Raw genomic sequence first — 69,670 nt, forward strand, 5'->3', positions numbered from 1 at the left:
TAAAAGTAGTATTTGTTTTAGAAAATCCAATATTTTCCTTAAAATGTATATGTAGTCTTAAATTCAAAGACCGAAATGTATAAGTAACTTTTCTTACTTATAATAAATAATGTAAGTTTAAATCGACATAAACTCGTTTAATTTTAATGAAGTTCCCGTAAATTCCAATATTTATTAATACTTTGTGTGAGTTTATTATAACCATGCTATGACCAAGGTTGCCTAAAACGACGTTCTTCGGGCGTCGGAAATGTTATGACATTTGTCACCCCAGACCTATCGGTCTAACTGTTGCATGCAGTTTAGGTGTGGGTTTGTCAAACCCAATATAGATCTATACACAACTATCATGCTCTCCCTCAAGGAGACTCTGGTTACAATACAGGACTTAATGGTAGTTTGAAGTAAATGTCTCACAAAGTCATTAACGGAATTACGTGTTATGAAAACTTGGTACCGTATGGCCGTACCTTGCTTAATGAAAATATCCTTTGTATAAATGTACCCTTTTTAAATGTATGTGTTATGTAATGTATCATAAACTATACCTATTATAGTTTATCAACCAAGGGTAGTACGTAGTAATGTATGCAAACTATATTCAAAATAGTTTATTAAATGTTTGAATGTATCGGTTGTACTTTGATTATAATCATTTGTTATTCTTTATATTTTATATGTCCAAATCCATTTGTTAACTGATGTGTGTCTAAATATTAAGATGAAATGTCATATATTGCAATAACATATAATCACATAAAGATATACACCTTGCTCAACATGTTACAAGGTGAAATGAAATTGACAACAACTTTTCGTTGAATACAGTTTCTGTTACTGTTCTTAGAAAATTTATAGAAAAATCATCAAAGCTCTAAATCCAAATCCGCAAATTCTGAGAGTTTGGAATATGAGTCTAGTTTGTTCGTAAATTTTATCATGATTTTTAGTGATCTCTAACAAAGGTGAAAATGTTCATAATCACAGACTGGTCCGGGTTTGCCTCTGAAATGACAGGCAGTTTTGTAAAAATCACCATAAATTGTAGAAAAATCATATGGAGATGTGCAAGTAGCCATTTTAAAGCTAAGAGTTTGAACTACTTGCACCTGGAACAGTTTTGAAAACTAAAATATTTAAGTTGACCAAAACAGTCCGTGATCGAAGTTCATCTTTTCTGATGTAATCTGATAGAAAAAGTTTAATTGTGTTCTTGATGATTTTACTTGTATTCCCCCCTTAAAACTTAAGAAAAACATGTAAATATAGGGGTATGAACTCACCCTATGTGGTTTCAGTAGATGAAAGTGAGAGAGAGGAAGTGTTCAACCCAAGGACACTAAGAAGATGTCTTGATGATTCGAGAATCTAACATCGAATAAGATGGAATTTGTATAAGATATCAATGATTTGAGTAGAATGGAGTGTAATAATTATATGAATGATGAAGATACTTACTAATTGAAGAAAGAAATCCCTGAAGAAAGCCTTGAAGTTCTTGAAGTTGAGAGAAAAGATGAGAGAATTTTGGAGAGTGTCCTTTGGTTGCTAAGTGTAGAATGAAAGAACTTTATGGAGAATGAGGAGAGAGGATCAATCCTCCAGCTCTTAGAACGTGGGAAGAGCTGGAGATTGGGTGTAAAGGTCCACTAAGGAGACAAGGGGTAGTGGGAAAGAGTGGCTGATCATAGAGTGAGGTGGTGGTGGTTTGCTTTTGCCATAAATTAAGGAAAAGCAAATATTCCCTCAATAATTAGTTCAACCACTAATTTTTTTAATATATTTTTATAAAAACCCTGGAGATTTATATATTTTGGGGCCTTAGTTTATAAAATAAAGTTTTTTGTGAAAATCCCATGTTAAAATAATGAAAAACGGAGTTAAAACGAAGTCGTAGTCGAAAAACCGGTAAAAAGGGGTCGTCTGCGAGACCTCTCGCATGGAGGCCGGATTCGGACCCTCGCATGCGAGGTTGCTGTCTGATGGCTTCGGATTCGGTCTCCTGAGAGGCTTCAGCTTCGGTCCTGATGAGAGGCTTCGGATCCGAGGCCTCGGATGAGAGGCTTCGGTCCTGAAGCTTCAGTTCCAGGTCCTTAAGGCTATTTTACCCGTTTTTACCCCGTTTCAAGCGATTTTTGACCCGGTTAAGGGTCGATATAACCCAAATGATTACAAAAAGTTAAAGTAACTTTTGAGAGAGATTTGGGAGAGATTTGGGAGAGATTTCAAATAGAAAGAGATAGAGTGAAAACGATTTAGAGAGGTTTCGTTTGTGATTAATTTGAGTGTCCGGCTTCACAACGCAAGGTTCGTAAACCCCGTTAAACCGTGTTTTAGTGTCGTACACAATCCCGATGATTGTGCAATAGTGTTTTATCACTTTGGTTCGTTGTTTAGCACTGTTAAGGCTAAGGAAAATCAAACACATTAACTTTCCAAATGATGATTTCTCATTAAAATAGCGAATTGTATAGTGATTACATAACGTAAACCCTACATACAAGGGTTATTGGAGTTGACCGGTTTGACTTGTTGACTTTGTTTGACTTTCACTTGACCGAAATTTGACGGTTGTCACATATGAAAACCATAATAATGCTTAGGTGCATTCCTAACTCTGGTGGAACGCCTCAGAGGTATAGATTCTTCAGTCGGCTCAACAGGAGTTTCCTCCTCAGGTTGAGGGCTAGGGTTTGAGGTTCCTTCACCACTTGACTCTTGAATTTCCTCAAGGTCAATTTGCCTCCCACTGCCTCCTTGGCTCATGAATTCTCTCTCTCGAAAGAATCCTCTTCTTGCTACAAAGACCACATTATCACTGGGTCTGTAGAAGATGTAACCAAAGGATTTCTGTGGGTAGCCGATGAAAATACACCTTTCGCTTCGGGGTTTGAGCTTATCGTGAGTCTCGCATCTCATGAAAGCCTCGCAACCCCAAATCTTGATGTGGTCAAGATTGGGAACTTTTCCAGTCCACACCTCGTGAGGTGTTTTGGCAACCTTCTTTGTAGGGACTAGATTAAGGATATGGGCGGCAGTCTCTAAGGCATACCCCCAAAATGAGATTGGTAGCGAAGTTCGACTCATCATGGAACGAACCATGTCCAACAAGGTCCGATTGCGCCTCTCAGCTACACCATTCAACTGTGGTGTCCTAGGAGGTGTCAAGTGTGAGACAATCCCACATTCCTTAAGATAGTCAAGGAACTCAGTACTAAGATACTCACCACCACGATCGGATCGAAGCATCTTAATGTTCCTGCCCAACTGATTCTCCACTTCTTGCTTAAACTCTTTGAATTTCTCAAAGGTTTCTGACTTATGCTTGATTAGGTAGACATATCCATATCTACTAAAATCATCAGTAAAAGTCACATAGAACCGATTAGCATCTCTTGTGGCGGTTCTGAAGGGTCCACACACATCCGTGTGTATGAGGTTCAACAAACCTTCACCCCTAGCACAAGTGCCAGTAAAAGGTGACTTTGTCATTTTACCAAGCAAACAAGATTCACAACTATCATCTGACTTTAGGTCAAATGACTCCAAGACTCCATCCTTTTGGAGTTGGCCTATGTGTTTCTTGCTTACATGTCCAAGACGACAATGCCATAAGGATGCTTTATCTAAGCTAGTGGAAGAGTTAATACACAATACATCATTTCCTAGATTATCTACAACAGATACAGTTTCATACACGCCATCACAAGGTAATGCTTTAAAATAAAGAACATTATTAAAGAAAGCATCAATACTACCATTATTATTATCAAAATAAAAGGTAAAACCTTGTTTATACAATGCATGAAAGGAAATAACATTTCTTTCCATTTCTGGCGAATAATAACATTTATTCAAATCTAATGTAAACCCACTATTTAGCACTAAGGAATAAACTCCTATCTTGGTGACAGGTGAAACTTTCCTGTTTCCCATGATCAAGTTTATCTTTCCCTGCTCCACATTCTCACTTCTTTTTAGTCCCTGCAAATCACAACATATGTGAATACCACAACCTGTATCAAGGACCCAAGACTTAGAATGAGGTGAGTTATTAGACAATATAGTGTATATACCTGCATGGTTGGGTTTTACTTTCCCATCCTTCAAATCTTGCTGGTACTTTGGGTAGTTTCGCTTCCAGTGCGACTTTTCATGGCAATAGAAGCATTCAGCCTCATTAGGGTTAGCAGAATGAGTGACAAAACCTTTCTTGGTTTTGCTTGAAGAGGAGCCTTCAAGGGTCTTACCCTTGGTACCCTTAGAAGGGTTCTTTCTCTTCTTCCCTTTGCCATGCCCGATTGCCAAGACATTGGCCGCAGTTGGAGTAGGAGTAGGAGTAGTAACAACCGACTTACCCTTTAGACCACTTTCGGCGGTCTTCAAGAGTCCTTGAAGTTTGCTGAGGGTGACTTCTTCCTTGTTCATGTGATATGTCATGCGGAATTGATCATAACACGATGGCAAGGAGTGCAAAATGATGTCTATTGCTAACTCCTCAGGGAAGTTCACATTCAGCTTCAGTAAACGGTCCACATACCTTTGCATTTTCTGCATGTGGCCCGTGATGGGTTCACCATCCTTCATTCGGGTTGTTATCATGGAGGAGATTATTTCATATCGCTCTTGACGAGCACTTTGATGGTAGCGGTCCATCAAGTCCTGGTGCATCTCAAAAGGATAATAGTCCTCATAGGACTTTTGGAGCTCGGCTGTCATGGTGGCCATCATGATGCATGCCACTTTTGTAGCATCTCTTTCATGTACCTCATATTCAGCAAGCTCTTCAGGAGTAGCAGTTGGCTCGGGTACCTTCAGTTCCTTGTTGAGAACATATTCTTTGTTCTCATACCGAGTGACCATCCTGATGTTTCTGATCCAATCTGTAAAGTTGGACCCATCAAAGATGACTCTCCCATAAAGATTCATGAGAGAGAAGGAGCTAGTAGGGTTTGAGCCAGAAGCATTGTTATTGGAAGACATCTGAAAAGAAGAGGGAATAGATTAGATTAGATATAGAGATAGTCCTTAACAAAACACCCAAATGTAATATTAAGGCTAGGACTCAACACAATATTTTATAACTTAGAAGAGGGATGCCGTAATCTAAGCTATAAGATATTTGAAGGTAGGTGAATGACGATTCACCAATTTCCACCATGAAAAACGAAATATTTAATTAGGTTTTAATTGGTTTAGAAACTCCTAGATTCTTTGAGATTCATTGAACTTTCTTCAATGGCATGTTTCAATCTCGAGTGTGCCCTTCAAGTTTTGTGATTGGGATGCCGAGGATCACAAAACAAGGTGTGAAGTAACCATGCAAATTACTTGGTACCCTTAATGTATTACCCCTCAATCGATGTGCCGGTTAACCACACACGCTCCATCGATACTATGATAAACATTAAGTCACCCTTTACCTACCTTGTTAAGTTCAAGTTAGTGTGCCGGTTAACCACACACGCTCCACTAACGACTTAAACAAAGTGTAAAGTGTAATTTAATGGATTAGCACCTTATTCACATTTTCCTAAAATAACTAAGATTAGGAATTCAATAAAGTTTAGTTACTTTAGTATTATCATTATACTTTTAATGAGAATTTATAAGTCCTTGTCCTATCCGTTCGGCTAACGACCCTCCACCGATCAAGGAAGCGGTGGGTGAGAGTGGACACCCATTAAGTTGCCATTTTATAGGCAACAACCTTATACCCCCCTTATAGACCGGCTTCGTGAATGAGGCGTACTAGCGGTAAGACGACTTGATCTTATACATATATAAATATTATTAAACTTATAATATTATAAAGTATAAGGGTTGAATTTTAACTTTTAAAATTCTTGGGGTTGGAACTGAAGTTTTTAATATGACTTTACATGTTCCAAAACTTGAGGGCAAGTTTTTTAAACTTTCAAAACTTTTCATTTCTCAAAACTTATGAGTTAATGATTATTAAAAATGAAGACTCTTCATTTTTTGTAACCTATGTGTTCTTTTAATGGTTATTTATAAATGTGACTTTTGGTTATCCATAACTTAAGAACTAGTTATGGACTCCATTAAAACACATAAAGATCAAGAATTAATCTAATCAATTATTAGCACATAATTTCTATGATCTTCTAAACTCATATGTTTATGAATGTTCATATCAAAAATTTCAAGAATCGTAAGTACATATACAAAACTTGAAATTTTGATACAAGCTTTTGAACAAAACTTCGATTTTCAAGTTTTTTTTTTTTTTTTTTTTTTTGCATCAAGTATCAAATAAACAAACCAGGCTCTGATACCACTGATGGGTTTTGAGCATTCTAACACTCCTATGGTGTACATGCAACCCTAGAAACCTTGGATCTATGTTTGACTATGATACATGCAAATAATTATTTTTCCAAGGTTCTTATCCTATCTAGCATGGCATGGGGAACTTGAATCAAATAAAGCTAGTAGAATTACTTACCTTGAAGTTGTAGTTGATTGCTTGGAGTTTTAGAGCCTAGCACCAATAGTGTGGATGCCTCAAATGGAAATCACAAATCACCACAAACTTGGAAACTTGAGAGAATAGCTTCACCTTCTTGAAATCGGCCCTCTTACTTTACTCACCACAACTAGTGTGATTTCACGAACCAAAGCCTCCTTTATATAGTGTGGTGGATTAGGGTTACACCTATGTAAACCCTAATACCCATGTCTTTTCATTTCCATGAGATCCATGGGTTAAAGCTCCATGGAGTATCCATGGACTTTCCATGCAAGCCTAGCCCATTCCAAATAAGCATTAGCCCACACTATATAAATACAAGAGCCCATATTTAATTAGTCATACTTTTGATCTCTAAATTAATTCTAGATTAATTATAGATCAATACTAATTAAATAATATGATTTTATATTAATATATTAGGACTTATGATATATTAATAAATCATAACTTATACTATTCTCAAACGATTATCCATAAATTGTTCGGGTGAAGTGCAACCCAAATGGACCATGCCAGGTCGGGTCAAGTACATACCAAATATAGTTATGGACTTAGACACTATATCCAACAAGTGCGTGATGAGGATATCCAGAAGACGTCGTTCAGGACTCGTTATGGGCATTACGAGTTCGTGGTGATGCCTTTCGGGCTCACCAATGCACCGGCAGCGTTCATGGATCTCATGAACAGGGTGTGCAGGCCGATGTTGGATCGTTCGGTGATCGTTTTCATTGATGATATTTTAGTGTATTCGAGATCTAGAGAGCAGCACGAGGAGCATCTGAGAGAGATCCTCGGGGTATTGAGGACGGAGAGGCTTTATGCCAAATTCTCCAAGTGCGAGTTCTGGTTACGGGAGGTCCAGTTCTTGGGGCATCTCGTCAACCAGAATGCGATTTTGGTCGATCCGGCCAAGATTGAGGCGATTATAAGGTGGGAGGTGCCGAGATCACCCACCGAGATCAGGAGTTTTCTAGGATTGGCTGGCTACTATCGGAGATTTATCAGAGATTTCTACAAGATCGTCGTGCCTCTCACCAGGTTGACCCGAAAGGGTGTTGCTTTTTCATGGGGTCCGGAGCAGCAGACCTCGTTTGAGACACTTCGCCAGAGATTAAGAGAAGCCCCGGTGCTAGCCCTTCCGGAAGGGATGGAGGATTTTGTGGTGTATTGTGACGCATCGATATCAGGGTTGGGTGCTGTACTTATGCAGAGGGGGCATTTTATAGCGTATGCATCGAGGCAGCTGAAGCCTCATGAGACGAGGTATCCCACCTACGATCTGGAGTTGGGGGCAGTGGTGTTCGCCCTCAAGATATGGCGTCACTATTTATATGGGGTTCGGTGTACCATATACACGGACCACAAGAGCTTGAAGTATTTGATGGATCAGCCCAATCTGAATATGCGCCAGAGGAGATGGTTGGACGTGGTAAAGGATTACGATTGTGAGATCCTGTACCACCCGAGCAAAGCTAATGTTGTAGCTGATGCCCTGAGCCATAGGGCGGAGAGTGCCCCGATTCGAGACATTTGTATGCGACTGACAGTCATGACTCTGGTGTTGGACACTATTCGGGAGGCCCACGCAGAGGCCGTGATACCGGAGAACCACAAGAGGGAGCGGGTGATCGGGCAGGTGTCTGAGTTCGTTACCGATAGCCGAGGGCTAATGACCTTTCAAGGTCGGATTTGGGTGCCGTATGCAGGCGGGGCACGTACCATTCTGATGGAGGAGGCGCATAGATCGAGGTTCTCGATCCATCCCGGAGCCACTAAGATGTATTTGGATTTGAAGAAAGACTATTGGTGGCCCTGTATGAAGAGGGATGTTGCATGGTTTGTTGAGAGGTGCTTGACATGTCGCAGGGTTAAGACCGAGCACCAGCGTCCGCATGGAAAGTTGCAGCCACTTGAGGTTCCCCAGTGGAAGTGGGAACAGATTTCCATGGATTTTATCACCAAATTTCCAAGGACCGCGATGGGTGTCGATGCAATTTGGGTGATCGTTGACCGGTTGACGAAGAGCGCTCACTTCCTTGCTATCAGTGAGAGATCTTCCGCTGAGAGGCTGGCTGAGTTGTACGTGAGAGAGGTGGTATCGCGTCATGGAGTACTGATCTCGATTGTGTCAGATCGAGATGTACGTTTCACTTCCAGGTTCTGGAAGAAGTTCCATGAGGAGTTAGGTACGAGGCTGCATTTCAGTACCGCATACCACCCACAGACGGACGGGCAGAGTGAGCGGACGATTCAGACGCTTGAGGACATGCTTCGAGCATGTGTGTTGGACTTCAGAGGAAGTTGGGACACGTACTTGCCGTTGGCTGAGTTTTCCTATAACAACAGCCACCATTCGAGTATTGGTATGCCTCCCTTCGAGTTATTGTATGGTAGGAGATGTCGGACTTCCATTTGTTGGGGAGAGGTAGGGCAGCGCGTGATAGGCAGCACTGAGATAGTGCTTCAGACGACCGAGCAGATACAGCAGGTCAGACAGAGGTTGTTGACAGCTCAGAGTCTCCAGAAGAGTTATGTGGATAGGCGACGATCCGAGTCTGAGTTCCAGGTGGGAGACTTCGTACTCCTGAAAGTGTCTCCTTGGAAAGGAGTGATTCGATTCAGAAAGAGGGGCAAGCTGGGGCCCCGGTATATTGGGCCGTTCAGGGTGACCGCGAGGGTGGGCAGGGTAGCATACCGGTTGGAGCTACCTGCAGAGTTGAGTCAGATACATGATACCTTCCACGTGTCCCAGTTGAGAAAGTGTATAGCCGACGAGTCGGCGGTGGTACCGTTGGAGGATATTCAGGTGGATGCGAGCCTGAATTATGCTGAGAGGCCAATCGCGATCCGGGATCGGAAGATCAAGGTTCTGAGGAACAAGGAGTTGTCCCTAGTGCAGGTCCAGTGGCAACATCGGAGAGGGTCCGAGCTGACTTGGGAGCCGGAGTTGGAGATGCGGGAGCAGCATCCAGAGTTGTTTCCGGAGCAAGACTTCGAGGGCGAAGTCTGATTCTAGTGGGGGAGAATTATAACATCTAGATTTCCAAGTATTATGTTTGATCATTTATTCTTTTGAGTAAAAGGGAGGGACTCGACGAGTTGAGGCGTAGACTCGTCGAGTAGGATCGCGTGTGCTTACTGGATTAATGAACGGACTCGACGAGTCGGAAAGGGTGGACTCGACGAGTCTGCGCTGTAATTTGAAACCCTAATTCTCGGGGTCTGTGCCCTATTTAAAGGCCTTTATGGCCTCCATTTGCGGCCACTTCACCCCTGAGAAACCCTAGAGAGCAGAGAGATCGTTTGTGGTGCAAGAGGAAGGCTAATTCACCATTTCTTGTGTGTTCAAGAAGGAAGGAGGTAGAACAAGCTAAGCGGGTTGAGGAGCTTGGATCCACTTCTATTTGACCAGAGGAAGCTGTTGGAGGTAACAATCTGTGCCATTCTTGTGTTTATTATGATTCTAGTGAAATCTAAGGTTTTCTCTATGCCTCTTTTAGTTGAATCTTGAGTATGTGAGGTCCCAAGGCGAGTTGGTTCATAGATATGGACCTTAAGAGGTCCAGAGAGTCCTTACCACTCTGCTTTATGCCATACCTTTTGAGTTATGAGCCTAGGAGGCCATTTTAGAGGTTATTTCACCAAAAGAAGCTTTGGGTGTGTTGCATGTGTACCAAGATTCGACCTTTACGTGATTATCATGCTTGGGAAGGTCAGATCTATAGATTAGGGAAGCAGATCTGACCTTAGAAGTTCATTTGAGTATGAACATTGAAGCAACTCGCCGAGTCCATAAGTGGACTCGACGAGTCGAGTCGGGGTTGCCCCGCGATTCGTGACCGGAGGAACCCGTCGAGTGGAAGGATGACTCGTCGATCCAAGAGAGGCTGGAAGGATTCAGAGGACCCGCATGGACTCGCCGAGTCGCCCTTGTGCACTCGACGAGTCGGGTCAAAGTTTGACCGTTGACTTTCGTTGACTTTAGGGTTCTGGTCAAGACTGATTCAAGAGAGTTCAGAGAGGGGTAGAATGGCCTTCTACCCAATCTTTAGAGATGATACTATAAGAGAATATTGATCGGGGATGTTATTTGAATAATAGGAGGAGGCTAGGTCGGGACGTTGAGCACGAGAGTTTATCCGACTTCATCGAGGTGAGTCTTCTCACTATACTATACCTGGAAGGGTACCTATGTGTGACCGGAAGGTCTTATATGCTATGAGATGTATGAGCTGTATGTTGTTATGTGATATGTATGTGTTATGTATGTTATGTACGATAAGGACCGGAAGGTCAAGATGATATGGACCGGAAGGTCAAGGTGATATGGACCGGAAGGTCAAGAGGTTACGGACCGGAAGGTCGATACGGGTAGGACCGGAAGGTCTACCGGGATTCGGGACGGAAGTCCCCTGAGACACATGGATCGGAAGATCCTACAGAGTTATGGCCTGGAAAGGCGTATGTGTTGTATGTGGTATTTTGGGGAACTCACTAAGCATTTATGCTTACAGTTGTTGTGTTATGTGTTTCAGGTACTAGCGAGGATCGCGGGAAGGCACCGGCATGATCCGTACACACTCATAGAGATTATGTTTTGAGATTCTGGGATTTGTTTGTTATGATGACATTGGATACAGTTTGTTGATATTGTTTTTGATGATTTAAAAATGAAAAACTGTTTTGAAAATTTACGTTGTTACAATATTGTTGTGTGGGGTATTTTGGGGAAACCCGTTAAACTTTGGCTTACAGTTGTTGGTTTTGTGGTTTCGGGTGCATCATTTGATCGGGCCGAGGCAAAGGCGTGATTGTACACGACATCCTTGGGACTTTTGATTGAGAGAAGTTATTAGATACTCTGATTTTATTATTATGTTTGGAAACAATGTTTTATATGACTTTTGGTTTATGAAAATAGTTTTTGAAAAAAAAAATGTTTATCATGATTTTTGGGACGTTACAATTTAACAAACAAAATCATAGATAAATCGAAATTATATACAAAGATTCATAATCTAGAAAAACATACTTGGATGTTGATGTTTGAAACATAATTACAACTACGAAAATATGTAAATTGAGGCCTACGAATTGAAGTGTCCTAAGACACAAATTTCCCTGGTAGACATATATCTAGAGGATGCAATAATCCAATCATGATGGGATCTTGATTCCGTCAAAATTCCCCATGCTTCCTTGATTTCCAAAAAAAATGAGAGAGAAATAAATTTGCATTTTTTTATTTATTGTGATCAACCTCAATATGTCAATAGATCATCTATTTATAGGCTGTCAAATAGCAGTTAAAATTGTCAACCATCATACTTGTTCAAAACCAAAATTAACTACCAATCAGTTAATTAACAATTAACATATTTTATTCATTAATAAATCAATTTCAGAATTTATTAATAAAAATACTTAATGAGTCAATATGAGCCCAAGAACCCCAAGGATCAAGGTCAATCTTTTTAAACTCTACGAATACCCCACATTTGAATAGAAAATAATATAAATTTGATATTCAAATCAGGGAAGTAAGATATAACATGCATCTGAAGAGGTGTTGTAAAACAAGAACCTTTCATATTGAATACTACTTGGATCTACTTTGTGGGTAGTCAACTAGAGTCTTGAACTAACTAATTTGTATAGTAGAGTGAAGACAAGAAGTATCACACATAGCATATCTAAACATGTATAATTTCTTACCATTGTGTTCATTTCGGTCATGAACAATCCTTTCTTCATGAAACCTTTAGAGAGCTTAGCCATATCAGCTCCCAAAGATGCGACCTCACTTCCATCTACATAGGTAATGCTAATATGGAATAATCTGTATTATTTAACTATAAAAGCTATCAACATTTTTAAGAATAAAGATTTATCCCTATATTATCAACGGAAAACACAAAATAAATATTATAGGAGTGAGCATACCTTTGTGTTAGTGCTACTTTGAGTCTTCCCCAACTAGTTTTCCTATTGAACCTAGACCATGGGATCTCTAATGTTGCTAGGTTAGATTTCCGTCAGGTGGTGAGTCATTGTGTTGGCGTTAAGCCCATTCCCTCCGATGTGAAGAGAACTTGCTCTCTACTATGGCCCTTTGTCAAAGGATCAAATATATTTTCCTTTGACTTTATGTAACTAATGGAAATGATTCCATTTTTTAACGATATCTTATTGTAATGTGTATACGACTAATGTGTCTCGACTTGCCATTGTATATATGATTTTATGCTCTAGTGAGAGCAGCCGGGCTATCATAGTGTATACTAATGGTAGTAACAGGTTTAGGCCACACATTAATACCTTCTAGGATGCTTTTAAGCCATTCAACTTCTTCAACTGTTTTGTCGAAAGCAACAAACTCTGCTTCCATTATAGAACGGGTATTCACAGTTTGCTTAAATGATTTCCAAGATATAGCAGCTGCACCAAGTGTAAATACATATCCACTTGTGGATTTTTCTTTAGAAGTATTGGAAATCCAATTTGCATCAGAATATTCTTCAAGAACAGGAGGATATTTTGTGTAATGCAAAGCATAGTTCATTGTATGCTTCAAGTACTTGAGTACTCTAACTAATACATACCAATGATCTTTCACAAGATTGTGGGAGTAGCGTCTCAATCTACTTACACTATATGTCAATTTCGGTCTAGTACAATTCATAATATACATTAAGTTACCAATAACTTGAGTATATTCTAATTGAGCTACACTATCACCTTTATTCTTCTTAAGATGACTAGAAGGATCAAAAGGGGTGACTACCAGCTTGTCATCATATTTTCCAAATTTCTTTAGTACACTTTCAATATATATGAGACTTATTAAAACTGTATCCTTCTAGAATTCTTTTAGCTCTTACACCAAGGATCGCATCTACTACTTCCATGTCCTTCATGGAAAAGGATGAGTGTACCATTTTCTTGGTTTGATTTATCACATCCAAACTAGTACCTATTATAAGCATATTATCCATATACAAGCATATGATGACACAAACATTATTGTATTATTTGACATAAACACATTTATCACATTCATTTATTCTAAATCTATTAGAAAGTAGGGTAAATGTCACTATAGCCCAACCATGTTATATGTTATGGTTTAAAAGGTCCCTATTGTTTTTTTTTGTTTTTTGTTTTTTTTTCTTTTTTTTGAATTTTAAGGGAATGAATTGTTAAATTACTGGCTGAATTAGTCCATTTCCCTGTTTTAAAAGGTTACCCATACAAGTCACAATACACGTAAGCCAATGAGTCAACTCCGAGTCAAATCGATTGCCATGACATTAAGTTGGGTCGACGTGGAATACTTGGGCCCTAAGGGTTACCACTTACTGTGGACCCTCCCTTATGACATAAAAGGAGGGGCAAATCGGTTGAAACCCTAAAGCTTCATTCCCTTTTTCCACTAAACGATACCACCAACCCGACAAACATCCCTTTCACGTGAATCACGATGGCTACCCCACCACCACAGTCACCCAAATCGGTATCGATAAATTCAAGGGAAAGTCTCAACTTTGACAATTTGCATACCATTTTTGTGAATGTGGAGCTCAGATTGCGGAACAAAAACTTTACATGGAGCATCTGAAAGAAGGAATGGGTCGAGATTTGGTCATAAGCAAGGTGGACCTACTAGCATTGAATTGTTGTTTAGAGCAGAAGGAGAAGAAGTTGCACTCCGTCACTGTGTTGGTGGTTGGACTTATGTTTGTCATATTTGGGTTTTTGGTGGAGAAGGTTGTTGATGCTTTGAAGAAGTGATATGTTCGTCGTTGTGGTGTTTGTGTTGATCAGGTAGTATTGTGTTTGTTTTAAGGTTTATGTGTTTCAGATGTGTTGTTGTTCAGTTTATTTGGTATGTTGATGGTTATTTTGTGAAAGTGGATGAAGACCTGTATATACACGGGCAATTTTGTATAAACAATGTGTGTAATCCTCTTTGTTAATGGAAAATATATCGTTATTATAATTTGACTATCTTTTTTAATATATTTCTTAGGGTTGTTTAGTAGGGTTTAAAAATTAAATTATGTTTTTTTAAGACAACAACCCTCATCAGTACTGTTAGTTAGTGGCAGAGGGGGGTAATTTCGTCCTTTCACATTTTTCCCTTGATTGTATACAAATTTCAAACACATATGTGGGCATTTTTACCTTTATTTGCTCTCTTCTTTCTTATTTCCTTTCAACTGACCTTACTAAAATGAAGGGATCAATGAAAATGGTGGCATGCTCATGTGGATTTGATGCAATAATAAGAACGTCAACTACTCCGTCCAACCCTGGTCGACTCTCCTATGCTTGCCCCAAAAAGGTGCAATGTCAATTGCATTTTCATTCCACTGTTGACCTAGATTTACACAATCGTTTTCTAGGTTTTGGTAATATAATCCTAAAACTTTTCTTTTTAGGGTCCTCATGATGGGTTTATATGTTAGGCAAACGAAGTGGAGACTACGAACACAAGTGGTGACGAAGAGTTGTTTACAACTATGGTTAGGTCAAATAAGAAGCTTCAGTCGGATGTTAGGAAGCTGAAATTTTGGTTATTTCTAAGTTGGGTTGTTTTCTTTGTCATATTAGTTTATGATTTGTAATGGATTTTTCTTTTTATGTATAACATTCTAATTTCATGTTTCCTGTTATGTTTAACAATGTATGTGTAATTGATTTGTAATGGATTTGATATCATTTTTTTTATTTAATGAAATTGCTTTTGTATTGTGTGCACATTACACATACAAGTGTTTATCTTTGTGATATAAGTGTCCATACAATAAGATCCAACATGTAACTTACAATATAAAACAATTGCACCCACATAAAAATAAAATAATATACAACATACAACAATTGTACTAGTAATGGGACCACATTATAATACAAAAACATATAATATGCTTCATATAACCATGCACGTCCATTACATTCATACATGCAAATGACAACAAACATATTAGTCTAACAACAAATTTTCGTTCATAACATTCATTAAAGTTAAACCCAACCAACATAGTAGTCTAACAAGCAAACTTAAATCAAACATCATACAATTAGTTTTCCCTAATCAATATCCACGGGTTGCTCACCTGTATTGCATTCTCCATTTTTCCCTCCAACCCTTTTAGCTAATTTTTTCTTGATAATCCTCTCAGAAAACTTTCTATTTCGTGTATCCTTTGTTTTTGCTTTCTCTTCACCTCCTGCAGCTTCATTTGATTTTACACCACTACTTCCTCCCCTCCCCCTTAACATCTTTAGTACTTGATTTCTTTCTCTTCACCATGAGTTTTTTGGGCTTATCAACTTTTTTGGGTTTCTCAACTTGAGGAAATGTAACGTTGTTGTGACCAAGTTGTTTACACACACTGAATAGAATTTTCTTCCCTACCTTTGGCACAATGTGTCTAGTACTCTTTTCACTTGGTTCCTTCTTTCTATTAACTTTTGGCCTGTCTAGCATTTTTCTCCTCAAAGGTGGCAGTGGTGGTCTGAAATCAGTGAATGGCCAGATATTGCTACAATTCATCCCATGTATTGTATACTTGTAAGTGTTCATGTAAACAGATACAAAGAACATGGGATCCACATAACTTCCAACATATCTATTTAGGTAGGAGATTGTTGCAAATGAGTGCACACACCCATATCCATTTAATTTTCATACTCTACAAGAACATGTATTCTTGTCCAAATCCACCACAAAAGACTCTGTCAAGTTTCTTGTCTCAAACTGGTTTAAACCAGTTGGTAAAACCTGACAATATCTAACAACATTGTATAGAAGTTAGTTTAAGTTTAGTAGTCTTCATGTTAGTGAAAAAAATAATTGTTTTTACCTTTGAGCTTTTTTCAGTTAATTAAGTAATGTTGTAATTGTTGGACAAGGTTTAAATATAGTCCATGAACTGCCTTTCATGATCAAATTAAACCGCCTTTCCATAACATACAATCTAATATCTTCTAACATTGTGATGATTGATTTTTTCCTTGCATCTCTTATGGCATTGTTAAAGCTCTCATACAATCCATTTTCTACTGCATCACACATATGGCCCTTTTGAAAGAATGCTCTACACCATGTTTGTGGGTTTTTATCCGTTAGATATTAAAAGGTTGCATGATTAAGAAGTTGGATTTCCTTCATTGATGCATTGTATAAAGTCCCACTAGATGCCTTGCTTGCCTTCTAAAACATCTTCTCATAGTGTACTCCAGAGTATCTTTTCCTGAAGTTGGCAAGAATATACCTTGCACACTGTCTGTGTTCAGCAGTTGGCAAAATCTCTTTGATAGCCTCCAACAGTCCCTACACATAAAGACTTGAATTGGTAAAAAAGTACAACTAAAAATCAGTTAAAAAGAGAATACAGTTAAGGAACATACTTTATGTTGATATGACATCAATGTATATCCAAAACCATTTTCCATTCCTAAGTCATCCTTTAAATTCTCCAAAAACCATTTCCAATTATCTTTGTTTTCCACACAAACAACTGCCCATGCAATTGGGAATATATGATTATCAGCATCCCTTCCAACTGCACATATCAACTCTCTAGTACATAACCCCTTCAAGAAACAGTCATCCAGGTTTATTACTCTTCTACAACTACCTAACCAACCATTCTTTAGTCCCTCAAAACATACATAAAACTTACTAAAATATGTCTTCCCATCTGGAATACTATTGACATCCATTTTCACAGTAGATCCAGGGTTTGATCTTCTTATCTCCTCACTATATGACCAAAGCTTTACATAGTGCTCAACCAATGTGCCTTCAAGTAACTGAATATCATGCTTGTTTGATCTTCTACACTGACCCATACTCACATCAATACCAAAAGTCTATTTGACCTCTTCCCTAAGCAACCTAACACTCATTTTTTGTTTATGTAAGAACTCAGTTGTGAAATGGCTGTCAATCCAAGCATAGCTAACAATTGAACCCAGTTTGAAATTTCTTGCACAATTATGGACTTAATATGGAAAGAATGTTCTTCACTCATCCATGAAGCCCACAGTCTAAACTTACACTGCTCGGAACAACATTTAACTAAAAGTCTTCTACTGTCATTTTTTTGTAGCACAACCGATAGCCATTAGTAAGCATAATTACATAACATATGCTTTAACTGTTTTGGACTATCAAATTGCATACCTAAGACATGTCTTTATTTTATCCAATGCACATTTTCATTATATGTAGTTACCTCCTCAAGATTTTCCTCATTGTCATCCATCTTAACATATGGATCCTCATGAGGTGGACTGTTTGGGGTTGACTGCACCTTGGGGCATAGCTTGCTCAAAAACACATCATTCATGGTCTTAGTCATTGGAATTCAATCTAAATGTTCAAGGTCATCGTGTATATTACCTTTCAATTAATCCGAGTCACTCTAAACAGCTACCTCAACATGCACTTCTTCATTATCTTCAGCTACCCCTGAATGGTTGTCTTCCACACCACTTACATCAAATTGCTCATCAACAATCCATTGATGTACATTTACACCAAAATGATCCATGTATACATCCATGACACAATCAGCAGCATACGCAACTTCGATGAACTCGTGGTAGTCTATTTCATTAGCTAATATCCTCAGTCCATCAGGAAACTCGATTTCCATCATGCAAAAATAAACATTCACACACCTCTCGTTTTCAAATCTTTCAAGTAACCCCACAAACTCGTTCATGTCCATTCCAACAATATCGACATCCTCAAACCTTTGATCCGCTCCATCCGTATAACTAAATACTAGGTACCTAGTAAAAAACCCAGCAAAGTGAACATCGATCTTCATAAAAATGGCCATGGTATCGAGACTTTAGGGGAACAGTAAGACAAAATGGGAAGAACAAGACAATGACAGTTCTTTGTCAAAAGATTTGTAGGGAAAGATCATTTAAGGATAAGGTGACGTGGAATTTTACTTGGCATATGTTTTAGATGAGGTAGGCTTAAAACCTGCTGACTAGGACGGGGTTTACCGACTCACCCCTTCAGTTTGAACATAATGGTTTTAAGAATAGTTAAATTAACAATTTGTTCCCCTAAAATGCAAAAAAAAGAAGAAGAAGAAGAAAACAATAGGGACCTTTTAAACCATAACTTTTAACATGGTTGGGTTACAATGACATTTACCCTAGAAAGTAATGTGTTCTCAAACTTTTCATGTCATTTCTTTGGAGCCTGTTTTAGACCATAGATCTAACCAACTTACAGACTTTGTTTTCGTGAACTTTAACCACAAACCCTTCAGGTTAATTCATATAAACCTCTTCATCTAATTCACCATTCAAGAATGCAGTTTTCACATCCGTTTGATGTATTTCCAAATTGTGAATTATTGCAATTGATATCAATGTACGAATTGATGTTATTCTTGTAACAGGTGAATAAGTGTCAAAGAATTCTCGACCTTCCTTTTGATGATATCCTTTAGCTACTAAACGAGCTTTGTACTTCTTAATGGTACCATCAGGTCTAAACTTCTTCTTGAATATCCATTTGTGCCCAATTGGTTTTTGCTCACGTAGCAAATCTACCAATTTCCAAGTATTATAATACACAATGGATTCAATCTCACTTTTGATTGCCTTTTTCCAATAAGGATATTCAGATGAATTAATAGCTTCCTTATATGTTTAGGGTTCATTATTCATTACAAAGGTCATGTAATCAGGTCCAAAATCTTTGGCTATTTTTACTCGTTTGCTTCTTCTAGGTTCTAAGTTCTCTTCTTGAACCTTAGAAGAACTCTCTTCATTTGATTGTAAACTTTTATCAAGAGTGGTTTCATTCAGTCCATCACCTAGAGGTCCTTTCCTAGAGCAAGAAACATATTTCCCTTTATCCTTAAAAGGAAAAAACTTTTTCAAAGAATTCAACCTCTATTGATTCCATGATGGTGTTATTATAGATATCATCAACATGTGATTTATGCACTAAGAACCTATAGGTTGCACTATTTATGGCATGTCCAAGATAGATGCAATCTATGGTTTTTGGTCAAAGTTTGGTGCTCTTGGGAAGAGGTACTTGTACCTTAGCAAGGCAACCCCACACTTTCAACCTTTTGTAATAGGTTAATCTCCATTCTTACAGATGATAGGGTGATTTATCACTCTTTTTTGAGGAATTCTATGAAGTGTTGACTTTGCTGCAAGACATGCTTCTCCCCACATATTATGTGGTGCTCCAGAAGTAATTAACATTGAATTAATCATTTTTTTCAATGGTCTGTTCTTCCTTTCAGCCACTCCAGTATGTTTTGGAGTATATGGAGCAGTTGTTTGATGTATAATACCATGTAAAGAACAAAAATTTGCAATGTCTTTGGACTCATATTCTCCTCATTGGTCCGGACTTAAAACTTTGATCTTTTTATCTTGTTTATTTTCAACTTCAGCCTTATAATTCTTAAAAGAAATTAAGGATTCATCTTTGGTATTTAACAAATAAATATAGCAATACTTGTTGTAATCATATATAAAAAGATATGTAATAATTCTTTCATCCTTTGGTAGGTGTTTCTCTAAAATCACATAAATCAGAGTGGATTAAGCCAAAATTTTCATTAGATTTGTTTACTAATTTATGAGGATGTTGTAAGAATTTTGATTCTACACAAACTTCACATTTCATATTTTTATCTAATGAACATCTTGATAACATGTCAAGTTTTTCCATTCTTTGAATAAAGAGAAAGTTGACATGTCCCAATCGAGAATGCCATAAAATTGAGAGAACATGGTTCAAGAGTTACAATTGTTCCTTGTGGCTCCAATATGGTAATATCAATCCACCAATCCACACAATTTCTAACCATGTTGGTTTGAATCACTATAACAAACTGATTTGGTGTTTCAACCATGTTGGTTTGACTAGAAATTCCTCCACTATTATTTCCATTGTTCCCTCCATTATGTCCTCTACCATTGCCTCCTTAACCCTTCATGAATCTACAATCCTTGGCCTTGTGTCTAGTTCTTCCACAAACATAGCAAGGACCCGAATTTTTCTTGTTTGGGCCATGGTTTTTTCCATCTTAGGAAGATTTTTTGGAGACATTTTAGAGTAGATACCATATACGGAATCATCTAATACATTTAGAATATAATTTCTGCAATTATAATTATTCAAATTCCAGGATTCCACAACCCTTTGATGTTCTGCCATTAGGTTGCAGTAGGTGGACTTGTTCCTTTAGCAGTGTTGAACCGGTGGGGTGGAGAATCATCGGTGAAAAGATTTGAAATATGACGAGTTGTTAAATAAAACAACATCTTTTGTTTCCATCTCCAAAAATATGAGCCTTTGAATTTCTCAGGCTTTTCCACATGTGATTTGATGACGAAATTTTGATCCATTCTTCAACCTGTTGATTTCTGTCTTAGATTGTTATGACAAAAGTAATAAAACATAAAATTTAACAAATAGAAACATAAATAAATAGAATTTATATAAAAAGATTCACAATTCAGAAAAACATACTTGGATGTTGATATTTACAACATAATTACAATCACAAAAATATGTAGATTGACGCTTGCAAATTGAAGTTTCATAAGACAAAAATTTCCTTAGTAGGTATCTATCTAGAGGATACAACAATCTAATCAACATGAGATCTTGATTATGTTGAAATTCCACATGCTTCCTTAATTTCTCAGAAAAACGAGAGAGAAAGAATGTGGCGTTTTTATGTATTGTGATCAACGTTCAAGCTGTATAATGAAAATCCTAATCCAAGACTAATTTAATAACCTGATACCACAATTATAGCCCAAATGCATTTATGTCTTATTTTATCCATTTAAGAATATGTGGAGACAAAGGCTTATAAAGCTAGTGAATGTTCTTTCTTTCTCCTATGTAGGATAATGCTTTTTATGCTATAAGCAAAGTTCTAACACATTCCTCCTATGATACACTCACCCCTTTCCTCTCTCAAAACATACAGACAGCCACTCCCATATATTCAGTCATCGTCGAACCACCTCACCCCTTAATCCAATCCCTCGACAACCCTAAAACCAGCCCTTCCTCCTCAATCTAAACTCCTGAACAGCCACCCAAACATTATCCAGACAACACTCCATGACCATTAGATCCAAAATTTGGATCACCAAACCCATATAAAATATAAACCCCCACATCACCAATATTTCCCTAATCTATCTTATATACCTTAAAGCCCTTCATGACCCAAATTGGCAAAACGTTATGATTGATGAGTATAATACACTTATTAAAAATAATATGTTGGCACTTTGTTGTAAGTGTGAACGTAGTAAAATACTATTGGTTATTCAAATGCAAACATAATGCCGATAATTGGGCATTAATTCCAATGATACTTTTATAATGAGTGTTAAACCTATGATAATGTGTATGGTTCTTAGTCTTCTAGTATCCCGTCAGTGGCCGATCAATAAACTAGACGTTAAAAACTCCCTTTCTACGATTTCAGATTACTGAAGTTGTGTATATACATCAATGATCAATCCCCAGGTTTTTCTTATGCCTCCCTCCCCTCTTATGTTTTTAAATTGAAAAAACTCATTATACAGATTAATGCAATCCCTAGAGCGTGGTTTCAATGATTTTCCACTTTTCCGCTCACATTCGGTTTTATCCATAAGAAAAATGATTCCTCTTTTTTGTCTACAAACTTGGGATTGATTTGGCATAAATACTACTTTATGCTAATGACATAATCCGCACTACATCATCGCAATCACTACTCACTTAGCTTATCACAACTCTTGTCCGAGAATTATCCATAATGAACACGTCAATGACATTCTGGAACTGGTGAATGTGTTTAATTGTAACATCACCAAAACTTAGCTAGAAATCGACAACAAACTTGGCTCATGTGGCAAAACCATGGTCCACCTCACCATGTAACATTTACACGACTTGACATTTCATTTGCGCTCCAACAAGCTTGCCTATGTATGTACAACCTGTGAGAACTTCACTTCATTGCATACACACACATATTACATTATATATATGGTACACTTGATCGAGATCTCCACCTTTATGCCTCCTCGTCCACAACCCTCGCAAATTAGTTAGATGTCGATTGGAGTGGTGCCCCGCCACTCAGTTGTCCTCATCCATGTACTATGAATTTCTAGGAGATAACCTCATGCTTGATACTATAAATGCCATCACATGGTTTCTTGATCAAGTGTCGAAGCAGAAGATCGGGGTGTTGCCAATGTTGTTGTCGAATCACATGGCTCCGAAATTCTCTTCATGAACTTCATGTTCCACTCATCAATGCTACAATCATGTACTGCAACAACATCAACGCCATATATAAGACCGCAAACCCAATTCAACATGAACAAAAAAAACACATAAAACTCGACATTCATTTCGTATGAGACAAAGTCGTCATCAAGCATGTTTGAGGTCTACGTGTTCCCTCTTGATATTAGGTTCCTTCTTGATATTAGTTTGTAGACATATTCAACTAAGGATTATCATGTCCTTTATTTACTTAATCATGTACCAATTTGAGCCTCCGTCAACCCTCAGCTCAAACCGTGGAGGCATATCTTATATTATATTATAAAGCATATTAGTCGTATATTGAATTTTAAGAGGTATAAGTTACAAAGCTTTTTGTATAAATCAATTATGCATAAATAATTCATTAATACTTGCCAAGAGTTTGAAAACTTGAATTAAGGAAAGTAATTAAAAAAATTCAATTTGAAGCAAAATGAAAATTTTAGAATATTAAATTCATGTATACAAATTAATTTATATTTCTTAAACTATACACCAATATTAATTAACTTACATCATTACTATGAACAACCAATATAAATATAAGGTATAAACATAAATATTTTATTTAAAAATGACATTTTTTATTACATAATAATTAATAATAAAATCTAATAATTATCTCCCCATAAGAAACTATTTCCCAAAAGAGCTATTTATCGTCGCCGCTTTGCGTGGACACACGTCTAGTTAATATTAATATGTATAGTCATGTATTGTACCTTGTATGGTTATGTATAGTCCGACCCATGTACTCTGAATATCAATGTATATATATTTTGCATAATAAAAACTAGGTGTAAAACCCATGTATTGTATGGGTTAATTAAAAAAAAATTAAATATAAAGGTCTAAATATTTAATAACTTTGGATTTATAAGAAAATAAGAAAAATAATAAATTATTAAAATTAATTTTTTTTATCTTTTAAATTTAAATAACTAAACAAAATAAACTAATGAGCTATGTGACGGGCCGTTCAAGAATGTTTCGCCCTTCAATGAAAGCCCGTCGAGAATGCTTCGCCCTTCAATTAAACGGCGAAGCATTCTTGACGGGCCGATGATTGCTAATGAGCTATGTGCTTGGGCTAAAAAATCTAAACGGAAAACATTCATTTTCAAAGTCGATTTCGACAAAGCTTTTGATTCTATTAATTGGAAGTATTTGGAATCGATCATGAAACAAATGGGATTTGGAGATAAATGGATATTTTGGATAAAAGGTTGTCTCTCGTCTTCTCGGGCATCTATTCTCCTCAATGGCTCCGCCACGAAAGAGTTTCCAATTACCAAAGGGGTTCGGCAAGGGGATCCTCTATCTCCTTTCTTGTTTATAATTGTTATGGAAGGATTAAATGTCGCCATGCGTTCGGCCTGCGACCATTCTTTATTTCATGGGGCTGAAATGCCTAACAGAGGCCCTACGATTTCTCATTTGTTTTACGCCGATGACGCCATGTTTATTGGAGATTGGACAAGCTCCAACTTCATAAACTTGGCAAGAATTTTGAGATGCTTTCATGCATCTTCGGGGCTCAAAGTTAATTTTCACAAATCCAAAGTTTATGGCATTGGAGTTTCGGAGAATGAAATTGCTAGTTGCGCTAGAATCCTCGGTTGTGAGGCAGCCTCTCTTCCTTTTAAATATCTTGGAGTCCCTGTTGGAGCAAATATGTCCCAAAAAAGGAGCTGGCAACCCGTCATTGATCGTGTTCAAAATAAACTTTCTTTATGGAAAGCTAAAACTTTATCCTTTGGCGGTCGCCTAACTTTGGTTAAAGCTGTGTTGGGTAGTCTCCCTCTTTTTTATTTTTCCATTTTTAAAGCCCCGATTTCCATTATTGATAACCTCGAGAAACTGAGAAGACGGTTCTTATGGGGAGGAAGTGAAGAAAAACAAAAAATCAATTAGGTCGCTTGGAAGGTGGTGCTTGGGCCAAAATCGTCCGATGGGCTCAGGGTCGGATCCTTGGCCTCGCTTAACTGGGCCCTCGGGGTCGGATCCTCGGCCTCACTCTCTTTGGAGGCGAGTGATTGGTAGTATTCATAGATGTGAAATGAAACCTATTCACTCTTGGGCTAAAAAATCTCTCCCGGGCACTTGGAGTAGTATTGTCAATGTCTTCTCGACACTTGGCAATATTGATATTGATGTTTCAGATATTTTTGAATTTCAGGTAGGGGACGGAAAGAAAATTTTGTTTTGGCTAGATGACTGGCTAAAGAACGGGACTTTGGCAGTGAAATTCCCTTCTTTATATGCGTTAGACAAGAGGAAAACTTACCTTTTAGGTGACAGATGGGTGAATGGCGCTTTCTCGTGGGCTTGGAAGCGGAAACCCAACAATTCTCAGGAGCTGCTGGAATTGAAAACTATTTTGGATGTTACAAGGATGGTTGTGAGATCCAATGGGCCCGACACTTGGAGATCAAGGTTAACTGTCGATGGTTTTTTCCGTGTATGCGATCTTAGGGCCCTCATTGACAGTAAATTGACTATCCCGATAAATAATCCCACGGTTTGGCTTCACTTAGTTCCTATCAAGTGCATTAGCTTTGTTTGGAGGGCTTGTATGGGGCGTATTCCTACTGCAATAGCTCTTTCCAGGAGAGGTATCAACATGTCTTCTATTTCCTGTCAAATGTGCTTTAATGGTGTGGACACTGCAGATCATATTCTCTTGGACTGTAGATTGCTTTTGATTCTCTACGCTGGATTTTCAATTGGTGTGACATTTCTATTCAAAGGTTCCTTTCGATTTCAGATTTTGTTAATTTTGCTGTCTCATGGGGGAACTGTCCAAAAAAGAGAAAATTATTTCTTGCTATCTGCTATGGGTTTCTATGGTGTATGTGGAAAGCAAGGAACGACGTTTGGTTTAACAGAATCCAAGTGAACTCTTCAAAGTTGGCGGATAATATGATTTCTATGGTTTTTAGTTGGCTGAAATATAGGGGTAATTTTGAAAATTGTAGATGAGAATGTTGGGTTTGTTCCCCTTTTGACATTTTGTAAGTTTTGTTTTTGTTTTTTCTTTTGTTCCCGGTCTTTTTCCTTTAGGCCGTGGTTTTACTAAATTCCGCCAGTTCCAAAAAAAAAGTTCATCGTATCAAATTTGTGTATACCAGTGTCTTGGTTAGGGTTGTATAACACAATCAATTTCATGTTGTTTTTTAAAATTAAGCTTTAATTTCTATTTGATTGATTTATTTTATTTATGTATTTACGTTACATGTTTATAGCAATGTTAATGTAATAAAACTTTGACTTTTAAATTATGAACGTACAAAGAGTTGACTGATGACGGCGCCGTTCGTCTTAAATGACATGCAGAAGTTAGAAGTACTCCACCGTCTTCTTAAATGCATGTTGAAAATATAAGCACGAGGTTTGACATTTTCAATCTTATGGTCAAAATCAACACCTTTTATATATATATATATATATATATATATATATATATATATATATATATATATATATATATATATATATATATAGAGGTTATATGGAAAACAAAAAAAAAACCTTTAAAATCATAAAAATACATAAAAAAATACTTAGACATCACAAATCTTTTTTTTGGAATTTATATACCAAAAAATCGCAGGTTTTTTTAGAAATTCGTTGAAAAAAAAAATCGATTTTTTTTTTGGTTTTTTTTCAAAAAAAAATTTTTAGCGAAAATACATAAAAAGCTACGAAAATTCATAATATAAAATCAAAAAAAGATTTGTGATGTTTAAGTATTTCTTTTATGCATTTTTATGATTTTTAGGGTTTTTTTTTCAGGGTTTCTTGTTTTCCATATATACATATTTTTGGTCCAATTTTAGATACTTTATGTGGTTTTTTTCAGGGTTTCTTGTTTTCCATATATATATATATATATATATATATATATATATATATATATATATATATATATATATATATATATATATATATGCAAAATAGTTTTTGAAATTAGAAGCAGCAAAATCAAAATAGAATATGCATAATTGAGTCTATTAAGACACGAACAAGGGAAGACAAAATGCAAAAATTGTCTATGTGGTTGTGAAAATTATGTGGTTTTTGTCCAAAAAAATTTGATGGTGCATTACTGGTCCAATTTTAGATACTTTGTGTGGTTTTAGTTCCTATAATTAATATTTTTGTGTGTTTTTGGTCCATACTCAACCTAAAATAACTAATATGCCTTTTGAATAACTATTGTTAACTTTTTTTTTGTTATTTTCTTATTCTTTAAGTTAAAAAAAATCAAAAAACAAAATCAAACTCTCTCTCTCTCTCTCTCTCTCTCTCTCTCTCTCTCTCTCTCTCTCTCTCTCTTCCAACTCAAACCATACATACTTCACACACATAGATATATTCATTGAAAGTAAAAAAATACACAAAATTGAGTAACGATACTTGTAACTCAAAAGTCTGCGATGGCAGAATCGTATATGAAGGATACATTAGAAGAAACAACAAGATGAAAGGAGAAGGTTGCACCCACTTTTTTATTTTCGTTAAAACCCCCCAAAAACATCATCGATCCTACTAAAAATCAAAAACACGCAAAACTGTATGTTTCTTTTTCCATGAAAGTATTAAGGATTGTCTTAATGGATTAAGAACAAAATAAGATTTTGAATATGCCAGACAGCTCATGGCGTGGTGGGCAGGTTCATCGCAATGAATGTGGTCTGAGCCAGAGCACAACATTGTAACACCCATAAAAATCATGCCAATTTAAAACTTTTTAAATCATTCAAAAACTGATAATTCTTACAAATTTGTTTTCAAAATAGTTTCATGTCAGAGTATCCCAGAATCAAATCATAAAAACATAAGGAGGTGCACGATCACGTCTTCGCCTTCCCGCGATCATCAGAAGTACCGAAACAAAATCAATAACTGTAAGCCCGAAGCTTAGTGAGTTCCCCTAAAATACCAACGTCATACAAGTATAACCATATCATAGCAAACAACATGCATATAGAGTCTGCAGTATGGTTGGACCGCCCACACCGGGACTTCAGTCTATCTGGCCCACTCTCAGAACCTTCAGCATGTCTGGTCCGCCTCACCGGGTCTTCAGCCTGTCTGGACCGTTCTCCAGACCTTCGTCCTGACTGATATGCCCCATTGGGCATGCAGTCTATCGGGGCCGCCCTGGGTATGTTGGCCTACAACACAAACCAGGTCCGCCTCAACCCACCCCCAATTAAACAATCATGTGCACATAAATATCATACGCTAGCTAGCATGTACAGATAGTCATACAGATCTAATAGATCACTAACATAGCATCATCATATAACCAGGATACCGATCTAACAGATCACTAACATAGCATTATCCTATATACCATGATATCGACCTAACCGATCACTAACATAGCATTATCCTATATACCAGGATTCCGACCTAACAGGTCACTAAGCATATCATCATGTAATAAACCTGGATACAAATCCGAAAAGGGCCGACATTGGTGCCTTCGACCCTGTTAGTATAGTGAGGACAACTCACCTCACAAGTAGCTCGGGATGATGATGTCAAACTTCCCAAATACAGCTCCAAACTCAAACACCTACATCCACCAATGATCCACTTCCATAAATTTCCAAATTACTAAAATTCCCCGAGAAGTCAAACTGGTAAACCCTTGGTCAAAGTCAACAGTCAACAGTCAAGGTCAACAGTCCATGTTGACCCAACTCGTCAAGTGTAACTCACTAACTCGCCGAGTTCCTTCAGAACTCAAGAAGTCGTGAAAACCCTAGTCGACTCGCCAAGTTTCCAGACAACTCGTCGATTCCATGCAGTGTCCATAATGTTGGGAAAACCCTAACTAACTAGTCGAGTCATCTCATTGACTCGCCGAGTCCACGCAGAACCAAAAGCATACAATCTTCATCCGACTCGTCGAGTTGACCATGCAACTCGTCGAGTCCCTTCAGTACTTTTCTTATTCTGATGCTTTTAAGCAAGACCAAGGCTCCAAATTTTAGATCTAGCCTCCTAGGGCATGGTTACCACGTAAAGTTGCAAACTTTACGTGCATGCAAGGTCTTAAATGCCAAAAACAAGCTAGGGAAGAGGTTTAAGCCAAAGAGAATGGCCAAATCTTGATAAATTCAATAACTTTATGACTATGAGGACTTAGAGGAGTCCAGATCTGAAGTTACAACTTCAGATCATGTTGAATACTCGTAATGACCTACAAATATGCTAAATATGGCCTTAAACCCATAAATAAGGAGATCTAACACTAGAATGATCAAGGTAACAACTTGTTACCTTCAAATGGAAGCCAAAACGATGTAGATGCTGGATCTACAAGCTACTTCCCGTTCCAAGCTTCCCAACCTTCAAGCTTCTTCAACAAATGCAGCAAAAACACTCCTTTAGCCTCACAAACACTCAAAAATGGGGTTAGATCGCTTAGGGTTTTCTTCTGGATGTGAAAGGGTGGTAAGGAGGCTGGGAGGAAGGACTTAAGGTCCTTTAAATAGGGTGCAAACCCTAAAAATTAGGGTTTCATATTCCAGCTCCAACTCGTCGAGTTGGGTCCTCCAACTCGTCGAGTAGGTCCCTTAAGTCACGCGGCCATATCCATTTCTAGACGACGAGTTGGGGCATCCAACTCGTCGAGTAGGCCTTTAAATCTAAATATAAAGTTGTAAAATTTATACCTGGGAGTCGGGGTGTTACAATCATAGTCAGTGTCTCACCACAATGCGGTTGTTGTTGGGCTTTTACCATTGACTTTTTGAACGTTGACTTTTGACCAAGTTTTACTTTTGTCCGTTTTTAGTAAAAGGGAATCTTAAACCATCTAGATTAGGGAAAATAGTCTTTTGCTTTAAGGAATGGGGTTAATGGAGGAAAACTCGTTAAACAAGTTGATTAGATTTAATGGCTTATACCACACCCCCAGCCAACGACGGAATCTCTGGGTTGTGCGACGTTAGAAAGTTGGATCACAGACAATAGATATATTGAACAACACACCAGATTTATCACATAAACATTACATTTTATTTATTATATAATATAGATTACATAATTGTTCGAGGTACATGTACAAGACAAAAGCAAAGTAAATCATTAGAACACAAATACTTCCAACTACACTCTTGGGAATACGCCCGTCATCTCTAGTACTCATTCTCCTGAGAATACATGTGGTTTTGAAAAGTCAACATAATGTTGGTGAGTTCACAAGTTTTTATGTTTTAAAGTGTTTTGTATGGTTTTACTATATAATAGTTTATAGGTACTATTATTATTCTAAACTTGCATCCTTGAGTTTGTTATAATGTCACTACTTCTTTAGGTTTATCCCTATCAGTAGCTTTAGTTAGTTAAGGTTAAACACTGTTACAATGACTTCCTATAATCGAACTCATGACATTGAAACTCCCCGAGACGACGCTTCATCAGAAGTCTCCAAAGTTCAGAAAGTTATGCCTAATGTGACTCGACCGTTAAGGTTGTAGCTAGCAATTACATGTGGGGATGTCAGCCATGCATAGATCTATACATACCTCTCTCGCTTACTTAAGATTTAACGATTATATTCCGGGGTTAGCTAAAGGTCATATCATGTACCTTGCTGTTTGTTGTTATCTTTAGTTGTACTTATATATTATCATATATATATATATATATATATATATATATATATATATATATATATATATATATACTTATGTGAGTTTAGCTTCTTTCGGTAGGATATTCAGGCATAGTAACAACTAAGTACAATAACTTATGTACGATGTTATCTTGAAAAGTTGACCATGGTACCAACTAGGTATAATGTTTTCCTAGTGAGTTGGTTAGCATAACAACTAAGTACAACGTTAGTTCGAAAGGTTGACCAGGGTAACAACAATGTATAATGTTTTCCTAGTGAGTTGGTCAACATAACGACTAAGCAAAATATTATCCTTAAAAGTTGGGCAGGTTATCTACATGACAAAATATTGTCCTAACGTTCTAGGCATGGTTATATCACTAATACTATACAATTAGTAATAAAATAGGGTAGTATTATAACATGTAACCCCCCCACCTCCCACCCCCAGTAAAACTTTGAAAACTGTAAAAGTGGGGTCGTGAACTCACCCTTGTAGCGTTCTTGAATACCCGGGGTGTGGTGTTGGATCGTCGAAAGCTCGGGGACCGCTCGGGAGGTAAGAAAGGTTCAATGTTCGAGAGACAAAGTGAGCTTATGTAACATTCCATTTGAAATTATATTAAATTAGTAAATAAATTATAATCCCTAAACCCCGAGATGTAAATTATAATTTTATATTATTTTATTGTAGCCCTAAATCCATAATAATTTATGAGGGTGTTGGTTTCGGGAGTTAAATGTCATAATTTTGGATTTGGGGGTTAGAGTGTAATTTATGGGGTGATTTTGTAAAGAATTTCAGAGGGAAAGGGAGGTTTGGTAAATATTGGTGTTAAGTTGAAAAAGATTCTTATGGAGAGGGACCAAACTTGGAAAAAAGGGATCTAAGTTTGAATGAAGGAACGAGATTAAACCGACGCTCCTTCCCTCTCGTTTTGATGATATAATCCCTAACCCTAGATACTTTCTCCAGCCGCCACCGTTTTTGAAGCCTTCTCAGCCGCCGCCGACATTGCCGAGTCTTACCGCCACCACCACTCCCCGGTGCCGGTGACATCGTGAGCAGTCGGGAGAACTGCCGAAGACCGAAAAAATGTGCTATGTACTTTGATGTTGGCTCGTGAACGACCGGAAGCTCTCGGTAAGCTAACCGCAACCCATATTTCCTTTCCTTTGTTCTTTTCTGTAAGTGTGACATCGTGTACGTTGTTGCTGCCGCTTTCGGCCTTGGTCGTTGATTCTGTTGAGTCCGGCGTCGTTAGCCGCCTAGTTAGTGGCTGAGAGTTGTGGACTCGTTTCGTGTATATGTGTGTGTTGTTGCTAGAACCCGTGAAGCGTATGGAAGAGGTGTTATGTTGGCCGGAAGTGAGGCGAACCACCATGGCAGCCAACCATGGTGGATGTCGTAAAGCCTCCTTATTTTTCCACCACCAGCCACCGTGAGGAGGTGGCTGTGTGTGTGATTTGGTGTGTGTTTTAATGATGTTCAGCTCGTATGTGTGTTTGGTTATTGGAATTATCCCTCGAGCCGCCGTTGTGTGCAGGTCGCTGCCGCCGTGAACCACCGCCTGAGGTGGCGGTAGATGGTGCCCGACCTAGTGAAACCCAAATTGATCTAAAAACTCAACCTTGGACCTAGTTGGCATGTATTTGGGTTGGAAACCCTGATTAGGGTTTAGAAAACCCTAATCTTGGAGGCTTTTGTTTGGGACTTGCCGGGACCCGTGTTTTGGACCGTTGGATTGGAGTTATGAGTTATGTCCGACCATATTGTATGATTGACCTGGTAGAGTGATGGGCTTAATGGATTAATTCTTTAATGGGTTAAGTGATCCTACTTAACCCTAATCGTCATTTTATGTGAAAACCCTAATTATGTTTGGGCTTCGAGTTAGGCCTTTCTTTTGGGCTTAGGTATTTGGGTTCTTGGTGGGCCATCTGAGAGCAAGTGTACAGACTAGGATTTTTGGATGGGCTTTAGGGTAAGGCCCATGTAAGGGGTTTGGGCCCAATTTGGAAAATTGGGCCTTGGTTGATTATTTGGCTTTTCGGCCTTCAGAGTGTGAGTTTGGGCCTTGATCTTGGACCAAGCTAGGTTAGGGGTAAAATGGTCTTTTTACCCCAAGTATGGATTTATGGTTATGCCTTGGAACCCAACTGTTAATTGGGTGTTGTTGTGATGTTGACAGTTCGGGGACCTGTCACCCAACAGCCAGAGATTTATCTGCGGGGCTTCGGTAGTGCGAGGTGAGTTTCCTCACTGGTTTAGCGGGTCTAAGGCACCAAGGCCAACCCTTGTTTGGTTATGTTATTATACTTTTTTCTGTGTGATACTTGTATGTACTTGTATATGTATGTTCATTGAGTGGGGCCCGTTATTCGAGTGTGGGCGGGGCCCGTATCTCACTATTGTTCGAGTGTGGGCGGGGCCCGTATCTCACTATTATTCGAGTGTGGACGGGGGCCGCATCTCATTGGGAGGGGCCCGTTATTCGAGTGTGGGCGGGGCCCGTATCTCACTATTATTTGAGTGTGGGCGGGGCCCATATCTCATTATTATTCGAGTGTGGATGGGGGTCGTATCTAATTTGGGCGGGGCCCATTATATGATATGTATCGTATGTGGTATCTTGGGGAAATCACTAAGTTTTGTGCTTAAGGTTTTCATTTTATGTTTCAAGTGCACCGTTTTTCAAAAATGGAAGGGTTGGGGATGATTGTAGTGCACACATCACATGTTTCCGCATTCTGTGATGCTTGGTAGCCTAGATAGCATGGGATGCTGGTTCGGGTATGATTTGTATGCGTAAGGCTATCTGTAGCAGGAATGGGAACTCCTAGTATGAGTTGTAGCATGTGGGATTGGATGCTCGTGATTATTTTATGGAGTGGAGTGTTACTGCACGAATGTTGCTTACTTTGTGCTTTGTGGAACTCCTAGGTGATGGGAGTTAGCTACTAAGTGAATATGTCAAGTCACATGTGACAAAGGTTGAATAATCTCAAAGTGATGGATTTCACCCTATTGCGCAGCTCTTGTCTGAGTCCAACCGTTGTAGGGATGAGTATGTTACTCGAAGGATTATCTAAGCTTTGTTGCATGTGATTGTATTCGTGATATGGGTGGTTGGCATTATAGGGAGTTCTTCAGCAGCTATGGCAGGGTGAGGTCGGAAACCTAGAAAAGCCTAGGGATTGCTTCAGTGGGTTTCATTGTGCTGGTTAGCGAGTATTTGGTGTATGGATTTGAGAGAGTGACTTAGAGGATTCAGGAGGATTCTTGAGGAAAGTATGGATAGGTGTGGAAGATAGTATTGGGCCCATACTACTGAAAGCACAGGATCCATACTCGAATCGGGAAGAGTCTTTGAGAATCTAGGAAGCCTGTGGGATGAGGATTCTTGGGTATACTTGGATCTTTTGCATGTTGTTTGTGGTATGGTGTTGAGCACTCAGGAATGGGGTTCAGGTTATGGTTCCGGCATGTACTGAGTTTATCGATGCGCGGATGTGGGAGTTCATCTCATCGGAGATTACTCGCGGTATTTTAGAATGGACCCCGGTGGTCTTGGGTTCAGTCAAAGAAGGGATTTTGGAGCTCTTGGATGATCATCTCGGGGCCTTTCGGGCCGAGATTGTGGTAGGCCAGTTGGGGGCTCATCTGGAGCCCAAAGCTTGTGGATCCCTAGAATCCTTCATGAAGGAGGATCCTATTGTTAGTTCCTGTCATTGGAATCGGAAGGGAGTTTTACACCATGTCCTCAGGATGGTCGAGGTAACTCAGGAGGAGGTGGTCAGGATTCCTTTCAGATGTTTGCGGGTATGTTATCTTTCAGCGTCTTCAAAGTGGATATAGGGAATTTGTATTGTTTTGGAATTTTGATTGGGTTTGAATAAGTTATATCTCGGGTCGTTTCTCTGCTATTGCCTGGGTTATCAAGGATTGTTATATGCCATTCTGCATGCCGAGAAGTCTTCGATGAATCTTCAGATGGACATATCTTGTGGAGTGGGTTCTGCGTGTACCGTTGTTGTTCCGGGTCTTTGTTGGGATCAGTTCAGGAGTATTACTTGGAGGATCTTTGGTCAGGGGATAATTCTCCAGTGAAGTTAGGGTCAGTGGTTCTATCATTTGTTCGGGTATGATCGGCAGTTGCCTATGGGGAACTTTGGAGTTCAAGGCACTACCGTTTCTAGGAAAGGAACGGTAGCAGGAAGATGGTGGTGTCAGTTGCATGAATTGTTTGATCATTGGATGTGTCAAGGGAATAGTATTTTCGCATGGACTTAAGTAGGTTGGAGTTTAGTAATTCTTTGAGAATGGAAATTGGAGTGGGTATTCGTTAGAGCATGGCAACGGTTATGGTTCTTATTCGCCAGCATAAGAACTCACGGAATTGGTATGGTACCATAGGAGGTGATTTGGATCATCAGACTGGTTAAGGTCTCAAGGGTATTCTTTCGGATTCCAGTAGTTGGGTTCGTTAAGATTGGCTAGTAATGGAACGCTAGTTTTGGTAAGCGCAGGTCGTAGGTGGTTCATGCTATATAAGGTTTGATGGTTTGGGAATCCATCAGACTTATGGGATGAAAGAGCTTCATCGCATCCAAGTGGGGGAGAATCGATCAGAATTTCCGGGAGTTGGATCGGGTGTGGAACTAGGGCAAGTTTCACATCCTGGTCAGGAAGAGAGACGACCCAAGTGGTCTTTTAGATTGAGGTTGTGTAAGTGGGAGTTCAGGGAACTCCCAGCAGCTGGTCAGCATCTTTTTGTTATGCATAGCAGGTTTGTGGATGGATCCAGATCGAGGGTCGTGTTAGAGCCTCGTTGCCTGTTCTTATCTGATGAGGGTTTCAGAATTCGAAGTATGACCCGAACACCTGGTCGGATGTGGGTTTCGACTCAGGTGTGTGGGGTTGTGATGGTTAAGGTGTGGTAAGGCCATGGGTGCTAACCATGGTCGATTTGAAGTGTTTTAAGACTGCGATGGGATTGTAGCATTCGCCAGGCTGAAGTAGACGAACGTTGGCGATGGTCATAAGTGTAAAAGGTAAACCAGTTGTGTCTTTGGCACGCCGACTAGGACTGTCGAGGAGTATGTTGGAATAGTGTCCAAGGTCATTAACTATTGCTAATATTTCTAATAATAGCAGGGTCTTTTGGGTTGCCCTCAAGACCCAAATTGAGTACAATAAATAAAGGAGAAATTGGTTTATTAATTATTATGGTTAATAATTAATTAGAAACTAATTGGAAATATATTTTGGAAATATATTTTGGGAATTAATTGACAGTTTAATTAATTAAAGGGTTGAATGTTCATTAATCGATAGTTGGTTAATCAGGAATATTCCAGAACCTTATGGAATTAGGGTTGGATGAAAATCACTCCATCCCACATGGGAAAGGAGTGAAATTTCGTGGTTAGGCCTCCATCCCACATGGGAAGGAGTACTAAACCCTAGGAGGCATCCAAGGCTATAAATAGGGCCTTAGGGATTTCATTCCTCCTTGCACCTTGGCTTGAAGTTTCGCCATCCCTTCTTCCTCCCCCTCTTAGGGACGATTTCTAACCCCTTTGGGTTTGTGAAATTGACCCTTCTCCTAGTTATTTTTATTCCACTCTTTGGTGTCATTGGGTGTGATACCATTAGAGGGATTCTGGTTTGAATCCTTTCATCCAAGCAACTTCATGGAGGTTCAAGATCTCAAGCATGGAGATCAAGGGCTACATAAGAGGTATGTTTTCTTACTTATGTTTTAGTTTTCTAGGGTTGATGTAATTAGCATGAAGCCATAGATCCATAGGTTGCATGTACACTTAGGTATATCGTTGTTTCGATTTTTCCGCTACCTAGTTTTAGAGTGTATTTGATGCGTAGAAAACCCAACAGTGGTATCAGAGCCAGGTTCATGGTTATGTTCACCCTAGATCCATGTTTTCTGTAAAACTTTGTTTGAAATTGAATGGTAGAAGGATTATTGAAAAATTCGTAATTGATAATACCTTAGTCGCAGCTCACGACGTGAGAGCTTAGAGCTCACGACGTGAGCTCAGCAGAATTAGGGTTTTCAGATTTTTTCCATTTTTCAAATATGAAGCTTTATCAAATATGGATAATTACCAAATTTTAAAATGTTTTAAATCTGGAAATTGATAAATATTATTTAAATGTTTTATTTGAATTTGAATATTTATTAATAGATAAATATTGTTTAAATATGTTTATTTGAATTTGAATATTTATGTGTTTATTTGAATTTGAATATTTATTAATAGATAAATATTGTTTAAATATGTTTATTTGAATTTGAATATTTATGTGTTTATTTGAATTTGAATATTTATCTATTATTTAAATAGTGAATTTAAATATTTAATATTATTTATAAAGGAGATTTATAAATTTGAATATTATCCCCTTCTGATTTATTAATTGTTACATTGCGTCCTCGCAATTAATTAGAATTAATAATAGACAACTAAATTTAAAGAGTTTTAAATTTACCCCTTATATTTATATATATTAGAATTGTGTCTATTATATGTATAAGAAAGTTACAACATGCGCCCTCGCGTGTTTAAATATTGACATTGTCAGTCTTACATCGACTAGGCTCACCCGTTCTAATGTAGGGGTTTAAGGAGGTCTCTTTGATTCCTAATGAGGTCGGTTTTTAATATGCTTCGCGCTTACCACCCTCACCGCCCAATTGCATTTTGTGAATGGAGTTACCGAAAGGGTTTGATAGTGATAATGGTCAATCTAAAAGTATTTTAAATACAAGTATAAAACAAAATCCCGTTTTATTAATAGAATGTGAGTTTATATTATCCATGAAAATTGCACATTCTCTTTATATTCTGTTGATGGAGCTCGTGTGGTTAACCGGCACATCAATATAGGGTATAGTTGAGAATGATATGGAACTCGCAAGAGTCGGGGACCATGCGATTTTGCAAGGTTAATTCTCAATCTATTTAATGTGAATTTTATGTTATCCATAAAAGTTGCACATTCTCTTTATAACTTGTTGATGGAGCTCGCGTGGTTAACCGGCACGTCAATTGGAGAGTATAAGTAGAGAATGATGTGGAACTCGCGAATCTCAAGCGTAACTTGAGCCGGGGACCATGCGGTTTTGTATGGTCGATTCACCATCTGTTCAATGATCCGCGGCGACCCCGTCATTGAATTTGAGATGAACATAATTCGAGATTAACATGCCATTGATAGTCAATGAATCTCAAAGATCTAGGAATTTCGTGGTGATCGAAATTGGCAAAGGGCTTTGCCTACCTAAATAACTTTATGGTGTGTTTACGGCATCCCTTTACACATTATGGAGCCAAATATGGATCCTAGCCTTATAAAATAATTTTATTTAGGGTGATTATTTTCTAAGGATAAGTAAAACAAACTATAATGGAATTTGTTATTGAATGATGTCTATTACCTTATCCACTAAAATCTACTGCTATAAAACCTTTGAAAGGATTAGCTATGAGGATGATCAATCTTGTCAAGTTCGTAGTTTGGGAGTAGTTCTCATAAACGAAAAGAAAGATCATGCCTTTGTTAAAGCTATTCCTTGGTTACTTCAAACATTGCATTCTAAAGTGTTAGAAAGAGCAATTGTCAAATGTACGTTGTAAAATGACATATTGAAGTAAAATGGAATTTCCTTGAGTTAGGAGTTGACTAGGATTAATCGACTAGCTGACATGTACATATAATCAATTCATTTTGATTTTGATATGAACAACTTGGAATGACCATGAAGGAGTTGTGGAGCATGTTAAAGTTTCCTTTTGGAATTAACATGGCAGTCATAGAAACTCAAACTTCAAAACACTCCCATATTTTACTATCATTAATAGAAGTGTCAAGAAGAAGAAAGCCAATTGCACACGGTTTAAAAGGCGATTAGTGTGGGTATACCTAATCTAGGCCCTAATACCTAGGACAAAGGAAGGCTTATTCTAAGACATGTTCTGATAGTTGCTCGTTTCCATAACAAGAAAAGGACTAAGAAATCAAACTTGCCCAAATGTATATTTGAGGTGAAAGGACTGGAACATGAAGAAGTTAAATTTAATCATGGATCACGAGCCCGTGCTACTTTCCATTGGATCAAAATATGACTAGTTCTTCCATGTTTTGTATTCAATCAAATATATGGATTTATAATGTCATCAAAACATTACTTCTAAGCCTTGAGTATTTTACTGACATTTGCAAGAATGTGCAGTTGCTAAAATGAAGTAAGAAGATTGATACATGGAGAAGATAATTTGATCATGAATGCCAAGCCCTTGCTACATTCATGGGATCAAAGGACAATTCTCTTCAAATGTTTAGTCTATGGTATTATAATTGAAATTATTTATACCATGATTCAAGAGATAGTTATGACTTATTTAAATGTGGAGCATTCTAACATGTTAAAAGAGAGTCATGAAATCTATGAAACTAGTATAATAGCAATATTTCAAAGTTGATTCGAACATTTACATAAGGTGTATTATTGTGAATATCTGTTGATGTTAGTTCAACTAATGGATCGTTCAGAATGACCACAATATGTATTGATTCAAATACATCCAAAGTTTTGGGTGAAATGTATTTGTGGAATCATAGTCTTGGATACATAAACGAGAAATGCATTACCAAGTATCCAGTTGGATCGGATTTTGGATATCATTTGACCTCGGGTCTCATGATAAATGCAAATCTTGTTTATCAAGATAGATGATGAATGTTTCACTGGTTGATGTGAGTATCTGTTGGAATTAGTTTACACTAATGGACCGTTCAGATTAATCGCAATACATGGTGATACCAACTTCGTATGAATGTGAGTCTGAAACCTTTCAGGTGTTCAGAGCTCTCATAAAGTGAAGTTGATAATCAATTGGGCAATAGGATGAGACACTCATAGTGAGAATCTCAGTGCAAACTTTATCGATCATCTAAGTAATTGTGAAAGAGTTTCATGATCTGTTTCCTCCCAAAACACTGCCACTAGGAAGTGTTAGTTGGATAGAGAAACAAATCGTTCATTGATTTTGTACTAGATGAGTCGCACTGTATTTGCTAACAAATCGTGGATTGTACCATGAATAGTGTTACAAGAAGTCCTTTGGTCTTGTGCCAACTAAGTAGGTTCCTGAAACACTCTATGATATGTGAAGTGGGATTCTATCCTCACTTCCATATATGTAAGTCTACGATTATGAGGCTTACGCTCGTCGTTGAAGCGCTCGACAATCTGGGACATTGAATAGAGATGTGTTATCTCGTTGGAGAACCTATCAATCATTTTGGATAATTGTTTAACAATCCTTATGAGAACAAAATGTATGTTGCTCGAAGGGCAGTCTTCCGAGAGAGGGAGCTGATTTCCAAAAGGGCTAGTGGGAGCCACATTGATCTTGATAAGATTCGAGATCCAACCAACGAAGAGCCTAAAGTTGGACATAACATTCAATTTGGAATTGAAAGAGCTATTAAGGAAACTGACATATTTCCATTTTTCCTTATAGATCTGATAGAAGACGTCATGGACCTAGTTATATAAGAGTTTATATTGCTAAGGTATTTGAGTCACTGGTAGATAGCAATCAGAGTGTACCAGCTATCAGAAGCTATGGTAGGCCCTAAAGGCAACAATATAGAAAGAGGAATTGGAAAGCGAGATTCAATCCATGTATGTTGTTATTTGGTAGACCTAGCACTTGACCTTAACCCTTAGGTGCAAGCGGATCTTCAAGTAGAGACAATCATGGATAGGAACAAACACATAATTAAACCAAGATAGGTTTTGAAAGATGTGTAAACTTAACAAGTTCATTTATGGACCGAAATAAGCATCTCGCAAGATGGATCATTATTTCAATGAGAAAGTTCAAAGTGTATGAATTTCGAGAAATAAAGATGAGCCATACATATGTCAAAGCTAGTGGGAGTAATTGGAATCTTTGTTTCAATGAGAAAAGTTCAAGGAGTTTGAATTTCGAGAAACATAGATAAGCCATATATATGTCAGTGCTAGTGGGAGCACTGTAGTCACCCTTGTATTGTACATAAACAATGTACGATTTATAGGAAACTATATTCTAACTTAGCAGGTGTAAAAGCTTGGCTTGGTATGAGAACTGTTTCGCTATGATATACATGGGAGATACAAGACACGTGCATAATAAGGATCTATGGAGATAGATCAAAGTGATTCATTGGATTAAGCCAAAGTACATTGAATGTTGAGGAAACTCGACATGCAGAACTCAAAAAGGAGTTTAGGCTGGCATGACATTGAGCAATGCTAATGTCCTAGTTCTACTAAGCAAATGAGTCGTGTCCCACATGCTTCTGCTATGGGATCGATCATAAATGCCATGACGTGTACTTGATCCAATGACTCGTATGCCTTGAGCATGACAATTTTGATTAGATCAATTTGGCAAGAATCAATGAATCAAGATCGAGAACATTCTTAAGTGTCCTTGGAGGATAGAAGAGATGATCTTGACAGTATGGAAGAGATCATTGTAAGAGTTACATTGATGCTAAGTTCCGCACTAATAAAGGCAATTCCGTTCGCAGTCGGAATTCGTGCTTTTACTGAATGGTGATATATTAGCTTGAAAGAGTACCAGGTAATACACCATAGTGGATTTAACATACTTAGAGTATATTGTAGTTGGTTAAATTGCAAAGTGGACAATGTGACTGAAAGAGATTCATTAGTGACATCTTTGTTGAAATTCAATCATTGATGGTCCTTATGAAGTTTCTTGTGACTTTGGGTGAACTTACCTCGAGTATGGATCCCAAGTCATACGAGCTCACATGAAACATACTCAGTAAGTACCAACACATTTGATAGTAAGTCAAATGTAAAGACATCATAGTCAATGATTCATATCGAAAGATAATCTTGTCGATCCATTCCATAAGCCGATGTCATTGACCAAGTCTGACAGTCAGACATAGTCGAGAGACATTAAATTTGCAACTGAATTGGCTTAAAAAATTCTTAGTTTGGTTTGTTTTAAAACCCGAGAACTGTAAGCGGTATAAGTTTTAATTTGATTTGGCGATTATTAAGTGGTGATCTTAATATATGATGGATTTCGGTCATTTCAATTAGCCTATCACTGCGTTCTCACTTTTGCATGTTTGGAACCCACTTCCTGAGTATTAATTTACTCAAACGTCCACAGTCGGTCATACTCTTGGAAGTAAGTAGTGATTCAAGACTGTCATGAGTATTAGTGGATTGTCTATATTGATCGGACATAACATAGTGATTGCGCTAACACTCATGAGTGCTTAATAGAGATTTAAGTATTGGACCAACCCACGCTTAGAGATTACTTCATGGATTCAGTCACGAGTAATTCTAAGACGATAATATCTTCTATTCTTCAAACCTAGATACATGTGGGGTTTTGCTCTATGATTTTGTTATGCATTGGTCTACTCCAACGCTAACCGTAACTGGTAGTTATAAAGGGTATGTCCATGTGTGACATGATGAAATAGACAAAAACTATGTAGTCGAAGTTTATTCGTTCCTTCTGCCTTAATAGGAGAAGCGATATCTATGGGCCCCTCGATGATTTGGTGCTGACATCTAAAGTGCTTGGTCGAGCCCTGACTGGAATTGATGTGTTCAATTTAGTAGTCAGATGCAGTCGTCACAAATCTATATCGGGAAACATAATATTGAATTCTTGAGATTGACCATTATACATGTCTCGAATTCATACAGATATCATAGAACGAAGGGATAGTTGATCACTTATCTAAGGGCTGAATCTGGATTAGATCAAGAGTTCGGTAGTTGCATTGGATGGCTAACTCTCTGTTGATTATTGAGAAATATTGGTCCTCATATAGTTGATGACTTGTCCAAGTGGGAGACTGTTGGAATAGTGTCCAAGGTCATTAACTATTGCTAATATTTCTAATAATAGCAGGGTCCTTTTGGGTTGCCCTCAAGACCCAAATTGAGTAGAATAAATAAAGGAGAAATTGGTTTATTAATTATTATGGTTAATAATTAATTAGAAACTAATTGGAAATATATTTTGGAAATATATTTTGGGAATTAATTAACAGTTTAATTAATTAAAGGGTTGAATGTTCATTAATCGATAGTTGGTTAATCAGGAATATTCCAGAACCTTATGGAATTAGGGTTGGATGAAAATCACTCCATCCCACATGGGAAAGGAGTGAAATTTCGTGGTTAGGCCTCCATCCCACATGGGAAGGAGTACTAAACCCTAGGAGGCATCTAAGGCTATAAATAGGGCCTTAGGGATTTCATTCCTCCTTGCACCTTGGCTTGAAGTTTCGCCATCCCTTCTTCCTCCCCCTCTTAGGGACGATTTCTAACCCCTTTGGGTTTGTGAAATTGACCCTTCTCCTAGTTATTTTTATTCCACTCTTTGGTGTCATTGGGTGTGATACCATTAGAGGGATTCTGGTTTGGATCCTTTCATCCAAGCAACTTCATGGAGGTTCAAGATCTCAAGCATGGAGATCAAGGGCTACATAAGAGGTATGTTTTCTTACTTATGTTTTAGTTTTCTAGGGTTGATGTAATTAGCATGAAGCCATAGATCCATAGGTTGCATGTACACTTAGGTATATCGTTGTTTCGATTTTTCCGCTACCTAGTTTTAGAGTGTATTTGATGCGTAGAAAACCCAACAGAGTATTTCTCTGTTTTGGATTGAGGACCATTGGGGTCCAAGGTGGAGCTGGGCCTGTGTAGCCCTAGTTTGGGTGGGACCCGTGGGCGAGGCCTGTGTGATTTTGGCAAATACAGGTGGGACCTGGTCAAGACCGTTGGGTCAAGGATTTGGATGTTGAATTGTAGAATCTGGTGGGTAGTCAGTGTCTGACGCATAGAGGGTTATAGGCTGAATAGCCTTGTCATTTGGACTTTTGGAAACCTGGAAGTTGGACCAGGTGTGAGACTGGTAGTCTCAGCGTTGGTTTGGGAACCTTTATATCCCGACCTATCAAGGGTTGTCATTATCAGAAGGTCTTGGGTGAAATGCAAATGTTGATCTGTGGATCTCGGGTTATGAGTTGAGTATCATGTTGGTTTTTGGGTAAGATCTCGAGTCGAGTATCGCGAGTGTTTTGTGCGGAATTTTCGTTTCTGTGGGTTGAGGATCGGGGTATCTATGTGTCGAGGGCATCGATCGAAGGGTTCAAGGGTAATGAATGGATTCAGTTTTGATGATAGATCAAGCTCTTGTGATTGTGACTTGGAATGGTTCTATTGGTAAAGGGCATCAAGATAAGTCAAGGCGGTATTATTGATTTGGAACTCGAATGTGGAGTAGCTTGTTATTCGGAGGAGTTGTTAGGTCACTTACATATGGGTTTGGATAATCTCAGAGTAAATGACTTGATCCTGTTGCGTAGCTCTCGTCTGAGTCTAACCGTTGCAGGGACTAGTCTCCTACTTGAAGGATTACCTGAGCCTTGGTCAAGTATAAGTGTTTTGCATGGATAATTGGTCAGTGATTATGTTCCTAATGGGAATCTCAAATATCAGAAGCTGAGTACTCAGTTGGGAAATTAATGGAATGGATTCGACATTGGTTCAGTATGGGCGGTCTTTCAGGGAGTCAGACCCTCTCGAGATTTCAGACTTCAGGTTGAGCAGTTGTGGTTATTTCGCAATGGATTATTGTCGGATGGTGAAGGGATTCATTCATCTGCGGGTTGGAGAGCCTTGCGAGGGTTGGTTTCAGTTGCTTTGGAAAGGTTGTGGTATGCTCGAGGTTGTGGCCATGTTGATCAGGTTGTTGGCTTGCTGAGATTGGTAAGGAATGATTTCGAGGACGAAATCTAATTTAAGTGGGGGAGAATTGTAACATTCTGTTTGAAATTAAATAAAATTCGTAAAGAAGTAATAAACCCTAAACCCCGAGATGTAAATTATAATTTTATATTATTTTGTTGTAGCCCTAAATCCATAATAATTTAGCAGGGTGTTGGTTCCGGGAGTTAAATGTCATAATTTTGGATTTGGGGGTTAAAGTGTAATTTCCGGGGTGGTTTTGTAAAGAATTTCAGAGGGCAGGGGAGGTTTGGTTAATATTGGAGTTAAGTTGAAAAAGATTCTTGTGGAGAGGGGCCAAACTTGGGAAAAAGGGATCTAAATTGAAGGCACATGATTAAACCCGACGCTCCTTCCCTCTCGTTTTGATGAAACAGTCCCTAACCCTAGCTACTTTCTCCAGCCGCCACCATTTTTGGAGCCTTCTCAGCCGCCGTCGGCATGGCCGAGTCCGACCGCCACCACCACAGCCTCGTTGTCGGTGACATCGTGAGCAGTCGGGAGAATCGCCGAAGACCGAAGAATGTGTTGTGGACGTCGATGTGTGGGTCGTGAACGACCGGAAGCTCTCGGTAAGCTAACCGCAACCCATCTCTCCTTCCCTTTGTTCTTTTCTGTGAGTGTGACGTCGAGTACGTCATTGTTGCCGTTGTCGGCCTTGGTCGCTGACTCTGTTGACTCTGACGTCGTCAGCTACCTAGTTGGTGGATGAGAGTTGTGAACTCGTGTCGTGTATATGCGTGTGTTGTTGCTAGAACCCGTGAAGCGTGTGGAGGAGGTGTTATGTTGGCCTGAGGTGAGGCGAACCGCCATGGCAGCCAACCATGGTGGCTGCCGATAAGCCTCCTTCTTTTGCCGCCACCAGCCATCGTGAGGAGGTGGTTGTGTGTTTGATTTGGGGTGTGTGTGTGTGTGTGTTAATGATGTTCAGCTTGTATGTGTGTTTGGTTATTGGAATTATCCCTCGAGCCGTCGCCGTTTGGGTTGGAAACCTTGATTAGGGTTTAGAAAACCCTAATCTTGGAGGCTTTTGTTTGGGACTTGTTGGGACCCACATTTTGGACCGTTGGATTGGAGTTATGAATTATGTCCGACCATATTGTACGATTGACCTGGTAGAGTGATGGGCTTAATGGATTAAGTCTTTAATGGGTTAAGTGATATTACTTAACCCTAATCGTCATTTTATGTGAAAACCCTAATTGTGTTTGGGCTTCGAGTTGGGCCTTTCTTTTGGGCTTAGGTATTTGGGTTCTTAGTGGGCCATCTGAGAGCAAGTGTATGGACTAGGATTTTTGGATGGGCTTTAGGGTAAGGCCCATTTAAGGGGTTTGGATCCAATTTGGAAAATTGGGCCATAATTGGACCTTGGTTGATTATTTGGCTTTTGGGCCTTCAGAGTGTAAGTTTGGGCATTGGTCTTGGACCAAGCTATGTTAAGGGTAAAATGGTCTTTTTACCCCAAGTATGGATTTATGGTTATGCCTTGGAACCTAATTGTTAATTGGGTGTTGTTGTGATGTTGACAGTGCGGGGACCTGTCACCCAGCAACCAGAGATTTATCTGCGGGACTTCGGCAGCGCGAGGTTAGTTTCATCACTGGACTAAGGCACCAAGGCCGAACCTCGTTTGGTTATGTTATTATACTTGTTGTCTGTGTGATACTTGTATGTACTTGTATATGTATATTTATTGGGCGGGGCCCGTTATTCGAGTGTGGGCGGGGCCCGTATCTCACTATTATTCGAGTGTGGGCGGGGCCCGTATCTCACTATTATTTAAGTGTGGGCGCGGCCCGTATCTCATTATTATTAGAGTGTGGGCGGGGCCCGTATCTCATTTGGGCGGGGCCCGTTATATGATATGTATGATATGTGGTATCTTGGGGAACTCACTAAGCTTTATGCTTACGGTTTTCAGTTTATGTTTCGGGTGCTTCGTTTTTCAAAAATGGAAGGGCTTGGGATGATTGCAGTGCACACATCGCATGTTTCCGCATTATGTGATTTACTCTGATTTAAAGATGTTTAGCTAAATCTTGACAACCATGGTTTATGGACATGATATGTATTACGATTTATTAATTTATAAACGAAAATTTTTATGTTATTATTTTTGAGACTTTACAGCTGAGGTGTGCAGAAACTGGCTGTTGCACCCTTCTATTTATAGGAGGTTTTAGAGTGCGCGCTTCGCGTCGTGCGTTGTGCACGTGGCTCCATCAGGGGAGTTGTCGTGTTGTTCCCACATTGTGTCACGTCACCCGTATCCTAACGGATCTTGATGTCACAAACGCGTGCGGCGCATAACTTATGGGTGTGCGTGCGTGACGAAAAAACAGATTTCTAAATTCCTTATATCCCGCGTACGAGCTCCGTTTTCCACGATTCTTATATCTCCGTGTAGGTATTGACGTGTACTACAACCTTCCTTTTGGTCTTTTTGGCTAATTTTAACTTTCATTTTAGCTTATATTTTATACCTACGAAGATTTTGCAAAAATCATAACTCTCTCATACAGGTTCCGTTTTTCGCGTTCTTAGTCTTAAAATTCCTATTTTGAGGGGTACTACGATTTTCCTCTTAGTGACTTTAGCTTGAAGTCAATTACTCTCTTCGTAAATTTTGACGTTGTAACTTTTTATGTGTGATTGATTTTTATATATTATAAAAATCATATCTTCTCCACGCTTGGTCGGATTTTTACGAAGTTTATATTTTTGGAATCACGCTGACACGTACATTCCGAATGCGTTAACATGCTCGTAAGATGACACGACTTTTCGTGCACTTATTTTTGAGTCTATTAGTCGAAATAATCGTATTTGGTAGGGACGTAATCGAATATATTTATTAATATGTCGAAATATTACATCGTTGTCCTATTACACTTGTTTGTCTACGTCAATTTCTAACGGTGGTCGGTGACGCTTTTGCCTCGGTTGTCAAATCCTCCCCCGTTAAAGGAAATTTCGTCCTGAAATTTAGCTTGTAGTCGGGATGCTTTCGAACAAATGAGGGTACTTGCTTATCATTTGGTCTACGCTCTCCCACGTGTACTATGCCCCTTGTTTAGAGTTCCATTGCACCTTAAATATGGGGATGCGACTCTGCTTAAGTCTTTTGACATCTCGGTCCATGAATTTGATCGGTTCTTCAACAAAATTGAGTTTCATGTCAATTTGGATTTCGTCGAGAGGAACGATAAGTATATCATTAGAGAGACATTTCTTAAGGTTTGACACATTAAAGACATCGTGTACGTCGTTGAACTCTTGGGGCAATGCGAGTCGGTAGGCTACGAGACCCACTCTAGCAAGGATCTTGAACATATATATATATATATATATATATATATATATATATATATATATATATATATATATATATATATTAATTCCCACTTTCTGGTACTTTTTTTAGTCGAACAATCAATTATTAAGGAATCAATGAACATACCACTTTGAGGAGATCTACTTTTTGGAACATAATATACCCTGCATCTTTGCTGGTATAGCCTGGCTGATACCACCCACCTTCAAAATTTAGCGAATTACAGCAATAGCGCCTTAACTATTTTTTAACTGACACTTATAGTCATAAAAGATTTTCTTTGCAGTTATAACTTGATTCTAAGTTCTAACTCGTCAAATGAAAATTGAAAAGGACAAACCATAATTTATTTTATTTTTATTTAGCTGTGAAACTTAATCTTTTAGTAAAGCTTATCAACAAATTTAAAAGCAAACTCCATCGAAGAACAAGTTTTAGGCAAATGATAATTTGTTGATGCCTAAAAAATCAAGGTGGATTTTGGAATCAAGAAAAGATCTCAAATTTCTTGTAGGATTGTGTAAATGACTGTCTTGTGCATGAGTTTCCACAAAATTCAAATTATGGGAGATAATCTTACAAAGAAAAACTTTAATTCTAGACATATAAAAAAATCACTAACATGAATGATTAGAGAGAATTCAGATTCTTAATAGTCACCAAAAATGTGTTCATTAATGAGTATAAGTATTTGTTACATCTATAATTGGATAAGGATGTCATTTATGAGAAGTTACTGGAATTTTTATGTTAAAAAATGAATCATTAGCGATGTCCCTTAGACCCCACTGGAAACGTTGTCACTAGGAACCCACAAAAGGGGCAAACATTAGTTAAGGTTTTAGTAACAGTGAAAGTCATATGTATCATTAAAGTAGTTTATTTTTTAATGGGATGAAAAAAAAAATGTTCTTAAAAAATGACTCATTTCATTTTATCCAACCAACCAACAAGACTCTTCTTTAATGGACTATTCATGTGTACAATAAAAATTGGATACGCTTTAGAAAAATAATCAAAAGAGTAAATTACACGAATGATTCCTATGGTTTAGGGTAATTTGTGTGTTTGGTCTCTAATTTATTTTTTTAACTCGGAAGGTCCCTACTGTTTGTTTTTGTTACACGTTTGGTCTCTGTCTTATCTAAAAAGACTATTTTGTCTTTAATTTTTTAATTTATTTACATAAACACACTCCCATTGTCACCCCCTCACCTTACCTTACCTACCCCATCATTTTTCTCTATTTAAATAAGAGTCTTTTTAGGTAAGACATGGAGCAAGCGCGTAAAAAAAACAAACAGTAGGGACCAAATGCGTAACAAAAACAAACAGTAGAAATCCATCGAATTAAAAAAATAAGTTATGGATCAATCGCGCAAATTACCCCAAACCATAGGACCATTCGTATAATTTACTCTAATCAAAATTATCTTCATCATTCCATTTATCATAGTCGAACCAACCAATAAACTCGGTTGAGATGTTCTAGAAAAATCAAAATTAGACTGAAAATGCAAAAATTAGAAACTTAAAGGACTAAACTGTAATTAAAGAGATTGTTTATGGACTATTCTTGTAAGTCGCTAAGTGTGAAGTGTAAACAACCCAAGTTGTAACACTTGGCTTTTTATTGTTTGTTTTATTTTAACTATAAGACAAAATTGCAAAAATGGTCTTTGTGGTATGCATTTTTTTGGGGTTTTAGTCCAAACCTCGATTTTTTTTGGATTGGTGGTCCTTTTGGGTTGGTTTTTTTGCGTTTTTGGTCCCTCAGTAAACTGAAAAGACTATTATGCCCTTCTGATATATTTTTTTATGCTTTTTCTATTTAATTTAAATGAAAAATAAAATAATTACCTAATTTGGGGCCCACATCTCTCTCTCTCTCTCTCTCTCTCTCTCTCCCTCCCCTTTGACGATTTTTTTCTCCCCCGATCAAACCTTGAAACCACTATTTTCTGATGAAAATGGAAGTTGTAAACCAAAATAAGAACTTAAATCAACAACCCATTTCTCTTTCTTCACACCCAAAGCTTTGATGAGAGAAACCAGCTCCAAACACCCTTCTTTTCATTCAATTGTTGTTGCCATCAAGAAGAAGAACAGGAGGCAGTTGCCTCTTCTACTTCGCTTGTCTTCTCCTTCGTTTCCTGTTATGAAATGTGTGACTCGTCTTGGAGATCGGAAAACAGAGACTGGTTCGAGGCAACAGCCCCTTGTTGCTCCATCCTTTTACCTGTCGATCGTAGTCACTGAACTCCCCCTAAAGGCTGTTGCGATCGTTGCTGCCTTTCCCCCTTTCATCTTCCATTTCTTCTTCGTTTCCTGGCTTGAACCCACCACCGAAGTGGGTGTTTCCTCGGAGCAAACATCGGAGGCGGCATCCCCTTTTTGATTCCCCACCTTCGCACCTTCCTTCTGAGACAGAAGAAGCGCAGGAGCTGAAGGCGGTGACAGGCTCGAAGATGATTGAAGCATCGGAGGTGATGGCGATATGGTTGCTTTGTTGCTCCTCTCGAATGCTTTCCCCTTTTGTTGTCGGCTGTGGAGGTGAGTAGCACACGAAGTGAACGGAGGGTGTTTGGGCTATTTGATCGACAGGAAAGAAAATGAAGGAGGAAGGGAGTTGCAGAGGTGGTGGCAACCACCAGTTCTTCTTCCTTGCTGGTGGTATCCAAGAACGAGAGAGAGAGAGAGAGAGAGAGAGAGGTGGGCCCATTTTTATATTTAATAATAATAATAATTTTAAAAATAGAAAGAAAAATAAAAACTAAATTCATTAAGGGTATAATAGTCTTTTTAGTTTGGACAGCGACCAAAACTGCATGTAAACCAGCTCAAAAGGACCACCAATCCAAAAAAATCGAAGTTTAGACTAAAACCCCAAAAAAATGCATAACACAGGGCCCATTTTTGCAATTTTGTCTAACTATAAATGCAAATTGTACTTCTTATTAGATGTGCGAATTTATCATCGGATCTTTTTAATGTTTATTATATAATTTGATTCAATTGTTTATATATAAATAAACATATATTGTTAACTAAAAATAAAAATAATTAATATGGCATCTAAATTCAAAATAGAACAACTAATAAAAACTGAAAAAAATAATAGTTCACTTCCATATTTTGGTATTTAGATATATGTATTCAACTAAAAAGTTAGTTTTATTGTGTAAAAATAACTTAGATATATATTAGGTTTGTAAAAAATACTTTTGATATTAATTGAAGTTGTATCACCTTAATACGTGTTCATTAGTCTTTTTGTCTTTATTTTTTGTTTTTTTAAATAAACTAATATGTAGATAATCTTTTATACCAAAACTAATCATATGCTTTATCAAAAGTGAAAGAAGTTAGGGAAAATATGTAATTTTATTATTTTAAATATTTTTTTTATATTGAGACGTGTACAGTGTTAGGTGTGATTAATAGTTGCCTATCCTAAATGTACTATTCCCATTTAACAGGATAACATAAATAAAATAAATATATTAATTTATATATATCTACACCAATTAATGTCTCAAATGAGTACAAAAATTAATAATGCATTAAATACCAAAAACGTTTGGGGCAAATGTGAACAAAAACAAACTAGTGTGTACCATTTAACAACTTTCTCCTTTTCAATAATTGAAGTGGGCGCTAGGGAAATTAGGGCAAACAAGTTCCAAAATTTTTACAAAATTGACATTTGAGATCTCGTTTTATTCTTTGTTTGATTGTTAAAATGGATAGGATTCAATTCTGTCGACATATGAAGATTTTCTTATAGAATTTTTTTATTTTTTTTTATTTTGAGAAAGTAAAACACCATCATATATGTGCCATGGTAAATGGTAATTTGTGCCCTCCAAGTGTTTGAGTGAATTCTTTGTTACACAATTTCTTTCGTGCAATGAGTTTTTATCTCTTTTTCTTTGATAAGATTAACAAAGAAAAAATCCTCTTTTTCAAAAAAGAAAAAGTTAAGAATTTGTTATATAGTTGAATGAATTATTTTAATGTCATTTCTCAAATCAATCTGTGCAAAACCAACTTTAATGTCTCTAAAGTAAAAAAAGTAAGAATTCATAAATAAGATTTAAAATTCAAATACGAACATTACTTTCTTAGTTTTTAGAAAATGGTAACGTTTATCTATTTACTTATGACTTATGACTTGCAGATGTTGTAGTCAAAGTTGGTTTTGCGCCCCCACAATTGCAACATCTAGTCCATTTAGAGCCAAGAGTTGCAGGATTCATATGAAGGTATGCAACTTGCACAATAACTCAACACACGATAAATATATAAAAATAAGGATCGTACAATATATTCTTGACAACAATGGAAAATGAATAAGTATGCAAAGGGTCCCTTCATAATTTGATAATTCCTTTATATCAAAATTAAGGAAATCTAGTCTACATGGTTATAATGAATGATGTAATAGAATGGTCCATATGAAAAGCACATCTACCAAACATTTGTGTGATCATTGAGCAACATTTACACCTACACAATAAAGGTTTCTAAAGGGCCCATTGACCACATGTTTGACTTACACCACCTCATGTCTTTAGGCCCTACTTTGTTTCTCGTAACTAAATAAATTTGTATTGTTTTCAACATGTATTGGACTATAACCAAAAACCCATATTTGAAAATTAAAATGGTCATGCAAATGCAAAAGACATGAATACCCTCTTTCAATTATTGAAATAGCCCTAAAACTTATAGACACTCATAATCAATGCCACTTTAAATTAATTAAAGAAAACCATAAATAATAAATAAGACCCACAAGATAAAGAAGGAAGGAAACACTATAAACAAATTCTTTAACCACCCTTTTATTAATTCACAATTAAATATTAAAATTCCCAGCTCAAAATCCCATTTGGAGCTCCACTTTATCACCTTTCGGGGAGCTTTTTGCCAACACTTTCTGCTGGATTTGATGCTTTTTGGTGAGTTATATTGTGTACATAATAAGATGCTCCCTCAACTCTAACCAAAAAGTGCACTTTCTTCTAAAATTGTTCCACTAATTGACATAAAGTCAGCAGACAATATAATAAAGTGGATGTCAACAAACAAAGTATCATAGTCAAACCAATCCTTTCTCTTTAACATCCAAATTACCAGTCAAATTTACAATACCAAAAAAAAATAACAAAATCAATTAACGAATGTTCTAAGAATCATTCGCGGATTGGATCAAACTGATACTACTTTAGAATTAGTTCCATATTTAACTAAAATAACATCAACAAAATACGCTTTAGATTTCTCCTCCTACCTCTTTTAAAATTCACACAGATGGAAAGTATTTGTTAAGATTAAAAGGCAATGCATAAAACTCTTCACTTCTTGAATCTGTTTTGAAAGAATGAAACTTGTCCCACCAATGTTTCCCACGGTCTTTCCTTATGGAACCATCTTTTTTGTGAAGCGTGTTGTCCAAAAAATACGCCAAAATACCCGCCACAAAGGCTTCAGATGAGAAAGGAACATTCACCATGTTGTTGAACTACAAATTTGAAAAAAGAAACGAATATTTAGTAGTAATATTTTCAAAAAAAATGGATTTTTTTAATTTAATTGCGTACCCATCTTGCAGATGTGTGGACAGGGCCATAACCATTAATAGCTTCGTATTCATTGAAGTATTGGGGAATAGACAAGCCCAGAAAGAAGGAAAATCCAAGAATGAATTTTGTTCTGAAACTGTTGAGGTTGCAGAATTGAAGGTAACTCAGACCAGCCGAACCTAAACAAACATGACAACATAATAAAATCAAAAAGAAAAAACAAACATAAAATTTCTGCAAAAAGATTATTCTTCCAAAACCCGTGAACACACTGGCACACCGCTCCATCATGTGAGATGAAATCAGATATAGAGTGGCCCAGTAGCAGCCCAATGCCCACAAGAAGCCCAATTCATAATGGAATTGAAAGGAAAAAAAAAATTGAAATTTGTTAAACTTACCCACGTAAGCAAAGAAAAGGCAATATAGAGCAGCAACGATGGGTGCTGGAATCGAGGCAAAAACAGCTCCAAATTTCCCTGAATTTTGACCAATATGTTATTGAATTATCATGTGTGATAGGTCAAAATTTGACTTTTATCCATGTTTTGACTGTTTTTTAAGTGAGAAAAAGATTACCAAGAATCGAAAAGAAGATCATGAAGCCAGCTGAGATTTGTACTACTCTTCGACTGCCCACACGGGTCAATGCCAAAAGGCCAGCATTCTCACTGCAAAACCATTATGAGAAAGTTTCATATCAAACAAACCTCAAAACAATACAATTCGGAAGTAAAAAATGTTGTTAATGACTTGTTGTGACTTACATAGATACTGAAGATCCGTTTACTGTTCCAAACACACCAGACAACAAAATGCCAACTCCCTATCAAAAAGGACAACAAAAAAAATGTTGCAAACTTCATGATACAACCTAAACTGGAAATGTTGTAATTTTTGAATTTCAATTTACCTGCCAACCGACACCGCGACTTAGAATAGATGGAGGCATGTGAGTTGCACTTGCATACCTTGATACAGCTATGAACCCACCAGTTGACTGATCATAGAGGTGAAACAATGTTAAAATATTTAATCGAATTCATAATGGAGAAAAGAAACAAAGGGATTTGATGGTATTACACCCTAAACCTCCACACAGTTAACAAGCATAAAAGAAGAAACTTGTTAAATAGAAAGGAAAAAAAAAACCTCCACAAGAGTAACAAAAGCAGCCATCATCATAGCAAAGGCTTCACCAGCATCAAAAGAGGGTGCGCCCCATTGAAAGGGATACGGAACTCTTATCCTGAAGTTGAAAGTAAAGATCAACTGTTAAATTATGTCTTTGATTCTTTTCTTTGTTTCTCTTGTTTTAGAGTGTAAAAAGTATGAATCAAATCTTTGGAAAGTGTGGGTGGTAATTAAGCGGATTTGCTTGAGAGATTTGTCAATGTGATTGTAATAATTTGTCATATGCCCATGGCTTTTCTCCGGTTTTGGAGTTTTCCACGTATATTCTTTTTTTTATTATTTTTCATTGGCTGGTAACAATGAAACAAGGAACATGGACTAACCAGGGAGCAGCATCAATGAGTCCAGAACGATCAGTCCGACAGTTTGATTGGGTCCTGGGTGCAGTATGGTTGTAGGCCCCACCAACCGTGAGTAGGTGAGCATAAATCCAAACAATTGCAACCGAAATCAGAACACCAAAACGATCAAAGATGTTCTTTCCAGAATGTATCAGATGCGGTAAATACTGCATGTAACCAAACAAATTAAGCACTCAAAAGGACTTTTTTAAAATCAATAATCGAAAAAATCAATATTACCTGAGAGACAATGATCAGAAATATGAGCTGAGGAAGCCCTATTTCAACGCATCTTGCAACCTGAAAAAAAACAAGCACAATTAGATTCGTTTTATACAAGATTTTGTTCTAGAAATGTTTCTCACCCCAGGGAATCCAAATTCATACAGCCCAAAACCAGCAAGAGCAACCAATGGAACAACAGAAAGTGGACTCAAGAACCTACAACCACAATTCAGACAATAATATAACTTTTACACACAAATTTTGATTACCAATATGGGGAATGTAATTTATCTTATACATATAAATTATAATACCAACGTACTTATAACTGATTATGCCAATGAACTTAAATTTTTAGCCATAATAGCAACATACTTATATATTTTAAAAAAATAATAGCAATATACTTACATTTTGCTATTGCTGCCAATATAGGTAATGTACTTTACTTGTTGCATATTGCTATTATTGGTAATAAATGTAAGTACACACTGCTACTATTGTAGGAAACTATATGTATGTTGCCAATATGTGTAAAGATTTGTAAGTGTTGCTATTATATTTATGGGTAACAAAATGCAAGTGCATTGCTAGTATGAGTAAAAAATAAAGTACATTGACCCTATACATAAAAAAGACAGATTATGTTGCTATTTCCTGCAATTTGACTGTTATTTAAGAGAGTATTAAGGCCTTATATAAGTCCAATTTCAAGGGTCTAAGAGCAAATGTTAGTAACTTTGAGAGGATTTTAAAGACATTTTAAACTGACCTACAAATATTTCGCCAAAGACCGCTGAAACCTAGCACGATTTGAAGTGTGGAAGCAATGATCATAGCACCCTGGATTGCACGCATTGTTTTCTTGAATCTCTGAAAAAAGAATGCATGAAAATCGTAATTCATGAGAAATTTAGGTATTGTTTCTTTTTGACTTAGTAGAATTAACGAGTATAGTCCTTAATCTGACAAACTATATATGGGTGTTTCTTTTTGATATAATCCAAAAATAATAACTTAGGTTATGTTTGGTGGAAAAGCTAGCTGCTAGCTGACAAAAATGACCTTTGGTAAAACTAGCCGATAAGCTAATTGAAATATGTAAAACGACATAAAAGGGCATGTAGAAGATTGAGTTTTTTTTATAATTAATAAAAGGTTTTGGGAGAATTTTAAAAAAGCTCAATAAGCTCGTTGAAAAGTTTGAATAGTTTTTTAAAAAGCTAGTTTATAAGTTACTTTTTGGTTTGCCAGACATGACAAGCTAAAAAATCTAGAAAAAATAAGCTAGTAGAGAAAGTTAGGAAAAACTCCAAGCTTTTTACAAGTTTCCCATCATTTACTTTTTCATTCCACTTCCCCATGTGTCATCATTTTCTTAAATATTTTCTAAACATCATTTTCAAGATTCAAGGGCATTTGGTTCACAAACCAGTTCAGGATCTTGATCGCTCCATCGACCCGATAATATTATGGAGATTGTGGGTGCAACAAAAGTATATGAACCCCCAATCACAGCAGGCAACCGGGTCCCAAAAAGACTTTGCAGCAACGTGTTTAACCCCGCTACAAAAAGCATTGTTTGGATGACTTTTGCTTTCTCCTCCTAACAAAAAAAAAAAGAGTTCCATATTATTTAATTAACACATACACATATTAATTAACATTTAAATGTCTTACATTGCCACCTCCCATTTGAGGAACAAGAGCTGTGGGAATGATAACTGTTGTCCCGAGCATTACTAAATAATGCTGAAATCCAAGTAGTATGGCCTCAGCTGCAAACACAAAAATTGATTTCAACACCCAAATTTGGTTACCATAATGAAGTAAATAAAGTATGCTCTTAAAGAAAGTGTAATAGAAGATACCATAACACAAGTTATGTATGAAAAGGAGTTGAAAAAGGTAATGTGAACCTTTTAAATTAAATAAGGAACTGAATAAAGATTGCAAAAGAATCAGAAGGAATTGATACCAAGTAAACCTTAAATATTCACACAAACATGTTCCCTAAAGCATATAAAGAATCTCGAAACACCTTTTTTTTCACAACTATAAGAACCATGAATGAAATCAGAATATACTAAAAACCATGAAAGAAAATAAAGGGGAAACAAGAAGGTTACGCCATGGGGGTGGACTGGTAATGCAATAGGAAACATTTGGAAGCTGATCTTTCGGTGGGTGTGGCGCCGGTTCGTCGGCTTTTGCTCCGCCACCTCCTCCGGCCATCGTGTCCTAAGTTTTTCTGTATTACCCCTAAATCTGCAAAAGGAATCCCAAATGCTTTAGTATGTAACGAAATATCATATAAGAACAAAAGAAGACGTATGATATTGATAAACCCTACAATAGAAATGACAAAAATATCGACCAAACAGCCTACATTTAGTAGCAAGAAAGCACAAGCACCCACTAAATCTTGAAATAGGAAGACTGTAAATAATGCATCAGTTTGTGTAGTAAAGAGGGAAGCAAGAAGTGGGGGTAATAATAGACTCGAGACAATACTCTCTATCGAACGAAAATATAAAGAAAATGCGTTTATTTCTTCGAGACACAGCTATGATTGACCTGAACTCGGCCCAAAATCAAGAAAATCCAAAGACCCCACCAAGAAAAAAATTCATAAAAAGGGCTAAAGCTAGAAAATCAGAAAAAGATAATATAAACTTTTGAATAAGGGTTTTCTTTCTGCAAGTTCAGAGAGATCAGTACATGAAAGAAATGGCGAAGGGAAGACGATGAGATGTAAAAAGTCTCTTCTCTGTCTGAAAATTTCTTATCTTCTTACCTCTTTTGGTTTAAAGAACATGAAGAATCTTTGAATAGACTGAAATTTATTTTATTTTTTTGTGCTTCTTTGTTGTTTTTTTCTACAGGTGAGTTTAGTATGAATGAGAGAGACAAAGGGCACCGATCTTTCGAGTCTAGAAGAATTGGTACGACGTCGTTTTCTTGTGTTTAAGTGTCGTGGCATCTTTAGCAATAAACTTTTTTTCATCCATTATTTATATATATATATATATATATATATATATATATATATATATATATATATATATTAAATCACATGGGAAGTTTCAATTTAGATTACTTCATCTATTTTAATCTTAAATATTTCAGTGTTTATGTCACTTCATTGATTGATTGGGGCTTGGCGACGTTTACTTTCTAAAATTACAAATCAAAAAATTGTTTGAGCTTTTTAAAAACCCAAATCCTTATAAAATTTTGTTATATTCATATTTTGATCGTTTAGAAAGTCGATCTATAGGATCTATAACTTTGGATTTGGTATTGGATTTTCTTGAGTTCGATATTTTAATCTCGATAAAATACACTTGTTTTATTTTTTATTTGTTAGTTTTTACAGTAATTACAAGTTTAATGGTTAATCCATCTTGTTGTCACTAAATTTTGGTTTTGTTGGTTTAACCGTCCCACACACCAGAGGTATTACAAAATAGATATTATTTACAAAGTAAAATAATTCTTTTGCATTCATCTTCGTCTCATTCATAATATTCATCTTCTCCGATTCAAATTTTAAAAACTATTCTTGGTCCCTTTAATGTAATCCCTTTGATCAACTAGTGTTATATCACCTTGTATATGATCAGGGACGGATCTTTATGGGGCGGCTGTGGCCCCTTTTTTTTTCACAACTAGTCTTAAAGTATTAAAAATTTTACATATTAGGCCCAAAAGCTATAAAATTTGGCTTTGGCCCCCCCTGTTCTTTGATTTTCATATTTATTATACTTCCGGTCCCCCAAATCAAAAGTTCAAGCTCCGTCACTGTATATGATATTCTAATGTATTAAAATGTGAAATTAACGTATTTTCCTTTGTCTATTTTTTGTAACTTGATGCAAAAAATATAGGTTATGTTTTTCTCAGCGCTAAATAACAACGTTTTTTTTTTTTTTTGACATTATGCAAAAAGGGATGCTTGGTTTTTATTCAAATATATGAATTATAAAATCTATTTCGGATAATATAAAGTTGTGTTATTTTGGTTTTTCTTCCAAAAGAAAAAATAACATTTTTTTGAACTATTTTAAATTTCGAACCACATTTCACATAACTTTAGGAAAAAATACATATAATAACCATTAAATCAAAGGTGAAGATAAATACAACTTTAAGCGGACTCTCATTGACCACATGAAATTGCTCATAAAAAGAGATTTTGCCACTAATGGACATTTTTTTGGAGGAATTTCAAATTTTAGACACAAAAAAAATAATTTCTAGATATAGTTATGCTTTCCGCGGAGATCCCCTCTACAGTCTCTGCGGGCTCCAAGAGGCCTCCGCGGAATGGCAGTTTTGTAATTATAACCGATGTGGAAACGGCGAAATAGCGGTCAGCAGAGCTCCCTCCACGGAATGCTCTGCGGCCTCTGCGGATTGGTAGTTGCGGGCAGTAAACAAGCATTAACTCATCCGCAAAGCGATTGCTTTAAGGCCTCCGCGGAATACCCTTAATGCTTCGTGGAATGGGTATTTTAAGGCCATTTCGGACGGTTTCCTAGTCATATAAAAAAATTTCCTTATTCTTTTAAAAAACAATCGGAAATCTCAGTTTTAGGGAGAAATTTTTTCTTAATTTTCAGTCAAAATATGAGTTTCGTTATTTTATGTACCGAGGGTTTTGGCAATTAATTAATAGAATTAACATGTACGTGAGAGCAAAGTTAAACAACTTAGGTTTATTACTTCCGCCTAATTTTGACCGTCAAACATTGTTTGATTTGGTTAAAAACAAGGCAAAGATGTTCAATAGTAGTATATCGTTGTCATTTCAACACCCGGAGCATTGGTATGTCATGAACATTATAGACGAAACAGATGTTCTTCAACTCAAAAATGTAATGTCTCAAACGAAAGAGATACATGTAACATCCCAAAATCTAGGTAAATTTTTCATGTATCAAAAATGTTGGTGATTTTATATCACTAGTATTATTTAAGTGTAATAAGATTAATTTGTTGATCAATGTCACTTTGACAATTATTGAACAAATTAGTATGGTGCGGAGTGCACATTTGTTTGATTTTATCATTGTTGAAAGTATACTGCTATTTAGGGGCGAAACCCCTGAACCGACGGGGGTCCGGGAGCAGCACCCCTGGGAGCGGGGTCCAAGGGGCGGCATCCCCTGGCTAGGGTCGAGCTGCAAGGTCAGCAAGGAAATTTTTATATATGTTATGTTACTATATTAAAAATGCATCATAAATCCGGATTTTTGGTAAATATACCCGGTTTTGTGATCCATATTCTAGACCCGAATTTAAGTTAGTTTATGACGTTTTGACAGTTTTAGGACATAAAACTGTCATGTGGCAGTTTTAAGACTGGAAGTTTTTCTGGTTATATGATCATATCCGAAATATGTTGTTGGTACTCTTCTTCTTCATAACATTTTGAACATTCTCTCTTCTGTTTTTCTCAATTCTGAGTCTTATCCGATTAAAGATTGGGAGTACCACCCAAATACTTTAATCTGAAAGTGAAACCACAATTCTCAGAATTTCCAAGGCTATTTTATCTCGATTTTCTTACAAAAAACAGCTAAAAACCATAAATGTTTACAAACATAGTTTCCATGCTGTAAAAGTCACAGGTCAGAGTATCACAAAATCAAATCTCATAAAACTAAAGGATGTGCACGATCTAGCCTTCATCTTGCCCCAATCATCTAAAGTACCTGAAACCATAAGCATAAACCGTAAGTACAAAGCTTTGTGAGTTACCCCAAAGTACCACACGAAACCAACAGACAACAACATGCATACATGAGCCTTTAGCATGACTGAACCGCCCCACTAGGCCTACAGCCTATCTGGACCGCTCTTAGAGCCACTGGACCGCCTCATCGGGCCTACAGCCTGTCTGGACTGCTCTCAAAACCTTCGGTATGAGTGGACCGCCTTGTCGGGCCTACATCCTATCTGGACCGCTCTACGAGCCTTCGGCCTCACTGGACCGCCTCGCAGGGCCTACAACCTATCCAGACTGCTCTCCATGCCTTCGTCTTGATTGGACCGCCTCGCAGGGCCTTCAGTCTATCCAGACCGCCTCAGGTATCTTGGTCTTCAACACAAAGTTGGACCACCTCAACCCAACAAACCATAATATGTCGACATATACAATAATAATCAATAACCAGCAAGTACAAGTAGTCATACAGATCGACAGATCACTACGCATTGTAACATCTTATATACCATGATACAGATCTAACAGATCACTACAACATAACAACATCTTATATACTAGGATACAGATCTAACAGATCAATACAGCATAGCATCATCCTATAAACCAGTGTACAAATCTAATAGATCACTAGATCATAACAGCATCTGTGACATCTCTATTTTCACGGCCAGAAAAGACCGATTTTGTTTATGCTTTATAAAAATCAGAGTACCTCTTTTAATAAAAATGTTGCGGAATTTGTTCCCAGTAAAACATGATAAATACGTTATCAAAGCATTTCCGAAGAAAAGTATTTTTATTCATTTTAAAACATTTGGGATGTCATGGTCAATACAGAAACATAAGCATAAACAGAACTTACATTCATTTACACTAGTGATTTATATCTCCTTAATCTCTCAGTGTAATGTAACTTCATATCGACACCTGTGATACAAATAAACTGAGTGGGTCAGGTTGGGAAACCTGGTGAGTACATAGGGTTTTCAACCCACAATAATATAATTATTATGTTTAAACAATCAAGCAATCAACCCAATTACCCATCCCCATTATCTTCTTTATTCTTAAGGATCTACCCTAAGAATCAGCTATTTCTCGTTCATTCATTCCTAAGGATTATCCTAAGGAATAGGTACGAATTCCATTGTTGTCAATGACACATCTGTCAAACACAGCTGCTAGTTCTGTCACTTAGGCGCAACTGCCAAAATTATGACATTCTCTACGAGGCGCATCTGCCGGTATTGTCCTTTAGGCGCAGCTGCCAGGGTTATCTCGTTTATCGACAGTATCGTTTCCGAGAATCCACTCGCAATACATGTCAATGGGTTTTTAGAGTACAACGGTGAACACATCGTTCACAACACCTACATGTTGCGAGCCTGCTAGTGTTCCACTGGACTGTCTAGAATAGTCCGTGGTTGTCATCTATACTCTGCTAGATGACAAGGCCAGCATTTGGGTACAAGGCTTCTCACATCGTCCACCTCTCACCCTCACCTCATGGTCTATTTCACCTCTCACCTCATCATCCAACTCATATTTCATCTATTACATCTACCCATGTTTTACCCCAACATTTTCGTAGATATAAAATCCATATACAGTTTAAATCATTTAAAACGTGTTATAAAATCGTTCATCTAGCATAGACAGCAAGTACTCAGATAATATGCACACATAGCACGTAATTTATATAAAATACTTCATATCTATGTGTAAGATGAAAGTAACTATGCACTCACCTGAAAAGGTGGTGAATCCAAACTCAGACAGCGCTTCGCTTCTTAAAAATAATTTCCTTCGACGAAACCTAGTATTATTACCACTAGAGTTTAGTCTATTATTCGCCGAGACTAATTAATAGTCTAGCTATTATTACTATTATATAAGCGTTAAACAATACTTATATAACCCATAATAATAGCCCAAGTACTTATTATAAGTTCCTAATAATGCTACTATAATTAAATAAACGATATATTAAAAATAGCGTAGGCGTAGCTCACTTACAGCGGGTTTTATAGAAAACCGGGCTTTGCTTGGAGCAGCGTTCCCGAGCCGAAAAGCTCTTCTTCTCGGAGCCGTCGAGCACTCCGGGGCTTCCGCCTCGTGCTAGGGAGGTTCCCTAGGCTTTTCGGGGGGTTTCGGGGCTAGAGAGAGGTTCTAGAGAGAGAGTAAAGAGAAGAAAGAATGAGAAAGGTGTGAAGAAAATGAGGGTGGGAGAGGTTCTATTTATAGGTTGAAAAATGGCTGAACTTGGTGCCACATGTCACCATCTAGTGGCAAGACTTGGGGAGAAAGCAATGGCCAAGATTGTGCCACATCACCCATTTTCGCACATCACACTTCCGACTTCTAAAATTCGTAACTTTCACATACGACCTCCGTTTTTGACGTTCTTTATATCCACGCGTAGGTAAAAATAAGATCTACAACTTTCATTTTGACTCCGTCGGCTAATTCTCGACCGATCTTAAATTTAACAGTACGAGGAGATTATACTGTTAAATGTCCGCGTAAAATTCATAACTTCTACATACGGACTCCGTTTTCGTCTGTCTTTTTACCGTTGAGTTCCTATTAATGAGATCTTCAATTCTCCTTTAGTTCGCGTAGGCCAAAAACCGCTCGATCTAAAATTCGAGTTTCGGGTCGTGCACTGCTATGCCAAATCTTAGAAAATTCATAACTTCCTCATACGAAGTCAGATTTGGGCGTACTTTTTTGTATGTTCTCGATTTAACGTTTTCTACGACTTTCGTTTAGATCGCTAAGGCTAAAAGTCTCTCTATCGTAAATTCACTATTTTAGTCACTGTTTGTTGAATAATATGTTGCTCCGAATACCATCCCTACCGTTCTCCTTTACAACAAACAGTGACTAAAACTCAGACTACAGCTCAAAATACCCAAAATGCCCCTTGGTTAAAGTCAAACTCCAATAGTCAGCATGCAGAATATTGCCACGTCATGGCCTTCCTTGGCTACGTCGTGGCCATGTCGGGACAAAACATTCGAGGCTTCAAACTCTGCCACGCTGTGGTCACCTTTGCCATGCCGTGGGAAGTGGTTGAAGTGTCATTTTGTTCATTAAGTTGTAACGTCCCAAAAATAAGATCCAAAAATTTCATTTTTAAATTAATAAAACCAGTATTCCAGAAACATCATCATAAAATCCAGATAAAACAAATGTATCAATCATCTCATCATATCAGAGTAAATCAAGAAAATGCGGAACGAGGTGGTGTGTGGTCTGCAATCATCCTGAGCCTTTCCATTTGGAACTGGAAGTACCCAAAACATAAACTAAAAACCGTAAGCACAAAGCTTAGTGATTTACCCAAAATATCACATACTATACATAATAACACATAATAGGCCCCGCCATCATCGGGCCCCGCCTGGCATTGGGCCTCACCCGGCATCGAACCCTGCTCGGTATACAGATATGCCAGTCATCGGGCCCCGCCCGAAATACATATATAACTTAAAAACATATAAACACATAACACATGCAATAATCACAAAGATACATAACATACAAAATGGTCATCGGGCCCCGCCCGGTAAGCATAAGAGTACGTAACACATGCAAGAGTCACGTAGACATCTAGAATGCTAACATAACAAAATCATGGGCCGACATTAGTGCCTTCGACCCGCTAAACATAGTGAGGAAACTCACCTGGAACTGCTGAATCACACTGATAAATCTTTGGCTGCTGGTCCATCAAATCCCCGAGCTATCAATACCAAATAACATCCAATTAATAATTGGATTCCATTCCATAACCATCAATCCAAAAATTAGGGTAAAAAGACCATTTTACCCCTTACATAGTTTGGTCCAAGACTAAGGCCCAAACCTACAATCCAAAAGGCCCAATTACCAAAATACTCATCCAAGGCCCAATTATGGCCTAATTTTCCAAATTGGGCCCAAATCCCTTTCATGGGCCTTTTCCAATAGAACCCAAAACAGATATCAGCCCAAAACTTGATGGCCCAACAAGGCCCTAAGCATCTAAGTCCAATATGGCCCAAAACGTCCGAAGCCCAACTGACTTAGTATGTGGGGCATACTCAGCATGTACGCGCAGCGTACTCGCTTTAGGGCTTGTACGCTAAGCGTACCTGCTTGTACGCCCAACGTACTCCCACATATAGCCATTTGCTATTTTCCAGCTCTTAATCCGTTAAGACTTTACTCCAAAACTTAGATCTGACTTCCATGAGATGGTTTATCACGTAAAGTTGCTAACTTTACGTGCATGTATGGCTTAATGAAGCTCTTAAAGCTCAAAAGGACTTAATAGATGACTTAATGCATGTATGAGACCATAAACCCCATAAAGTTTGCACCTTTAAGCATAATGAACCCTCCAAACATCCAGATTTATAAGATTTAGCTTCTAAAACGGCCTTGACCCATAAAGACCAACCAAAACGGGACAAATAAGCATAAAACCATAACATGAAGAGATCTAATCAAGGAGAAGACAATGTATGAACTTGATACCTCAAAGACTTGCAAAATGAGTGATGATTTTGGATCTCTAAGCTTCACACTAAGCAATGCATCTCCAATCTTCTTCAATCCCTTCAAAATGAGCAAAAATAAGCACCAACTTCTTCTCGAGAGCTCAAAGACACAACAATGGAGGCTAAGGGTCGAAATTTAGGGTTTAGGAGGTATGGAGGCTGGTAAAGAGGCCAGTCCTAGGGACTTAAGGAGTTTATATAGGGTGCAATATCCTAAAATTAGTGTTTCATTAAACCCTCGTAAGCCTAGCGTAATCCTCGTACGCCCATCGTACGAGGCCTCGGTCCCACGATCAATCTCACCTAGTACGCTAAGTGTACCATGTGGAACGCCCCGCGTACCAGCTTCTCAGCTAGTACGCTAAGCGTGCCCAATGGTACGCCCCCGCATACTAACTCCAAGGACCAAAATGTAATAATTAAATACAAAGGGGCTAAAAAGGAACATAACCAAATCCAAGTGTAACAACTCTCCCCCACTTGAATCAGACTTCGTCCTCGAAGTCTGCTGCCCCAAATAACTACGGATAGTGCTCTCTCATCTCATCGTACGGCTCCCAAGTCCACTATGAATCCTTGTGGTGCTGCCATTACACCTTCACCAATTCGACAACCTTGTTCCTCAAGGTTTTCATCTTCCGATCAAGGATCGCCACCGGTATCTCAATATAATTCAGACGATTATCAACCTGAATATCCTCCAATGGTATCACTGCAGAATCATCCACTAAGCATTTCCGTATCTAAGAGACATGGAACGTGATATGAATCTGACTGAGCTCATCTGGAAGATCCAAGCGACAAGCAACCCAGCCCACCCGAGCCAAAACCTTGAACCGGATGGCACCTATCCAAGGTGACACCTCCAGGAGAACCATATCTCTCACCTGGAACTCTAAATCCGGCCGGCGCCTGTCGGCATAACTCTTCTGCCGACTCTGAGCTGTCTGGAGCCTACTCCGAACCTGCTGAATCAGCTCAGTGGTCTTGAGTACCACTTCGGTACTCCTCATTACCCGCTGACCAACCTCGCCCCAACAAATCAGGGTCCTACACTCCCTCCCGTAGAGCATCTTCAAAGGAGGTCGATCAGTGCTGACATGATAACTATTGTATATGAAAATTCCGCTAACGGAAGATACTTATCCCAACGAAATCCAGAACACACTCCTACAACATATATTCTAGGCTCTAAATAGTTCGTTCACTCTGGCCATTGGTCTGCGGATGGAATTTTGTGTTGAAATGGAGACGAGTGCCCAACTCGTCATGGAAACTCTTCCAAAACCTGGAAGTAAACCGGACATCTCTGCCAGAAACCACCGAAATCGGCACCCCATGATGTGCCACAACCTCACTGATATAAACCTCAGCCAACTTCTCTGCAGAAATACTCTCTTGGATCGGGATGAAATGCATGCTCTTTGTCAATCGATCCACAATGACCCATATCGAATCCACTCTGTGCGTAGTCCGAGGTAACTTTATGATAAAATCCATGGTAATATCTTCCCATTTCCATATGGGAATCTCCAACGGCTGCATCTTGCAGTGAGGTAGCTGATGCTCGACCTTGACTTTCCTTCAAGTCAAGCACCGCTCCACATACCAAGCCATATCCCTCTTCATGCAAGGCCACCAATAGTCAAGACGAAGATCCATATACATCTTCGTCGCCCTAGGATGAATGGAGAACCTAGACTTGTGCGCCTTCTCCATCAAAGTCTGACGTACACCGCCCCAATACGGAACCCAAACCCATCGATGCAGAGTCAACAATCCGTGACTATCATGATCGAAGGAAGGCACCTGACCCACAATACGCTCACTCTTTCGGTGCTCTTCCTTCATAGCCTCAACCTGAGCTTCACGAATCCGCTCTAACAGTGGAGTAATCACGGTCATCCTCAGACATATGTCTCTGATCAGAGTCGCGTCCGCCTTGTGATTGAGAGCATTGGCCTTCGTCGGGTGATAAAGGATCTCACAATCATAATCCTTCACCACATCTAACCATCGGCACTGCCTCATATTCAGATTTGGCTGATCCATCAAATACCTCAGGTTCTTGTGATCCGTATAAATAGTACAACGGACCCCATAGAGGTAATGTCACCAAATCTTGAGGGCGAAAACCACAACCCCCAACTCAAAATCATGCGTTGGATAATTCGCCTCCTGAGGCTTCAGCTGCCTCGAAGCGTAAGCAATCACGCGACCTCTCTGCATCAACACTGCGCCCAATCCTGTGATCGACGCATCACAATAAACCACAATTATTAATTGGATCTCAACCCATAACCACGAATCTAAGCTACTTAGCCCATAAACAGGGTAAAATGCCATTTACCATTTTCTAACTTGGCCCAAATCCAAGGCCCAACCCAACTACTCAAAAGGCCCAAATCCTAAATGGTAACCCAAAGCCCAATTAAGGCCCAATCTTCCAAATTAGGCCCAAATCCCATCATGGGCCTAAATCCAAGGAAGCCCAATTTACTAGTCAAAAGCCTAAATCAGAAGTCTAATGGCCCAACAAGGCCCAAACTTAGAAAGCCCAAACTATGACCCAAACCGAGAATGCCAAGCCCAAATATCCATCTGCTGAGTACGCGGGGCGTACTCAGCTCGTACGCCCAACATACGCCTCAGGCTCCCAAACTACTTCATTAAGCACTTAAACAGTTAAGACCTTTTGTCAAACTCTCAGATCTGGTCCCAAAGAGTGACTTATCACGTAAAGTTGGCAACTTTACACTCATGCATGGCTTAAAGGGACTCAAAGCTCAAAAAGGAGATTAATAGAGATCTTAATACATGCATGGACCAATATCCTCCATAAAGCTTGCATTTTTATGAACAATGGACCTCCATGGAGCTAAGATCTAACATCCATTGCTTCCGGAGTAGATCAAAAGCTCAACTTTAACTCAAAAGACTCAAAAATGCAATAATAATTCCATAAACTAGATCTAACACAAATGACCATCAAGGTGAGAGCTTTTTACCTCAAAAGGCTTGCAAAGGTGAAGGTAACTCTAGATCTAAAAGCTCAAGTTATTCCTCCAAGTGTTCCTCTTCTTCTTCTTCACCACAAAACACCAACAAACACACTTTCAAGCTCAAATCTCTCCAAATGCACTCAAGGTTTCATTTTCAACGTAAAAGGAGATAGAGGCTGATCAAAAATGTCCAAGAGGTGCTATAATGAGGTTTAAATAGGGTGAAAACCCTAAAAAAAATAGGGTTTACCCCTGTACCACGTATGTCATGCGTACTCCACGTACGCCCCGCGTACGTGGGTGAAACTCGCGATCAGACAATGGGCCAGTACGCTAAGCATACTCATAGAGTACGCCCCACGTACTAGCTAAGGACCAAAATGTTAACAATTTTCATTAAAGGGGCTAAAAGGAAACTTACCAAAACTCGAATGTTAGAAAACCATTGGGAGTAATTTGGGCAATATGGAGTTTATAATACCTAAGAATGGAATTTAGGAACTCAAAGGCAGGTAGGCGGAGCCCAGACTTGAAGAACACAGTGTAAACACCGACATAACCTACTGGAGAGATGTTGATAGGCTGGTACTGAGAAGGAAGAATAGGTTTGGGGGTCGATGTGGAAAGATGTGATAATTTCATCCAATAATCCTTAAGTCAAAGTATAAAAAACTATGTGGATGACTGGTTAACTTTCGCCATGATAAAGGGATGAAGGAAGAAATCAAAGAAGTTTGAAAGAATTTGAAGCAAAGAAAGGAGTGGGTAGTTAAAATCGAAGAACCAGTTGAAGAAAAATGATTCATTCGTGCTCGATAAATAAAGGGCGGTTAGTGATTTCGAGGTAACGATAATACGACAGGAAATGATGAGTTCTAAGGGGGAGGAACGTTCGAATCTGATACCTGATTTAACAGTCAGGTCTATCTATTAGAGGTCGATGTTGATAAACGAGAAGTAAATTCGAATTATTAAAAATAATCCGAACTTAGGGCACGTAATGAGGTATGTCACCTCCGAACGAAAATGGTTCGGTTGAGCCGAATCCGGACCACTGATATATAGTCCGGACGAGTGTATTGTGGAATGTTGAACCATGCAAGACGAAGCCAAACCACTTGACTTACGAGAAATGTTGTGAACTAACATTCACAAGTGTCAAGCCAAGCAGTCATTGGGAACAACACACAAACAACAAGTCATGGACCAACGATTCAATACAGCTTAGATAACGAGAATGAAACGACTGTTAATAATTCATAAGTACTGCTTTTGTGCCTTCGGTACTGGGCGCATTAATGAAGATGAGACGGGGACTCGACTCGCCCTCATCTCC

General features: G+C 38.0%; 1 protein-coding gene across 4 annotated transcripts; it reads right to left on the reverse strand.

Moving 5' to 3' along the window:
* Nucleotides 1–52,804: 52,804 nt before the first annotated feature.
* LOC145122272 (nucleobase-ascorbate transporter 6-like) lies at nucleotides 52,805–57,975 on the reverse strand. 4 transcript variants are annotated; one of them, XM_079057916.1, is made up of 15 exons: nucleotides 57,849–57,975; nucleotides 57,181–57,319; nucleotides 56,732–56,829; nucleotides 56,484–56,657; nucleotides 55,824–55,924; nucleotides 55,192–55,267; nucleotides 55,067–55,126; nucleotides 54,809–54,993; nucleotides 54,444–54,540; nucleotides 54,205–54,291; nucleotides 54,059–54,117; nucleotides 53,871–53,962; nucleotides 53,693–53,770; nucleotides 53,310–53,470; nucleotides 52,805–53,230 (listed from the first exon to the last, which is right to left on the reverse strand). In XM_079057916.1, exons 2-15 carry the CDS (start codon nucleotides 57,284–57,286, stop codon nucleotides 53,012–53,014), a joined length of 1,593 nt encoding a protein of 530 aa, XP_078914042.1. In that variant the 5' UTR covers nucleotides 57,287–57,319; nucleotides 57,849–57,975; the 3' UTR covers nucleotides 52,805–53,011. The 4 variants fall into 4 exon arrangements, with proteins under 4 accessions (XP_078914042.1, XP_078914105.1, XP_078914070.1 ...); XM_079057979.1 differs by having other exon boundaries at nucleotides 57,773–57,904; XM_079057944.1 differs by lacking the exon at nucleotides 57,849–57,975 and adding an exon at nucleotides 57,441–57,737.
* Nucleotides 57,976–69,670: the final 11,695 nt, after the last annotated feature.

Source organism: Lactuca virosa, chromosome 1 (assembly GCF_052849685.1).
Source record: "Lactuca virosa cultivar CGN04683 chromosome 1, Lactuca_virosa_CGN04683_v6, whole genome shotgun sequence".
In the NCBI taxonomy this organism is placed as follows: Eukaryota; Viridiplantae; Streptophyta; class Magnoliopsida; order Asterales; family Asteraceae; genus Lactuca; species Lactuca virosa.

Coding starts and splice junctions, on each gene's coding strand:
- LOC145122272 (XM_079057916.1), bottom strand. CDS start 57,286: ATGGCCGGAGGAGGTGGCGGAGCAAAAGCCGACGAACCGGCGCCACAC. Junction 55,925..56,483: donor GCGATCAAGATCCTGAACTG/GTTTGTGAACCA, acceptor TTCTTTTTTCAG/AGATTCAAGAAAACAATGCG. Junction 55,268..55,823: donor CTTTGGCGAAATATTTGTAG/GTCAGTTTAAAA, acceptor TTGTGGTTGTAG/GTTCTTGAGTCCACTTTCTG.